This window comes from Cibotium barometz, chromosome 49 (assembly GCF_041138505.1).
Source record: "Cibotium barometz isolate CiBa-2024 chromosome 49, ASM4113850v1, whole genome shotgun sequence".
NCBI classification, from domain to species: domain Eukaryota; kingdom Viridiplantae; phylum Streptophyta; class Polypodiopsida; order Cyatheales; family Cibotiaceae; genus Cibotium; species Cibotium barometz.
Genome location: NC_141094.1, coordinates 8,647,841 through 8,708,788, shown reverse-complemented (window position 1 = coordinate 8,708,788; position 60,948 = coordinate 8,647,841). Strand labels below are relative to the sequence as shown.

General features: G+C 40.5%; 1 protein-coding gene across 1 annotated transcript; it reads left to right on the top strand.

Annotated features, from left to right (window-relative positions):
• The first annotated feature begins 11,143 nt into the window (after nt 1-11,143).
• On the top strand, nt 11,144-14,693 carry LOC147610264 (phototropic-responsive NPH3 family protein NPY4-like). The gene is made up of 2 exons (XM_086786275.1): nt 11,144-12,201; nt 12,409-14,693. Exon 2 carries the CDS (start codon nt 12,421-12,423, stop codon nt 14,098-14,100), a length of 1,680 nt encoding a protein of 559 aa, XP_086642401.1. The 5' UTR covers nt 11,144-12,201; nt 12,409-12,420; the 3' UTR covers nt 14,101-14,693.
• The last annotated feature ends 46,255 nt before the right edge of the window (nt 14,694-60,948 follow it).

Below are 60,948 nucleotides of genomic sequence, written 5' to 3'. Positions count from 1 at the left end.
GGCCCAAATAGTCCGTGTGCTAATAACCAATTTGCCAAGGAGTGTGATGTTGCCCTTGCCACCCATAACACATGAGGCCACACTAAGGCTCTCATAGACTTAGTAGAAAATCTAATGAGCAAAGAAACTACTAGGGAAGCAACCTACTAATATCACCTTCAACACAAAGAAAACCTCCCAAGTACACATATGAGTGTGTGCAGGCAGTAGAGGCACTAATCCACGTTGCCAGAGCAAAGGAAGAAGAAACTTTGCAAGTCTCCACTGGGCTACCCAAGTAGGTGAAACTTAGTCGAGATGTGAAAAGAGGAGATGTTAGTTCCTTGGTTTTCCTTTAAGTCAATGAGTAGAGGGGAGTGATATTGTGGAGCCACCTTTGTGGATGAGTTCTACCTATAGTTTCATCTGCTTGCACCATGTCTTAGCTATGAGTGTCGCATGTTATCCATAGTGTCCTACTTGTGCTAGCACTGTAGAACTTATTTTAGGTGCTATGGGATAGGACTCTTGTCAGTAGCATCAGCATCGGCTTAATCATCATCATCAACATGAGCATCAGCCCACATGAGCACCATCATCTTCATTGGGGGCATGGGACCTCTATTGGTTGATTGTAGATAACTTGTCTCGGCAGCCAACAAAAGGTCTAGTTGCTGGTGGGACAACACATAGAAGGAGGGCCAACAAGTGGGGCAGTAGAAGAACTAAAAGCACATCACTTTTGGCATAGCACAGTATTATCATCCAATGGACTAAGTCCGGAGTGCTACTATTGTTTCTCTAGGTTTTACAGGACTCCAATAATATACACTTGATCGATTTATCCATAGGCTTAAACATGAACGTATCCATAATGATTTGGTCATTAGAGGTATCACCACCTGGGAGGACGTCATGGTTAATGCCATCCAACTCGAGACCATAGCTAGGATTGCCGACGCCACAAAAAATGCTAGCCCTCGGTCCTACAGCAAATCAAGCAATGGTTGAACATCCCACACAACAACTCCTATCAAAGGGCATGAACCATGCACCCAGAACCATGCACCCAATGTGCCATTACCTCCACCAGTCTTAGGACCACAAACACCTCCACCACGGGTGACACCTCTTAATCAAGTAAGCTTCGAGTAGCCTATTGATTACAAGAATATGAGGTAGATGTTGAACGGACCCCCCACATCTTTGAGTATCCCATAGAGCTTCATCCTCTATTATGTAGTGGATGGAAGAGGGGGAGTCAAGCCAGTTTACCAACTTGCTGCAGTGGGAAGGGGCTGGGACATTAACGCCACAGTTAGAAGAATGCCTCTTCAAATTCTAGCACTGTGAAGGTCCCTATCAAGTTTCAGAATGCCCTCTAAAGTTTTCTCAACTCAACCAAGCGGTACCCTCAAACATGCCACCGACTACATGTAACCATTGTGGCATATAGATAATTGGATTAAGGATTTCCCCAACAAGATTGTGGCGACAAGTCCACAAACGGGACCCATCATCACACCCCTAAACATGATTGGGGTAAGTAATCAAACTCAAAGGCATATCCTTAAAAATCTAGATTACACACTGTTGCATGCCGAATGAAGATCAATGCAAGGATGCAACAAAAAAGACACTTAGGGCTCTTGTAAAGAATTCCAAGTTGTAGATGAATGTGGGAGAGGGCTTGACAATAATCCCACATGGGAACTTTTGGGAGTTCTAGAGTTTTTGTATAAAAAGTGGCCCATTTGAGAGCTAAAGCACTCTTTGGTCATTTGGTTGAGAGGCTCATAGAGAGAGCTTGCTCCATAGCTCCATCTCATGTGCTCTCCCAAGGCTCTCCATCTCCATTCATGCTTCAATCTTGTACTCTCTATTCTCTACATTTTCAATGATATGAGGTTATGGTCTACACACTTGCTAATCTAGATTTCTTAATGATGTTTTGATGCTAAAATTTGATTTGTGAATTTTAGAGTGCATGTGATGAAGCTTGTGCATGAAATGATGTGTAGTTGAGGCTTGTGTGATAGCTCTTTGCATGTTAGGTTCTTTGCATAATTTTTCATGTTTTTGTATTTTTTAAATAAAAAAATAATAATAAATAAATAAAAACAACAAAACAATAAAAAAATAGTATATATAAATTTTATTTTTAAGAAAAAAAAGAAAAAGAAAAAAGATATAGAAAAAAAGAAAGAAAAAAAAAGAAAGAAAACCATAAAACAATAAATTTATTTTAAAAAAAAGGAGAAAAAAAAAGAAAAAATTTTTTTATTTTTGTATTTTGAATCCATTGTTCATTTTTTAAATTTATTTAAAATTTTACATAATTAAAGTAGCTTGCATTTTTTATTTTTATTTTTTTAGAATTTTTGTAATTGCGTGCATAATTAGTAGATTCATATTTTGTGTAATTAGTATGAAATTTATTAGTATATAAAAAAAACAACCAAAGAAAGAAAAAGGAAGAAAACAAAAGAAAAGAAATAGAAATTTTTTAAAACAAAAAAATCTATAAATTATGTGTTTTTAGGAGTCCATATTCTTTGCATATTTTGCAATTTTTTATTTTTTTATTTTTTGCTTCATTAGGGTAACTTGCATTGTTTTAAAATTTTTGTGCATAATTAGTGTTTTGTTTAGCGTGATTCATATTTTTTTGTAATTAGGAAAAAAAAATAAAATAATAATAAAAGAAATAATATCAAAAAAATAAAAAAAAGGAGGATAGATAGTTACACACGTACTCATTTTAGTTGCATTTAGTGATTAGGTAGGGTAAAATATATATATATATATATATACATATATATATATATATTTCTTTAAAAAAAACAAACAAACAAAAAAAACAAAAACAAAGACAAAACAAAAAAAACACATAAAAAACCAAAAAAATTTGACCTTATGCACTTGCGGTCGGGACGTCTTATAGATTCTGCCATAGGGCCTAGGGCACCTTCTAGAGTACCTACGCAGGAAAGTGGGACCCAATCGATAGGAAATTTGGCAGATATTGCTGAAACCCTTTCTGAATCCCAATCCGATACCCTTTCCTCCAGAACAACTAGTTCATTGTCCATGGACAATCTTGGGCCGTCAAATAGTCAGTCCGTAGCCCCAAATAGGACACCCGCAAGATCTTTTAATCCATTTGAAGCCAACACCATGGGGTTAACACTTAATGTGAGACTCCAATATGTCTACACAAATGCTCAAGGAGCTGAGATCTTTAGGGATCCACAACAACGGTATCTTGTTAAGATCGTAGACATTTTCTCAGAACTTGATAGAGCACCTCTAGTCAATGACCAGGGTAACATGTACATGGGTGGAGATGGTGTTCGCTACGAAGTCACCTACCATCCAGAAAATGTAGACAAATTAGGGGAGCTCTCTAAAACCGAGTTCTTAGACTTATCAAAACTTTCCAGAGCAAGGGAGTCTAGAGATGATTGGCTCATTGAGCCGGACATACCTGGACCCTCCACCAATGCCCAGTCCTCAAAACCACCCATAGATGATTTACTTCTTGTAGATCTAAATTTGGAAAGGGATAAGAAAGGCAAGAGTAAAATGGATCAGGGGGCTGAGAACCAATGGGAGTTTGTACGACAAATTCCAGTGACAAAGGTCTTACAGGATGACCCACTTCAAGAGGTCTATAAGGACTCGTTAGAGGGATATTATGCCACAACTAGATTGCCACAGCTAGATCTTCCTCTAGCTCTTGTGGTGGTAGTTGAGAAGCTTGCAGGACACATGAACATAATAATTGATAAATGGGACAATGAATACCGAGCCTTAGATTGGAAAGAGATTCGGGAACTCACGTGGAAAGGACAACCATTATTCATGGAAGTGTTCTCAACAAATACAACCAAACCAGGAGAGACAGCCTTTCTTGGAGAAACTGTTGCTCCTCCCCTACGAGAGTTCACTAGAGAGGGACCTTCAACATCCAAGTGGACCACTGCTAGTAGCCCAACTCTAGCACCAAGATATTGTCCTACACCAAATGTGCGACCACCGGTCACACCACAACAACATCTTTCTCACTATGACAATCGGAGGAGAGGGGAGCCAACTCGGCCTCCCATAAATGCACCTCTTGAAATGCGGGTGACAAGATCTTTGGAGGGGTTTGCTGAGGCTGGTAATAGGGAACCCACACCAAGTTTGGATGCATGTGGACCATCTTACCAAAGAGAGGAATAATTCCCACTGAGAGTGAGAGGCCGTAGGCCCTATGATGAGTATTCAAGACAAGTAAGGCCATCGACTCTTCAGAAATTGGTAAAGAAGTATGAAGGGTTGGGAGATCCATACGACCATGTAGCAGCATTTAGGCAAGCAGTTCGAGCTGAGCAAGTGGCTGACAAGCATACTCAAATTGAAGGATTTGGACTCACTCTTGAGGGAAAAGCCCTGGCTTGGTTTCAGGCACTAGAGGCTTCAGACAAATCTTCTTTACGAGTTTTGGAAGAGAGATTCATTGCTGCTTTTTCCTTGATGGGAATTCAACATGACACGGTAGCACACATCTACTCTTTCAAGCAAGGCGAGAATGAGAGTGTTAGAGACTGTGTAAATAGAATGAAGCAGTACATTAATCGTTGCCCAGAAGATGAGAAGCCCGCTCAAAGTCGATTAATTTCTCTCTTCTTAAAAGGACTAAAAAATTCAACACTGCATACACATCTCTATGCGAAGAAACATACAAATTTCAATGAGTGTTGCCATGATGCTATGGATTTCACCGATAACTTCAAATTCCAAGATGGTTCTGGCCCAGAGATGAAACCTAGAGATCAGTGGGGTGATGACCAAAGTTCAGGGTCTAGCGCGCTAGTAAATCCAAACCAAATAGCTAACCTAGTACTAAGGAGATTGGGACAGACCTATCGTCCACCCATGCAGCCACAACAACAGCAGAGAATGAGGAGTGTACTTCCTACAGGTCCTCATCTTTGTGGAGCATGTGGCGGTAACCATAAAACAGAGGAATGTAATACCTTTTCTCCTCTAGTCACAAACCAACCCACAAAGAAGTGGTGCCAAGCCTGTGCTTGGAACTTTACCCATACCACACAGGAATGTACTCGCATTGCAAGAATGAGACAGGAGCGTGAGCAGCCAAGGGGTGGAGTGGCTCCACAAATGTATCAACAGTATACTAATTTTGAACGTAAGCCACCGATGGCACAAGAGCAAGCACGACCTGTTCTTGGTGCCCAACCTCCTGCTCCTGGGACTGCTCCTGTGAGGGTTGTCGACTACGACAATTCAAATATGTGTAGAGACTTGGTAAACCCAGGCTATGTGGAGGAGGAATATGCATCATATTCATCCAAAGAAAATCTCTTTGAAAGTCCCACATACCCAAGCCAAGCACTGGCAACCAGGGGAACAAAACTCTTTGATGTTGCTAGGCGGCTACCAACCTAGGACTCCAGGCCCCTCAGGTCAATGGCAGCCAAGGAAAGTAGAGGCCAAACCAATGGGCCCCTGTTATGAGTGCGGAGAACCCCATTGGGCTCGTGATTGTCCACATCGCTCAAGGCAAGCATCTCGATCCAATACAACAGTACAACAGTTTCCACCAATTGAAAGATATTGTCTAGGGTGTTGTGTAGAACACTTCCCAAAGGATTGTCTGCTGAAACCACATGAGGAAGGCACCTCTCAACCAAAGGTCTCACTCAACCTTGTAGGGGCAGTTCCATCACCACCTTCATCTGAGAATGAGGATGTCGTGCCACTTAGAGTCATGATTAGATCACAGACACGAAATGCCGAAATACAGACTGATGAGACACCTCGAACTAGGGATGCAAAGACAAATCTAGTGGACAAGACCCTACAGTCCAATAGAAAAAAGATCACTAGGAGGAAAAAGAACCGAAACAAGCAAACTAAAAGTGCGTCCACTAGTTCTCAAGATGCCTCTAAACAAAACATGAGGGATAAAACTTTTACATCCCAAGAAGTGCATGAGGAACATCAACCTCAACCTGGGCCTAGTGCTAAACAAGATGAGACTAGTAGAGTATATACAAGTGGTCCATAATGTGAACACGCTGAGTGGACTAGGTAGGTGTGGATTGGGTAGGTGTGGACTAGTCGGTGTAGTCCAGTTGTAGAATCTATGTGGCGAAGGTATGTTGGTGCCAGCTACCAAACCCACCAGTGATGTAAATGTCGAATGATCATGCAAGCGCCTCAGCTCATGTTGAGCTTGACATCTTAACAGGTTACCTTTCCCACTCAAGGCCATGTGGAATTGGAATGTAAAGAAGTTTTGAATGTCAAAGAAAATCTCCTCATAAATCGAATATTAAAGGAGTATTAATTAAATAAAAGTTTTTCCCAATTAAAGATGCGACTTGGGAAAAGAAAGAAGATCTAGTAAGAGAATATCCCCAGTTCACGAGAGATGAGGACATCTCAGATTTTCAACAAGTAGGGGAGAATGTAAAATGTCTCTTTTACTAATAAGCAGTGAATTTTAATTGATTATAAAAAGAATATATATTTATATAAATAACTATATTAAATATTTTTTTTAAAAATTAAGGTCTATGTGTTAAAAAAATTAAGGTCTATGTGTAAAAATAAAAGGGAAGACCCTTGGGTGCACATGTGTACCCCCAGGGATCTATGTGCAAAAATAAAAGGGAAGACTCCTGGGTACATATATGCACACCTTATATGTAAATCTAGATCAAGAAGAAAAAATAATAAATTTTAATTTAAGAAATAAAATAAATAATTAAATCAAGTTTTAGGGATTAATTAAAAATATGAAAGTATTTATTTACAAGATCAACCCTTGAAATATTAAATTAATATACACCACTATGTGTGTGTGTGTGTGCACGCACGCGCGCGCGCGCGCACACACACACACACACACACAATTTAAATTAGTTAGACTAAGGGTAATTCTTCTAAGGTTTGGAAAACCATGGTTTAGGTAAAAATAAGGTGGATTGGGTTGGTAGGTGGTGGTTTATCCATCCATGATATTTTGTTGATGGTTTATGGTAAGTGATTTTATGCTAAATAAGATTCGTGCACGTTCTATTAGTTCACTTTAGAAAAAGTACATGCATGTTAGTATAAGGTTTAGTTTCTCTATGGTATGCATGGTAGGTACTCAAGAGGACTAGTAGCATGTGGAGGCTCCCAAACCCACCATATTCAAATATAAATAGGCCCTCCCCTTCAATCCACGAGTTTTTTCTTGAGGCTTGTGAAGTCCATTTCATTGCTTTCTCTTTCTACACTAGTATAGTCCCTTTTCTAGTACTTTAATTTACATCAACATCAAACCCAAAGCAAGCCCCGAAAGGCATAGTTCATATTTATAATTTAAATTTGACCTTTTCTAGCATTTATCTTGCCTTTGATTTGTCTAAATTGAATTAACGTAAATGAAATAGTTTTTACATAAATAAATATGTAAGAACCTTAGAATTTTACAAAGGCTATAGGTTCTTATATGACTATGTGCATAGATTTAATTAATTGAATTAAATGGGCACCATATTAATTCTAAGGCTTGGAATTGACCTAGCATGAAGGATTCATTTAATCTTTTGAGAAAGGAATATTCTTTGCTTATACTCTTATGTGAAGGCTCCCAACCCCACCACATTCAAATATAGATAGGCCCTCCCCTTCAATCCAAGAGTTTTTTCTTGAGGCTTGTGAAGTCCATTTCAGTGTTTTCCCATTCTACACTAGTATAGTCCCTTTTCTAGTACTTCAATTTGCATCAACATCAAGCCCAAAGCAAGCCTCGAAAGGCATAGTTCATATTTATAATAATTTGACCTTTTCTAGAATTTATCTTGCCTTTACTTTGTCTAAATTGAATTAATGTAAATGAAATATTTTTTACATAAATAAATATGTAAGAACCTTACAATTTTTCCAAGGCTATAGGTTCTTATATAACTATATGCATATATTTAATTAATTAAATTAAATGGGCACTAAATTAATTCTAAGGCTTGGAATTGACCGAGTATGAAGGGTTAATTTAATCTTTTGAGAAAGGAATATTCTCTGCTTATACTCCTAGAAACATAATATTAGACCATAGAAGCTAGCTATCTTAGGTTTAGTTTATTAATCTGACCTTAGGTTAAAAATATAGTCTAAGGATAAAGCTCTAAATTTAGAAAAAATAAGTACTCTAGAATTATGAGGTTGAGCCTTAGGTAGAAAAAGATAAACGGCTTGATCTTTAGAAATTAATTTGAGTTGAAGTAATAAAGTGCATTAAAAATATGTACATAAGTGTGTACCTTGTGGATATGCACAAATGTGCGTATGGTGAACATAGATGTGTAATATGCATGGTGCCCATTACACACAATGTGTATATGGTGAACATAGATGTGTACATGGTGCACATTACACACAAATGTGTATATGGTGAACATAGATGTGTACATAAATGTGTCCATGGTGCACAAATATGCACATAAGTGTGTACCTTGTGGATGCACATAGATGTGTACAATTGATCCCCTTCAAAGGAAATTTTGTTAGAAGGATATTAATCAAGTGAAAATCAAGATCTTTGAATAAGGTTCATTTTTTGGAAAAACCCCTAAGACTAGAGAGAGAAATAGGATTAGGATTTTGCGATAAAAAATAGCTTTAGGTGAATAAATAAGGCCTTAGATATAGATTGCCCAATGGAATGCTTATAATTTGTTTTGAATATTAATGCAAAGAATTATAAGAGAGAGAATAATTCTACAAGAAAAATTCTAGAGAGAGAAGAAGATAATTTTGAGAGAGAAAGATAAAAGACCTTTAAGCTAGTAAGATTAAGCATAAGATTAAAATCTTAAGATTACATTTTATTGGTTGTGAACAAATATTATATGCTTACATGCATTGAGAGAGAGAGAGAGAGAGAGAGAGAGAGAGAGAGAGAGGGGAAGAAAGTAATATTAGCATTTACAAAGGGCCAAAATGACCCATGAGACCCAATAAATAATTTAAAGTCCATGTCTCTCTTGAGCTAAATCTATGGTCCAGAGTAGAAGGCCAAAATGACCCATGAGACCCAATACATAATTCAAAGACCATGTTGCTCTTGAGCTAAATCTATGGTCCATAGTAGAAAACATACACGAAAGCATCCCACTAACAAACTTTGGTCTGGAGTGTGCGAACTCATAATGTGTCGCGTCATCCTCATGAAGCATGTACATGGCCTCAATATCCACCACTTATGTCCTAACTCATAATGCGTCGTCATCCTCATGAACCATGTACATGGCCTCAATATCCACCACTTATGTCCTGACTGATAATGGGTCATCATCCGCACGAATCATGTACCTTGCATGTCTACGTTGCTCAAGCAAGTCCTGGTCTGGAGTTGGAGAGAGAGAGAGAGAGAGAGAGAGAGAGAGAGAGAGAGAGAGAGAGAGAGAGAGAGAGAGAGAGAGAGAGAGAGAGAGAGAGAGAGATGGCCATCTTGGCCAGGCTTGTTTGTTGTGCGTACGAGTGCCAAAGATGATTTTTGGGGCAAGGTGAGAGAGAGAGAGAGAGAGAGAGAGAGAGAGAGAGAGAGATGGCCATCTTGGCCAGGCTTGTTTGTTGTGCGTACGAGTGCCAAAGATGATTTTTGGGGCAAGGTCACTCTTCAAAATGACTGATTTCGCAGCAATAATGCATGTTTTTCCACATTTTACCCTTTTTATTAAATAGGACAACTCAAACTGAGCTGGTTGTATGTTACGACCAAAATGCTCGTAAACGGGCAATTGGTGCTGTGCTCGTAAACGGGCATGACGACCCCCTCAGAAAGCAGCCTTGAGTGCCAGTTTGGGGCAAGGCTCGAAAATAACGACATTCTAGAGTATTTGTATGGGCTAGAATTAAGGAAAACAGGCTGAGATTTTTAAGTAACCGTTATTTTGAGGAATGATTTTTCGTATATAGTTATAAGACGGGCATTTATAGAGATTTTGAAACATTGTCCTTATTTTGATTGGTTGAAAAATATGTTTTTTTTTTTAAGCACTTGTTTTGGGGAGAGAGAGAGAGCGGGCCGTTTGGTGGGATCATGGATGGCGTTGGAACTTGGAACCCTTAAATTGAAGTGGCGAGGGGCGTTGGAGGCCCACTGATGCAAGCAATGGACACGGACGGGTGTGCAGACATATAATATTATATTGTTTGTTTATGCATGCTACACGAGCGATCGTGCGATTGGATGGCGAAGGTCCACCACATCAGAGGGAAGGGATGACGTCACACACGCGCGCGCGGCGCCGATGCAGTGGGGGCAATTTTAATAATTTTAATGTTTGAAGCCTATCGGCGGAGGCAATTTTAATGTTTGGATATATATTATTATTACGTCGCTTAAATTGCTTCCGTGGACCCATCATCTCTTGACATTTGGCGCTTTTTAGTAGAACGTACGATGAAAATTTCCTGGGAAAAAATAAATTTTTGGTCATGTATTTATTATATGTAAAGTCCCGAGCAGAGGTTTTTTTTTTATAATAATTTTTGTGCCGCGAAAAGAAAAACAGAGCTGAGCGATCACGGGAGTTGACAGAAAAAGCACATGCAAATCTACCAACACTTGTAAAAACGTGCAGGCCTGCCGGCACGGGCAAGGCCATATTTCTCTTTCGCAAAAGTAAAAAAACGGGCAAAATAAAAATAAAAAAATCAAGTCGCGTCATCAGCGCCCCCACGTGCATAAATTACAAAAAAGCCCGAATTTTCTTTTTCTCCCCCGATATATATATATCCGTCACCAGGGAAATAAAATAAATTAATAAATTAATAATATAATATAATATAATATAATATAATATATATATAGATATAAAACTTGAGAAGACATTTCGTTTTCGGACAACACGTTCGCCAGCGTTTGCGCGTGGCTGGCTGGCTGTGGGGAAAAAAAGAGGATGGAAATTGGAATTCAAAAATAAAATAAAATTAAAAAAAAATTAATGATGAGACAAAGCCTGTCCACAGTCCCACTCCCACTCCCACAATGCAATGCTCACAGCACAGAACGATGTGTACTGAAAGGGAAAGCTTTGGATCGACCCGATTTCGGCCTATAACTCATGCCCTGATTATCCATGTGTTGGTTGCCCCTTCCAATCATCCCTCTAACCTCTTGCTTCTCTCTAATCTCTTTCCTTCACCACTTAATTGCCCTTGATTAGTGTTAATCACCACCCTATTCAAAACCCGTAGTACCTCCTCCTCTCTCTCCAATTTTTTATCCTTGGGAGCTCCCACACTTTGCTAAACCAGATCTCCATCTTTGCTCAATCCCTAATCTCCATCAAATCAACCCATCCTTGTCTTAACCTTGCCACCCAATTGTCTTAAACCGGATTTTCCTGTATATATACGCTCCTAATCTCCATTAGTTTGTCCTAATCCCAATCAACTCCTTGTCTTTCCTTTTCGAATAATCTCTACCTACATCAATGTTCCCGGAATCACAATCAATTGCATGCCAACCTCTATCATCCTACTCACCACAGATTGCTTGCTTTACTTGCTTAATCTTCTTTAATCTCCATTGTAATCACTATCAACTGTTGAACCAGCTTCATCTATGAATCATGATGGCCAGCATGTGAGGGGGATTGGAATTTTCTAAGATTTACACTCTACCTAACAAACTCCCTCTTTTTCCCAACAAGGGTGCTTTTCTGTTTTTTTTGCTTTCTTTTCTTTTTCTGGCTATTCCATGCTCTCATCCAGGTCACAATTTTTGCTTTACAAGGCTTGCAGCTTGGATAAGATTCGTGTGTTGTGCTTGTGTGCAAGGTGATGGGGCCTTTGCCTTTGCGCTCCAAGGGGCTTGATGGGCTATGAGTCTCTTTTCTCCCACTTGGGGAACAAACAGGGAAAAGCAAGTGCCCATGTGGGTTACATCCCCCATGTTACCCCTCACTGTTGCAGATCTGTGTTCTCCATTGGTCCTCATCAAGCTACAGGCAAGGTTTCTTTTTGTCCAAGCTAGGCCCTAGAACTCATACTAGACACAGATCTTCAGTGCAACTGAGATGCTTTTCTTGTCAATGAGTGCAATTCTGGCCATAATCTGATTTGGGCACCAGCACAAAAAGCATAATTTGGAACACCCCCGGCCCCTTGATGGTGTTGTAGCATTGACAAGGTCTTCAGTTCAAAGTCAAGGTACTCTCTCTCTCTCTCTCTCTCTCTCTCTCGCTCTCTCTTTTTCTCTTGTTCACACACACACACACACACATAATTAATCGTACTGTTCAGACGGCTGAGCTTCCTTAATCACATCACTGTTCTGCTGCATTTGTCTCTTCCTCTTGCATTTTATCTCACTGTTGGGCCGGCTGCTGAGCACAATCCTGCCCATTTTGTGCTCAGATATACCTTGCTATGGCAAAGAAGGAAAACAGCTTCAGTGGGTGGCTCCAGAGGGTGAGGAAAACAGGAGAGTTTAGTGATGTTACTGTGCTTGTAGATGGCCATGAGTTCCATCTCCACATGCTTCCCTTGCTCAATGCAAGCCTCTACTTTAGAAACCTGCCCAGCTCAAGCGGTGGCTACAAAGCAGATAATGCCAGTATAGTAGAGATAAGAGACATGCCTGGGGGTGCAGATGGCTTTTCTGTAGCAGCAGATTTCTCCTACCTCATCAAACCCACCTACACTCTCGAGAACGTCGCCAAAATCCGGGCCGTGGCCGAGCATTTGGGCATGGCAGAGCTGCAGGACAGCACCAAGAAATTTCTCTACTTGAACATCTTCAGCCATTGGAGGTCCTCCATGGCTTTCCTCCAACAGTACAAGAGGTTGCAGTCACCGGTGGATGACTACATCGAGTCGAGGTGCCTGAAGGTCATCTCGGCAGCTTGCATCAAGGCTTTCTTTGACACAAAGTACTTGTCAGCACCCATCTCTCTTAGCAGCAGTGGATCTTCCAATGCTTGGCAAAGCTCACCATGCCAGATCTTAACTGATACTCTAGTTAGAGTGGCTTCTTTACCTGACCACTATGTGCAAGAGGTAGTTGAAGAGCTTGTTAATGGAGAGGTAAACCTTAACTTAAAGTGTAGGCAAGGAAGGAATGTGAAGGGATGGCTGGACAGCACAATCGTTACTGAATGCAGAACAGATAGAGCAAGGTGTTGGGTGGTCATCTGCTTGATAAGAATGCTCGAGAAGAGTGTTACGTTGGACAGGCCATGGCTGGAGCTTTCTTCACAGTACTGGTGCAGCCTACTCGGGCATGCAGGTTTGCTGATGAAGAGAGCAGATGCTGTCATGGTCAAGAGGCTCGAACCCGTGATTGCCTTCTTAGAGGAGAGGATTGGAGGCAGTCTTCATGAGCTAGATGATTACTTGCTCACATACAGCTTTGAACCACGGACATTGTTGGCTCTGGTGAAGCATTTCAAGCAGACAAAGGAGGTGGGGGAGAAGGAGACAGAGGAGGTGGCAACTGAGGTCGACGCCTGCCTGTGGAGCTTCGTAGACACGGCATCAGTCTCTGCTGAAGAGTTCATCTCTTTCATCGAAGCTTTTCCAGCAACCTCTAGAACATCGCATGATATGCTGTACACAGCAGTTGAAAAACTGGTTGCAAAGGCTGAGTTCTCATCCGACGAGAAGCAGAGGCTATGGGGGCTCGTGGACATTACCAAGCTGAGCTCCCCATACGATGAGAAAGCCCTCAACAATGCCACTTTTCTATGCCAGCCCCATGTGTTGGAATATGTGTTGCAGCAACACAGTGAGGAGTTGTCTGTAATTGGGGACGAGGACAGGCAAAAACTCAGCCAAATCATGCAGAAAGTCATCCAGGCCAGCCTCAAGCTCTTGGAGGAGAACTCACGGCGCTCCAAGGAGATCATCGAGCTTCAGAAACAGTATGCTGCTCTTATGGGAGGGAGCAAGGTCTGCTTTCTCCAAGATAGTTGTGAGAGTAGCCCTGACATTATATTCAGCAAGCCCCGGATGGATGGATGTGTCCATGCTATCATCCCAGATGAGGTGGAGGAGGTGCCTTCGGATACGCCCGCCCACCGTTCAACTTGCAGCAGTGTTGAGTATTGAGCATCTACAAAGGCTCGTTTTGGAAACACTACACTTGACGTAGAGCACTGTGTGTCACAACTGTTTCCATAGCTCAATCTGTATAGAGCAATAGAGTAGTAGCTTCTACCACAGCTCAATTTGCATTACTTAGTTCTACACGCATCAAATAGTCAAGGGATGGTGCAGCAAAGAAGTTCACACTAGGGCATTGGTGCAGCAAGTAACCATTGAAGTTCTACTAGTATATCCAGTATGAAGGCAACCATAGGGCTACCCACACTGTTTTTAGACCAATTCAAGAGAGTACTCTGCATGTTTCTGGATGTCTTGATTGTGGTGGAGATCAAAGCTTCAATGTAGTAAGGAGGCAGAGTATACACTTGACAGAGAATGCAGGGGAAATTGATACAAACAAGCTTCCATTGTAGTACCAAAGAGTCACTATTGAAGAAGGGAGATCTGGTCATGTGATGTAGAGAGAGTAGTCTCAAGGCCCTTGGTTCTCTTACTCAAGCTGTGAAGCCCTCCCCAAAGTGGGTGGTTGTATTATCTATAAACTATCAACATGAATATATATAATCATAATAAATATGAAACCTTGTTAACAAGAAGCTCATAGATGCAATTTGCCATTTTACAAAAGCCATGGTCTTCTTTACATCTGGTTTTGCAGCAGTGTTTATAGACCTCTTGCCTATGCATATGTTTATGGTCAATAATACTAATAGAATAAATTATCAACCAATCTATTTAAGCAAGAGTTTCTCCGAGGTTTTGAGTTCAAATAGTTATTGTGATGGACCTTTTTCCTATGCGCATGTCTATGGTCAATGATTACTAATGCTACAAATTATTGACAATTCTTTCAAGCAAGAGTTTTTCCCAAGGTGAGCTCAGGCTTGTGACTTGTGAAGAGGAGAGGTTCTGAGTTCAAATCTCATCGTCAACAATACAAGAATCACAACACTTCCTAGCACTAGAACCAAAGAAACCCTCAAGGGTGGAATCAGAGCCAACACCCTATGCCCTTCATCAGGATCTATAAACATTATGCCTGACACTCAAACATGTGTCCTTGCCACCTCAGCCTATCCCACCACGATGGTGCTTTGAGATGCTACCAGCAACAAGAGAGCTATGAGTCTTTTGAGCAACAAGACTAGTTAGTTTGGGTATCCCGAATAGGGAGAGCTCATACACTTTGTTCAAAAGCAAGTGATGGAAGGGTATCAATCATTTGGGTGTTAAGGGGGAGCATGTAACCTCAGGAATTTATGTGAAGGGTGTCAAATCAAATGTCACATGAGTAGATTGGCTAAATGAGTTATAAGCCATGATGTATGTGGGTAAGAATCCTCCGGAGATAGCATCAAAAGAACGAGCCTAGAATAAGGGGGCTAGTTGGTGCATAAAATTGAGCCTTGAGTCAAGGTGGAATCTAGAATTGTGGGAGCCATATTAGGACTAGGTAATGGATTAAGCAAAGCAAGGTGTTAATGATGATATACTCCAACCTATTTAAAGGCACCCAATCTAATACAAATGAGTGTGTGTTGAATCTAACCTCTTATCATCATCTTTTCATTAGCTTAATCACTATCTCTACTTTCATTATGCAAGCATGATTAGCTTAAAATCCACCTTAGTGTGCTCCCAACTTATTTTTTTAGTTTTATCAGAGCCTACCATCACTCCCTAGCAATATATGGCTCTAGGCATCTCAAACCTCATCATTAGAGTTCTACTATAATTTGGAGCTACATCCAAGGCACCAAGCTATTGAAAATCACTCACAACACCACAAGCATCAAGATTATCAATCTGGAAGCTCTCGAGAAGCCAGAATTTTGTGCCATTTTTCAACTTGCCTTGGAGAGCTTGTTTTCATCAAATCTAAAGAATTGGGTGCAAATTGAAGGTATACATGGTATCTACTTGCTAAGAGTGAAGTATTTATCACTTCAATTTCTTCAAATATCCTCTGTAAGGGTGAATATTTATTACTTCAGTTGCTTCAAATATCTTATGTAATGGTGATTTCTAGCAGCTTACTCAATTCTAGATTTTTACTAATAATCACAGTCATTAGTGTTAATAATATTGAAATTTTTGAGCAATTAGGGAGTTTCTCTCACTCTTCCCATCATCATTTCTCACTTTCCCCTTGATTCACACTCCATATTCTAGGGTACAAATTTTGTAGTTAACAATTTTTGGGGTTGTTGAGTTTTAGTGATTTGGGCTTAATTGCATTGGTCATTGCATCAAATCTTGTTGTATAAGGGTAAACATTGGTCTTCAAAGTAATCAAGTTCTAAGACCCCCTTTCATTGCATTATCATGGCTACTTCATTCCTCTCGTTGAAGAGTTTAATGGAGAATTTTTTAACATATGGCAAGTGAAAATCAAATATGTTTTCATAAAGGATAGTTTTGGTGGATTGTAAGTGGAAGAGAGAATTGCCTAAAGAACACAAAAATGGGAAGAATTTGTGGCTTCATAAAGATATAAATGCATTAGTTATAATTGCATTATGTTTGGGAGACGCTTTCATTCATCACATTGTTAACAAAGGTACATCAAAAGGGACTTGATAGATGAGCTAGAAAAGCTTTTTCTAGCCAAGGGAAAGAACTTAAAATTTAGCCTTAAAATCAAATTATTTGGTCTTAAAATGAAACGTAATGAGTCATTCCCACACATGGGATTAGCTAGAAAAGATTTTTGGGGCAAAGGAAAAGAATTCAAAAATTAGTCTTAAAATCCAATTCTTTGGTCTTGAAATGAAAACTAATGAGTCATTCCCCGCACATGTGAAATAAAAAGCATAATGTAACAATTGAGTAGAAGAGGAGAATTCCATATCCACCCTAAAATAAAGAGCCTAAGATTTGTTAATTTGAAAGTGTGAGTCTCATTTTAATTGTAGAAGATTTACTTCAAATGCAACAATTGGCATATATTGGAGCACCAGTAGAAGAGAAAAATGCCATAGCCATCCTACTAAAGAGCACGAAAGAGTTTGGGCCACAAGTCCCCACACTCAAGAACCTCCCATAACCAACATTTGAAGGTATAGAAGCGGCACTCATGGAAGAGAATGAACAGATCAAAAGCAAGGCTACCGTACGGCTACATCGAGTGAGGAGAAAGCCTTCTTTTACAAAGGACCAAAGACAAAGTTCAATTTGCCACTACTATGGGAAATGTTAAAATATCAATGTGTGAGGGTACGACGTGTGTAGGGAAAGGGGGAGAGCATGCACATTAGAAAGGGAGAAGAAAGACTAAGGGTTCTAACTCAAAGGTTGATTTGTATGGTTATAGGTAAAAGGTGAAGTCAATGGTCAAAAAGATAGCACATGGAAAGCACAAGGTGGCATATGGAGTGTGAGAATTTATGGGCACATGGATGGCACAAGGGTGCACATATCTTGTAGGATGGGAGCTCCATGAGAACTATAAAAAGATGTACTTGGAGAAATCTCCAATACAACGTGATTAGCGCTTTGTTTTTGCTTATTACTTGTGCTTGATTTAATTCTAAGCCATGGATTTGATAATGTTCTATGAGCCTCCTTAGATCTTAGAGATTTAACTTAGTATTAGAGCCTTGTTAGAAAGTAATTAGGAGACACTCAACATGTGATTAGTGTTTATTAAGGAGCTTGATTAAGAATAATCTTGTGAGGTTTAGCTTGATTACAAGTTAGGTTTAAGAATTATGTGTTTGCTGCATTCATTGCAATTAATAAAGATGGGCATCCTCTCAAGAGTCTATTAGGGCAGCTCTTTTTATCAACATGAAGGTCCATTCTCTCATTCAGGCAGATTTTGCATGTATTAAGTTTAAATTTGTATAGTAATTCTTACTCTCATCTACTTACTGGCAAGTCCCCAATTTCAAGTTAAAAGATTTCTCAGAGACATGTTTCAAAAGAGTCGGGGCTACCTCTACCCAACATCTTTGTAACCCTACACAGTCTCTACCAAGAATCTGGTAAAAGAGATCGAATGGTTCAGGGAACAATATAAAGATATAAATAGAAAAGAGTGCCATAGTGTCACATCATGGTAGGAACCTCCTCTCAATCCTAATCTCATTCTCCATAGCTACTAAGAAGAGAGGGGGAGATAAGGATCTATATATAGGGTATTAGAGAGAGTAGAAGAAACACTTAGAACAAGAAGCTCAGAGATAAATAGTGACAGGGTCTCACCATCCCCACAGTTGTGAAACACGGCCCATCTTCTTTGAGGACTGCTTCTCTAGCTTCACAGTGTAATCCTACAACACAATAGAGAGGAAGAGAGAGATCTAAGAGAGCTCTCAGTAGTGCATAGCTAGATGACTCATAGGTAGCGTTCATCTCTAAGCTCTCACCTACTTATTAGGAGGAACCTCCTCTCATTCCCATAGCTACTAACAAGGGAGGAGGAGATAAGGATCTATAAACAAGGTATTAGAGAGAGTAGAAGAAACAGTCAATGGCAAGCTCAGAGCTTACCAGTGACATCATCTCACCATCCCTACAGTCGTGAAACAAGGTGTAGCTTCTTCGAGCAGTACTCCTCTAACTTCACAATATAATCCTACAACATAGTAGAGAGAGAGAGAGAGAGAGAGTGGCAGCATCCCTCTAGTACTATAACCAATGCTTGAATTCAGAGTAAAGAAAGATAGTTTCTCTCAAAGTAGCTACTGAAAGAGGATAGAATAGATACTCCACTCGAGTTGGAAAACTCGGGTTGGAATCCTATATGTGATTTGCAATGGCTGGGTATTTCCTTGGGTCAACAAAATGCCAACCTCCTCTTGTGTACTACGGGTGATTGATCTTCCATTCGGCAAATAAGGAATCCATATGTTGGTTCACCATGCGGATTTCGGCCATGTATCTAGTTGACTATGGTTGTTGCCTTGAGATCCCACACAATTGGCAGATATATGAGTTGTTGTTCATGGGCAGGCAAGGACACCCCTGCGTCCTTCCTTTCGTCTTTCACTAGCTTCTTTTTCAAAGTAGTCTGCAGGCGGGCGGTGGTTCCTCATTGAGATCTAGCCCCTCGTGGAATGATTTATGGATGAAGAGCTCATTGATGCAGTTAATGAAGGGGTTGAGTTGGTTGAGAAGGTCAAGGAGTTGAGTGGTGTGGAAGAGGAGGATATGTATGGTGGATTGCTTGACGAGAGGGTTATGGGTGGAAGCTAAAGTTGGTTCCATTGGAGAGGTGGTTGGAGTTAGCTTTGGGGAGTTTTTTGTGCCACCCGATCTGTTTGTCAAGACAAGGGGCTTGATTGGCTAGGTGGGCTTTTACGCCAGAAGACTCGTGCCTGGCTTGGGTTCCTTGTGAGGTTAACTCATCAAGGTTGCCCTCGTCTTTAGGCATATGGTTTCAAAAAAAGGCAAAGTCCTCATGTGCCTTGTCTCCACAGAGATGTCCTCCTATGTGTAATCCACATGGATGGTCTGAATGGTGGATTTGCCAATGGCGAGGTAAGATAGATTATTATATGATATAGTCGAAGGATGCCCAACAAGTTATACTGAGATGATTGGGCATGCCATAGAGATGGCAAAAGATAGACTTCATTGTTCATCGACCAACAAGGATTTTCATGGTTATTATGGTCGAGTGAAGTGAGTCTACATAAATGGGGTAGTTGAGGCCACTTGGACCTCTTTGGTTTTGCTTTCTTGAGCTCTTCTAGGAGTTGGTCTCTTACAACTTCATGTGCCCAGGCTATGCTGCAACCTTGGTGGTATTTGGACTTGGTATTGAAGGCTGATAACATCCATGTCCTACTCATGAGTGTTGGCTAGCTCCTCCTCGGTGGCTTTGGTTACCACAAGCCCATGCCAAAGCCAATGGATTACTTGTGTGGCTTTCTTGAGTTTAGCTAATGACACTCTTCTCATGGGCAACTTGAAAGACATTGTTAAGCATGGGTAGGTTTTTCCCAAATGTAGGCAACCCGTCTCTTAAGCACTTGTTATTAATCAGAGAATATGGCTCTAGGAGGTTTTGGCACGATAGGGCCGATAAGTTGGACCCACCGGTGAGTGTCAACATCAGAAGTACTAGGAGGAGGTAAGAAATCTTGGGCTAATTCTAAATATATGGCCCAATCAATCGCATCCTTGAGAATGGCACAAAGGTGGGTCCACAAGGGGAAGGTTGACCAAAGCAGATGTGGAAATTGTGATGGAACGGGAATGGGTGATGGATTTGGAGAAGGTAGTGGAAGTCGTTTCATGGGTCACTAGGTGACTCTTGAGGGGTGTTGACAGTCTAGGTTTCACACGCCGCCTCCACCTCCCCTGGAGGTGGGTGAAGAAGTCCCGAGGCTCAAACATATCGCTAGCAAAGCCAAGCAGAGCTTCTTCTTCATGGGGTTAGGAAAATGGAAGGTGGCATGGCAAAAGATTAAAGTTGCAATTAGGCTAGAGCCAACGGCAAGTGGCCAGTTGAAGGTTCCTCCCAGGGAAGAAACAAAATAATTACAAGATGGTTTCCATAATCCTTATGTCCGCTCTGCGATCCAAAGGAAGCTCAACCCTCCTCTCACTGAATCTCTCTCTCACACACTACAAGGTAACATGTTACAACGAGTAACATGCTCTTATAGAGAATAATTAAATTTAAGCATAATACAAAAATCAATCAAGCAATTTAGGAAAGATTTTAGTGGCTGGTCAAATTTCTTTAGTTAAGACAAGGGTAATATTTAAGGCTAAGTGATTATTACATGCGTTCAGTTTGATCCTTTATATATATATATATATATATATATATATATATATATATATATATATATAAGAAAAATAGAAAAGAAGGGTGCCACCCTGCAAAGATCAAGCAATGGCCGAGAGACCTCATACAAGAGTATCTAAGAACCGCTAAGTACCTCCACAACGATGGTTTTTTTTAGCCTTTTATTGATAGGTTTTTAGCCCACAAGGTCCCATCCCATGGAGCTCAAGGCTACAGTCCCAAGGCTCCATCACTCAGAACCAAAAGTCCTACCTAAATCGCACATGTCGATGGTTATCTTCTTGTGGGTTTTTTTTTGTTTTATATTTTTGTATTATTTTTTATTTTTTTTGTTTAAACTAGTTTTACTTTCTCAATTCACTTAGAAGGCTCTATTCTAACTAAAGAGGGCACACTAAGGAAGGTGGAGTGCTTGGTATACTACTTTAAGGTCAATCTCAAGAAGGATTGATGAACTAGGGCCAAATCCTAAATGGTTATCCAAGTAATAACTAGAAAAGTGATAGATCATTCACATAAAGATGCAAGCAGGCACTCAAACAAACACTAAATGGAGAATCATAAAAAAGATTGAAATTGAAAATAATAGCAATAGGTGAGGTTGGGTTTAGAATACACTTGGGAAAGTGTGGAAATCTAGTCTATAATCGAGGTTGCATGTCCATTGAAGTTATAAATCTAGATTGGTCTACAAGATTGCACCTCAATAATCTGTAATTCAAACTTATCTAGCAAGTTCATCATCAAATAACCATAGCTCGTAAGCATGCTCCAATTCGACATCACTAGGTTGATTTTCCCCCACTTGGGTTTGCTTCTAATATATATGTCTCCTCTAGTGTACTAGGCAACGGTCTAAGTGCATCCTCACTGTGATATGGCATGGGTACTCTAGGTAAGTGAGCTAAGTAGCTACCGCAAGCTAAGTTGCCTATACGAAATCACCCACCATGCTCCAGAAGGGACAAGGAGTCGGTAACATTACTTTATAGGATGACAGTGTAAGTCCATAAGTTCTTGCCCTCCTCCCCTGCTCTACAAGTTGTTCATGTGCAATTCTTACTTGATAGGGTCCTCCCACTGGGTAATGTACACTCACGTCATCATGTTGTTGTGGTGTTTCTCCTACCACAGACTACAATAGTCCTGTCATCCCATATTGCATAAAATAAGTTCTACAATGCCACCATAAGTAGGACGTTGTGTACAACTTGCGACACTTACAGGTAAATCATGGGGCAAGGGGATGGAATTGTAGGTAGAACAGGTCCACAAAGGTGGCTCCACAACATTGTTCCCCTAGTGATGCATAAAAATATTGTGAGTAGGTTTGGAAATGAGTAATACTTAGCTTCCCTTGATACTACCGTTCCTGGCAATCCAGGTTCAGGATAGGGTCACTCATATCAATCCACAAAAAGTCCATTCTCACGGCCTGTAGTCACAGCAAAGTCATACTTCATTCTTTTATTTGACATGTTCTCTTTTTCATCATTTTTTTAAAATTTATTGGTTAGTTGGATTTTTAGTATGTGTATAGTTTTTGTATTGTTGCAAGCTATATTGTCATGGGTCATGTTTTTCCAACAGGATCCCTCTTGATATGGACATGAACTTTATAGAGAAGAAAATTGGGAGGGTAAAAGTACTGATATTAGCATAAGTTCCCCCTTCCTACTTTCTATCATATCTTGACCTCGCGGAAGGTATTGTAGGTTTTTTGTAACCATCCCTTCCAAATCTTCTCCATCAGTGTTTGTTGGCTAGGAGCGCCCTTTGTTACTTGTCATGGAATGTCAATTTCCAACTTTAATGTCGGTAAAGGGCTCTCATAAGACCGGATGGAGCTTATGGGTTCTCCCTTATAGATGAGCAATGGAGTTCACACTTGATGCAAGGTAATTTGTACTTACGTGGTGGGTCGCTCTAGGGAAATCAATGGGTTGGGGCTTGGATAGCCAACAATGGTTTTGTAACATTTTGTGATGTAGAAGCTTCACCAATCAATCACTATATCTTGTGTGATAGGGTTTCTCTTTGGGATCCACACTTTTTTGGGAATTGGTGGTAAATGTTCTTTTATAATAGTTTTCCCTTTGTTTGCATTTGAGCTATTGAAGCCTTTATGTATCATTGATGAGGAGATTTGGAAATTTGTAAGTGGCGGTAGTGAAACTAGAGGTATACTTTTATGTTTTGGTATCCAAATAATACAATGGTTACCCTCATAGTGCCTTGAGCTTTCAATAAGCATTTGGGGATCCATTTTGGGGTAACTTGAGAAATCTTAGGAACCCATTACAACGTAGATTTGGATTTCCACTTTATAGCTCGTCGTATCTGCTCTTTCTTTTGATATGCAAGTGTTTGCTGTGTGGAGGTAAAAGAATCAAGAGTTTTTTGAATAGTGGACACTAAAATAGAGGGTTTTCCATAGATTTTGTGGATGTTAAAGGTTCCTCATCGTTGTTTGCAACCCTCGATAATAGTGAGAGGTGGCAAGGGTTTATAAGTAGACTATTTAGCTGTGGTTTCACCCACAGAGACACACCATGTCAACCAGTCAATCATATATCTTGTAGCCTTCATCCATGTACGACTAAGTATTATCAATTCAGGTAATGTTCTGGCAGGCATAACCAGGAAGTCTCCCACCAAGTGCTTACTGCCATCATAGCATGTCTCTATTTGTAATAGACTAGGAAACTGCTATTTAGACTATGGATACCTTTCGCCTTTAAGGAGGTATCTACGAGTTAGGGTTTTCCCAACTTGTTTTATGCATTAAAGGAAATTAGATTGTGACTAGCCCCCATATCAAGTAATGCATTATAAAGCACTTTACCATAAGAGCTAGGCAATTGAATGGATGTTCATAGGTTCTATGTGCTCCTCTGTGTGTCTCCTTCAACCTCTCCCACAAAGGCTTATGTGGATCCCAGAATAGCTTCTCGTCTCGTTGGCTGTTGTCGGATTTTCCTTTCTTGAACCTCTTGTAGGGTTTTTTTAGTTCCGCTTTCTCCTTGGCTGTCTTCTTATCATGTACGACATGTAAGTCTTCCTCAATAAGAGGACCATAATACTTTTTGAGTTAGGGTTTTCCCAACTTGTTTTATGCATTAAAGGAAATTAGATTGTGACTAGCCCCCATATCAAGTAATGCATTATAAAGCACTTTACCATAAGAGCTAGGCAATTGAATGGATGTTCATAGGTTCTATGTGCTCCTCTGTGTGTCTCCTTCAACCTCTCCCACAAAGGCTTATGTGGATCCCAGAATAGCTTCTCGTCTCGTTGGCTGTTGTCGGATTTTCCTTTCTTTAACCTCTTGTAGGGTTTTTTTAGTTCCGCTTTCTCCTTGGATGTCTTCTTATCATGTACGACATGTAAGTCTTCCTCAGTAAGAGGACCATAATACTTTTTGAATTTACTACCATTAAGGAAGCCAGCAATTTCAACTCCATCAAGAGTCTCAACATGCATAGTACCTTGAGGTGTTATTTTGCAAACTCGAAATGGTCCTTTATTGGTATAATTTAGTTTCTTCTTTTCATTGCAGACTTCGTACATAAGCACTAGGTCTTCCTTCTTGCTAGTCAAGTCCTCGGCCGACCTTGCTACGGGAGACGTCCTCCATTGACTCTCCGTCAGCTGTTGCAACTTTATCACTTAGGTCTCTACGACCTCATTCACAAAATGGTCTCTATACGACCTCATTCACAAGATGGTCAAAATGCTTCCTCAGGATTCTTGACATAAAACAATCATTTAAAAATAGGTCATAAATATAGTTTCTATAACGAACTCTCGTCTTTCCACATTGTTTCACATCATTCTACATTTCTTAATCCACGTACAATCATATGTATTCCCATCGTCCATCCATTCTCATCTAATCACATCATATTCCAATCACATCATCCAATCACATCATATTCCCATCGTCCTTCATCCATTCTCATCCAATCACATCATATTCCATGTCATCACATCTATCCACATTTATCCTTCATCCATTCTCATCCAATCACATCATATTCCATCTCATCACATCTATCCACATTTATCCTTATCACATCTCATCCATTCACATCTACCCAAGTCCACATCTCATCACATTACATTCATTCACATCTCATCCATTCATATCTATCCTAATCCACATCACATCACATCACATCACATCCATTTCACATCACATCTCATCCATTCATATCTATCTCGATTCACATCACATCTCATTCATTCACATCTATCCCGATTCACATCACATCACATTACATCCATTTCACATCACGTCGTCTCATCTATTCACATCTATCCCGATTCACATCACATCACATCATATCACATCCATTCACATCCATCATATCACATCCATTCACATTCATTTATATCACATCCATCACATTGCATCCATTCATATCCATCATATTCATTCTCATCACCATCCCATCACATACATTCTATCCACATTACATCACATCCACATCTATCCACATCATATCTCATTCATACACATCCCATATCATTCATCCCACATCCATCCAGTCATTCACATGCATGACTATTCACATCCATCCATTCATTCACATTCACACCTATATCACTTCACATCTCATCACATTCACATCCACATCCCTTTACATCACATCACACCCACATCCCTTTACATCACATCACATCCACATCACATCCATTCACATCCATTCATATCCACATCCCCTGTACATCATGTCACATCTCATTCCACATCCGCATTCACATCCATTTACATTACATCACATCTTATCGCATCCGCATCCATTTACATCACATCACATCCTATCACATCCACATCCACATCCACATCCATTTACATCATATCACATCCACATCCACATCCACATCCACATCCATTTACATCATATCACATCCACATCCACGTCCATCTACATCACATCCACATCCACGTCCATTTACATCACATCACATCCTATCACATCCACATCTACATCCATTTACATCACATCACATCCTATCACATCCACATCCACATCCATTCACATCACATCACATCCTATCACATCCACATCCACATCCACTTACATCACATCACATCCTTTCACATAACCTCACATCTCATTCTCATCTCATCATTCACATCCGCATTCATTTACATCACATTCTTTCACATACACATCCATATCCATTTACTTTACATCTCATCCTTTCACATAACCTCACATCTCATTCTCATCTCATCATTCACATCCACATCCACATCCATTTACTTCACATCTCATCCACATTCATTTACATCACACCACATCTTATCACATCCCATTCACATCCTATCACATCCATTCACATTCTATCACATCTCATTCCCATTTAGTAGCTTTTTCTACTTCGATACCGACGATGGGACTTTTTCTAAATTTCTGCCAATTGCTTGGCTGCTAGGTAAAGGTTCTTTTTCTCGAGACGGCTATTTTCATATTCTTTCTCAAATTCCTCAACTGAAATATGTTCAATATTCTTCTTTTGAATAAAAGAATTCATGGGATTTACAAAAATCAATTCTACCCATATTTCCTAATAATGCTCAAAATTCCACTTTTGATAAATATTCATAAATTGAATTATACTAAAAATTCTTCCTTTTCCCATTTAATTTCTTGGATCTCGGATATAATGGGAATTCCTCTTTTTAAATTTAATTGATTGAATTCTAAATGTCAGGGGAATTCCTCTTTTATCATCAAATAAATTTATCTAAAATTCCTCTTTTCTTTAATAAAAATATCCATTAATTGAATATGCTAAGAATTTCACTTTTTCCATTTGAATGATTGAATTCCAAATGTCATGGGAATTCCTCTTTTATCATTTAAATAAAATTATCATAATTTTCTCTTTTCTTAATTATTTAATTATGCATAAACCTTAAAAATTAGTTTTCCATTGAATGTGATGAAAATCATTCTTTTAGCATAGGATGACCAATCCTAGAATATGGTAGGAAGTCCTCTTTTCACATTATACATAAGAATGAATTATGTATCAATTTCTTAAAAAATTTGCTATAGCTCCGCTGCTATTACTGATAATTTTTAATATTCTTGAAAAGAATAAACTTAGTAATACAATTATGATAGTATAACTATCTTCTAAACTTAAATCCAATTTATGGATTTAAATCATAAGATTATCAAAATTTTAGAAGCATAAAAGTATGAAAAGGCACTTTCTTAACCTCTAGCTTCACAAGCCTAGAGTTTGATTTGTGAGTTGAGAATTTATCAATGAGAAGCATCATTTGAATAGAGAATTGGTCATAGGAATAACCATTCTTTTGGGGAGAGAGAGAGAGATAAACATAAAAAGCATCCTAATTAAAAATAAATGTAAACTTTTCTTAATTATTCATTACAACTCTTAAGAAAAGCTTGATTTGCATTATAAACACTTAATTTAGAAACTTCTCAAGCTTGAGAGGGGTTGAGAAGTGAAAACATTGAGAATAGTAGAGAAAAACCATAAAATTACACTTTACCTCTTGTTTTTGCTTGCTTCCCTATCTTAGAAGAAGCCCCTAACCAATCAATTGGTTAGTGTGTTGAGAGGAAAGATCCAAGGAAGATTGAAGAGAGAGAGAGAGAGAAGCTCCAATCTCTCCAAAATGTAGAGGATTTTTAAAGGATAATAGAAAATATCATTATTTTAATGTAATACTGGCATGGTATAGTTCACAGATGAGAATACAAAAGAATGAGGGTCTATTTATAGGTGAGGGAGGCCACTAACTGAGTCTAACTTAGTTTTAGAATTTTCCAGGTTCAATTTGGTTGAATTTGGACAAGATTTGGATCGGTTTGGCTCCCTTTTTATTTGGTTTGATCCAGGAGAGAGGAGAGATAAAAATATCACAATTTTTATGAATTTAAAACTCATCCACATGTGTGAAATAGGCGCCTACTTAAAGTCTCCCCCCTCCTTACCAAGGTGTCAAAAATGTATCATTATACCAAAATATCTCATTTTTTTAGTAATATCTCATAGTTTTTAACTAATAAACCTTGTACTTAGTCAACTCTTCATCTTATGTGATCATTTACTCATTTTTGGGTTTTTTTAATCCTTTGGATTTATCTCATCCCCACACTTGGATTAATCTAATTTGTCCATAGGAACCTTAATTGGACCATAATCCAAAAATTTCTAAAAATCTTGACCCTTAGACTAAGGTCCTTTATACACATTTTCAATTAATTCCAAATGCACATTGGAAAGTTCATTTTAAAATTTTGTTTCAGGGGAAACCATTTTAGACACTAGGAGGATTTTTATATCCAAAAATATCTCAATTTTGGATTATCTCTCTCTAGATATTTTCTCTCTCTAGACATTTTCTCTCTCCAGGTCAAAACAGGGTAAAACAAGATCTTTCTTTTATTCTAGAGAGGGGAATAATTACAAAAACACAAGGGGAGGTTCTTATGTCTCTGGTGGTGGTGGTGGGATCTCCCCTTCTTCGAGTGGTGGATTGGTGGGTGGAGGGGGTGTCGATGATGAAGGTTGGGTGGTGAGGCTCGCGTCAAGGAAAGGTGGGGGTCTAGCGGAGCTAGAGGGGATATCCCTGAATGCTGTGTGCATTCCTAAGTTAAGGGATAGTGAAGGTGGCGAGCGGGGTGGAGTGGGAAAGTGAAGGGGGAGAGAAGAAGTTGGGGCACCAAAAAGTGGAAGTGTGGAGGTGCTTGAGGGGGGTGGTGGGGGTGGGGGTTGTGTGTGAGAGATGCAGATGAGGGCCCTGACGGTGGAGAATGGGGTGGTGGTGAAGACGCTTGTGGGTTTGGAGGTGGCAAGCTACCCTGCCCATCTGTGCCATCATCGTTGTCATCGGGGGCAGGGCTAGCTACAACAGTCAATGCCAACCTGAGGACCATGGGCATAGAAGAAATTAACTGCAATTGCAGCCTTGGCTTTGCTGAACTCCCATGGAAAAGCAATGTGTGAGTCATTAAACTGGCATATGCCAGTGGCCTCCATGACCTTGATTTGGGTGAAGCAATGGTGGTAGAGAATGAGGCCAGGTTTTGAGTAGGGTGGTAGAGGATCTATAAGGAGGGAGATGTAGGAGTCATGGACGACATGCCAGCCAGCGGCGGTGAAGGTACTGCAACGCCTGGCTCGAGAGGAGGGGGAGATAAGGGTAGGGGCAGACACCATCTGGTAAGGATAGTTCAATGAGGTTAGATGGGGATGAGGCACGGAAACCATATCTAAGCAATAGCCTCCAGGCTATTAGGGTGGCTTGAAGGGGGTGGAAGGGGAGTTCAAAGAAGTCATGAGGGTGTTGAAAGGTGATCAAGCCCCGGAAGAAAAAATGGGGGATGAGGCTTAGTCTATCGAGGGGGATCTTGGAGAGAGCATAAGTAAAGTGTTGGCAGGAGAGGGACTCCTCTATATAAATATCGCGTTGGAGGAGGTTGAGGCAGATGGCTTGGAACTATAGGTCGAGGAGCTGATAAGGGGTTTGAGGGGGGAATGCCAAAATGGGGAGGTCTATTGCGGCCTCCATAAGTGCATCCACCTTATGATCGACCAAGCTAGATGAAGGGACTAATGGAGTGGTTGGCAACTGGGCAGCCCGGGCCTCTGCCTCTCCGAGCTACTCATGTAAGTGATGGAGGGTGGCCTCTGTTAAGTTTCAGTGCCTTACAAAATCTGCGGTGGTGTGGGCTAGAGCTTCCTCTGCTGTTTGGGGCCCGGCTCATGGCCTCTTGATGCAATCCTTCTATGTGGGCTATCGCGGCCGCTGCATGGGCTTGGTTAACGTGTTGCTGGAGCTCAGTAATTCTAAAAATGGTTGTGCCTAGCTGCTCTGTTTGTTGATCGAATTTTTTCTACAGCTCCATGAATTAGACATTTGTCTGTATAACTCCTCAGACACTGCTCTCTCTCCTGGGCTTTGGCTAATAACATTTCCCTTTGTGAAATTTGTGCCACTTCTTGCTGTCGGGAGATGCAGTTTGTCATCTGTTGGATGAGCTTTCGGGCCATATTAGCAAAACCTTGGGCAAAATTGGGCATGTCTCCTTGGGCCGCATGGATGCTTTCTGCATAATTTTGGAAAGATCTGAAATTGCCAGCGCGGGCCCAATGGAGAGTGTTAACGGTATTTTGGGTGTCACTGGGGGGATGAGGGCCCGGCTTGATCATGAGGTTGCATTTATGTGAACCTATCAGGGGGTGGGGTCTCATATAGACTTCTGTGAAGGAATTCTTGCCTCTGGAAATCCTCTCCCTCTTTTGCGACCTGCTTGGCGGCTTCTGCATAGCTACTGTAAGATTCCTCCCCAGTCCCTCCAGATGTCCAGTATCTTCCCTATAAATCAATCCCCTTTTCAGAATAATAAAAGATCTTGTTTTTACCTGTTTTGTCTAGAGAGAGAAAATATTCTAGAGAGAGATAATTTAGTTTTTAGATACCTTTGGATGGAAAAATATCCTTTCTTATTAAAATAAATTTCCCCAAAACAGAAGTTTAAAAAGAATTTCCCAAGGTGCATTAGAAATAAATTATAATCTGCTCAAAAGACCTTAGCCTAAGGGTCCAGATTTTCTAAAAATTTTGGATTAAGGTTCTGAGGGACCAATAAGATTAATCCAAATGTAGGGAGGAGATAAATTGAAGAAATAAAGAAAAACCCCCCAAAAATGAGTAAATGATCATATAAGATGAAGAGTGGACTAAGGACCAAAGGAAACATTAAAAAATTGAATTTTTGACACCTCAGAGTGGGGATTCCCCCTCATGAAGGAGGCAACTTTTTTCTCATCATTACTCCCCATTTTAAATCAATAAAATGAGATATTTCATCTCTCCTCTCTCCTATTTCAAGTCTAGTTCTAAAAAGTAAGCTGAACTGACCCAAAAATGGTCAAAAATTGACCAAACTGATTTGGAAAATTCTAGAATCAGTTTGCTTGGTTTGAGGCTCACTTTCTCCTATAAATAGAAGCCTCTCCCTTTGTAAAAGCTTAATAGCGTTTATGCACTGTTACTATACTCCTACTACCCAGAGCCAATTACATTGAATTTTCTTGATAATTCAATTGTTTTTGACTTAATCCTCTCCAAAGAAATTGGTGGCCCCTCTTGATCCAAAGAAGAGTAAAACCCTCAATCCCTCAAGCCAAAGGAAAGATTACAAACTCCATGTAAGCTAAAATTTCTACTTTTTAAATTTTAAATCTATGGTTTTTTGATTTCCTTGTTTTTTATAGTTGATTAAAAGTGAATTCTGATGCTATGCCTTGATGAAAAGGCTACCCCCTTCTCTTCTTTATAATTCAGCCTTTCTTTATCCTAGAATGATTAATAAATAAATTAATTAAACTTTTCTTATTGTTTACTCTCTTCAAACTTAAAATTGTGTAGATTAGAGTCCTTTATATCTTATTGGGGTTAATTTAAATAGAAAATAGAATGTTAAAATTTGAGAAATGGTCAGCCATACAAAGGAGGTTATGGCAAAATTTTCTTGAATTTTGTGGAAAAGAAAGTTTATTTTTATGTTATTGTAAAAGAGTAATTCCCACCATTTGTGCATTCTAAAAGAAATAATCTTATTTACTCCATGTACATATTCGCCTATGAATATGCCTATGAATATGCATGGATATCACTAATATTAATTATTAAAATCAATTTCTATGCATAGAAAGATGCATAGTAGAAATTTTTATTATAAAAGTGTTGTTTTCATTGAATTTAATTTCTATGCATAGAAAGATGCATATTGGAAATATTTTTATTATAAAAGTGTTATTTTCATTGAATTTAATTTCTATGCATAGAAGGATGCATATTGGAAATATTTTTAGTATAAAAGTGTTGTTTTCATTGAATTTCATTTCTATGCATAGAAAGATGCATATTGGAAATATTTTTATTATAAAAGTGTTGTTTTCATTGAATTTAATTTCTATGCATAGAAAGATGCATATTGAAAATATTTTTATTATAAGTGTTATTTTCATTGAATTTAATTTCTATGCATAGAAAGATGCATAATTAGATTTTTTTTATAAAAGTGTTATTTTCATTGAATTTAATTTCTATGCATAGAAAGATGCATGATGGAATTTTTTTTATTATAAAAGTGTTGTTTTCATTGAATTTAAATTTTATGCATAGAAAGATGCATAAAGGAAATTTTGTTTAAAAAAAGCATTATTCTTATAAAAATTAATTTTTATGCATAAATAGATGCATAAAGAAATTCTTTTTTATTTTAAAAGTGTTATTCCTATTAAATTTGATTTTATGCATAAATAGATGCATAAAAGAATTTTCTTTTATATAAAAGTGTTATTCCCATTGACGTTGATTTTTATGCATAAATAGATGCATAAAGAATTTTTATATCAAAATTAGTATGTTTAATTTCTATGATTAATTGATAAATGAATAAGTAAATACTCTGAGAGAGAAATTTTTATGATTTTATATTCACTCGGATTGTAAAGAGAAAATTCAAAAAATCTATCGAAGTCGAAATATTCAGATAAATGATTAATTTATTCTTCATCAAAATTCGTAATTAATTTAGAAATCAGTTAAGTGAATATTCAATGAATGAAATTCAGTAAAATAGTAATTGAAATATCACCCCCTTTTTGAGAAAGATAGTTCAGGAAAAATCTTATCAGATTCGAACCCCTGAATCAGACTATGACCAAGACCAAACTCTTCGTCAGTTTCGAGGAAAGAAGATGTGACCAGTTCAGGAAAATACACTCAAATCTCCCGCCAAACCTAAAACTAAGTTTGAGACCCTTTGAATTGATCTGTGGATCAAGTTACAGAATTCAAGGAATTCTGTTATGGAATTCAGAATTACGATCAAGAAGTTTTGGGATACTGATTTAAGATATACTCATTGTATTCAAAAGAAAATCAAACTGGAAACTTGCATAGAAACCCTGTTTTCTTAAAGGACTTCTTACGCCAGAATGTTGGAGGGAGCATTTGGTATATGTGTTTTTCTAAGGGAAATTCGGTTGCAACAGCTGGTGGCGGGGAGTGTTCAAAGGACAGCTCATGCAGTAAAGCCTACCCAGGTCTTGACTAGCCTCGGTACAGTTAAAATGGTGCGCTTCTGGTATGATGGATGAGGGCCGACAAAGCGGTCCCTGAGTGAAGTGCCAAGACACCTAAGGAGGATCCTAGAGGGTTTTGACCAGGCGATGCACGGGCTCGCGGTGCCTAGGACACCCATGCGTATGTCGTGGGTGGAAGATGTGTATGATGGACAAATGATTATTGTATTCTGTTATACTAGATCTCGTTTTGCTGACTAGCTGGTCTCAACAACGGAGAGTCCAAAGTGATTCTGTTTTTTGAGAAACAAAGGACTGGATGGAAATTTTGAGTTATGACATCTATAACCAATAACTGTTTGTCAATGGATTGTTTTATAAGTTAAAGTTTTAAAGAGGAGTGTGTGCGTATCTGTATTCAAAAGCAAAAGTTAAGAAAGGCATTTAATTATGGGTGGGTGAGTAATTGTCTCGTTCTACCAATTCCAGTGGTTGGGTGGTGGGTAACCCATGGGCCGGATGGGGTTAGGCTGGAATCAGTGGAGTTTCAATAATGAAATTGAATAATAGGAATACGCTTAGAACTCGAGTACTTAAATAATAACCTGAAGACTTCTCAAATGATTAGATCAACGGCTGTGCCTGATTGTGGTTAGAAAAAAGCGTTGATTTCTTCAAGTTAAGTCTGTAATAGTTTTCCTTCTATCTGGTTTAATCAGGTGAAGGATAGTTTAGTTCTTTTGACCCTGTTAGAAAATTCGTTAAGAAATTCAAAAAGGTGGAATCGTCCCCGTTCTTCGGGCAAGGAAAATTTTTTCAGTTTCGCTTTCGGAATGACCACCAGATTAGTCTCATGTTCGAACATTCGAGGACAAGGCCCCGAGTGGGAAACCCTGCCCTGCGTAAGAGGAAGCTACATCCGCTGCTAGCAATCGGGAATCCGGTGCACGGAGGGGGCAGTGGGATCTCACAGTTGCAGAGCAGCAGCAATCTCTTCCTATGTGGGCCTAGGGCTTGGGGGTGGTTGTGCATGTTCTGTAGGTGCGAGCTCATGGTGGGGCCTTTTGGCTGGTGGGGAAATGGGAGAGGTGGATGGAGGGTATAAAGAAGCAACTGTGGCATTGGGTTTGCTCAACTCGATGGCTGGGGGCAGCTCATCCCATCCCACCACATAATAAAGAACCCCAATAAGTAATGTTGCAACTGCCAACTTGCCATGGGGGTTGGAGCAGACTGCATGGAGCTCTCGAAAGAGGGAGTCGGCCCAATTGACCTGATGGCGCTGGTGCACACGAGCCAAGGTTATCACACTGCACTTGCTAAACCTGTCCATCCACCTTGTCATGAAGAAACTGCAAAGTGTGTGCTGGCATTACAAGGTCATCTGGGAAATGTTGCCTCACTCAACTCCATCCTTGTTGGCATTCCCTCTGTACATACCACGGGTGAGCTTAAGGGCATTGTGTTGAAAATACAAGTGAATAGGGTGTGTGTGGGAACAAGCTCTTGGTTAGAGTCTGTAAAAAAAAGGAGATGTAATTGTGAAAGAATCTGTGAAAAGGTGAGAAGAATCTACTGGGAGAGAATAAAGGGTAGCATGAGAGAATTTAGGAGTGTGGAGATATTCTGGGAGATATTCAGGGAAAAGAGAAGAGGTGGAGAGAATCAGGCAAAAGGTGGAGATATTCTGGGAGTGAATCATGGAGAAATCAATGGGATTTGATGCTTGATGTAAACTCTATAAATTGAGGCATAGCCCTAATGAGAATTTGCTGGTTTTTGAGTATCCATGCCTACATTAATCTATGTGCTAATTATTCACTAATTACATCTTAATCATTTCTTAATCACTTTGTTAATCATGTTGATTCTAGTGTATGATCCACCCTAGCTCATCATTATGCTCAAATTTCAACATGGTATCAGAGCCATGCCTAGAATCAACCAGATTTATGAGCCCATTAGTTAATTAATGAGGATTAGTAAAATAATTAGCAAAAAATCAAATTTTTAGTAAGCTTTCACTTCTCCCCTTCACCCCCAGCCAGTGGAGGACTCCATTCTCCTTGCACACATAACATTAGGCTAAGCCCTCTTAGGTACTCATAGTAGACTCATAGGGCTACACACATCTCAAATCTTGTGGACTAATTCAATGCAGAACGCCGGCGGGAGCTCGATTTGTAGGCTACGTTTTTCTGAGATGTTTTGGCGATTTCTACTTCCACAGATCAAAGGTCTCTAATTCCTCTTATCCCAAGGGGTAATCAAGCATGCTCTGCAAGCTGGTGAAGACAGAAATCAATTTCATCAAGTCTACAGAGAGATCCAAGCTCTTCATCAAATCTGCAGGTGACTTTGGTAAAACAGAGATTAAGCTTTCATTATTTGGTCAAATCTTGTGTTTCTTGGCTTAATCCTCTACTAGACTCATTGCTATTGATGCCTTTGAAAGCATTTGAGCTCATTTGAAGTGGAAGGCACCAGATCTGAGCTCCCCGTATACTCTGTTTTTTGCACACAAACCAGAGCATTAATTTGCTAATCAGTGATTAATCAGTGCTAATCACTGTACTTTGGTACAATTGAGGGTTCAAATTAACCATTAGGTATCTGATACAGATTCCTATAACTTCAGATTTCAAATCGGAGTTGGTTTGATACTCCAACCATCCCGTACAAATTGGTTACCCTTAATTTAGTGTAATTTCTAGAAAATTGTGCTGATAAAATTTGTGAAAATCAACATTTTGCATTTAACCCTTGGTTAATGCCTATACATCTCATTCAAATACAAGATTATTCACAGCCAGAGTTGCATTTGGAATGTGCATGAGAATGAATGCTATACGCATTATGTATTGGGCACATTTTATCAGTGTAAAAATGGGAACAGACACTGCCCTTGTCCAGATTAAGGCAAGAGGTAAGACCTCCCGCATAAATTTGGGTTTGCATTGCATAATGATACAAAATAAACATAAAAAGCCCAAAGGAACTGTCAGCAAAACATTGAAACATGTTGCTCACATGGAGCAAAATGACCTGACGGACGAGCTCATGGCCCCAGCTGTGAAAGAAGAAGAATATCTCTTCCCAAGAAGAGGATCCACACCGAGAAGAAGATCTGAAGGAAGACATGGACACGAGAAGAGAAGCTGCCACAAGAAGAGAAGCTGCCCCGAGAAGACTGAAAGAAGAGACGGACGCGTGGAGAGATGCTGCCGAGAGAAGAAGACTGAAGAAAAGAGAAGATGTGAGGCTCCAAAGAGTGAGGAGCCATGTGAAATTCTCTGAGAGAGAGAGAGAGAGAGAGAGAGAGAGAGAGCCCACAACCCAATGTAACCTGCCCCAATAAAGTAAAACCACCTCTGAGCCACCGATGATGTAGGCCAAGTGGTAGATGTATGTGTGAGCACTTTAGTCAAGGTCGCGGGCACTTATAGTAGCCTTGGACACATTAAGAGAGAGAGTGTCAAGGACTATGGAGTTTAGGGACTTGAGGCACTGGTCGCGGACTGTCAAGTAAGAAAGAAACTTGATACAGGGTCCAGGTGTGCTGAGAGAACTTGAGGGGAGGAGTAGACATTGGTCGCGGACTACCAAGTAAAGGGAGGCAAGCTTGGTATAGGGTCTAGGTGTGCTAGGATTATTCACTTAAGGGGAGGTGTTGAAAATACAAGTGAATAGGGTGTGTGTGGGAACAAGCTCTTGGTTAGTCTGTAAAAAAAAGGAGATGTAATTGTGAAAGAATCTGTGAAAAGGTGAGAAGAATCTACTGGGAGAGAATAAAGGGTAGCATGAGAGAATTTAGGAGTGTGGAGATATTCTGGGAGATATTCAGGGAAAAGAGAAGAGGTGGAGAGAATCAGGCAAAAGGTGGAGATATTCTGGGAGTGAATCATGGAGAAATCAATGGGATTTGATGCTTGATGTAAACTCTATAAATTGAGGCATAGCCCTAATGAGAATTTGCTGGTTTTTGAGTATCCATGCCTACATTAATCTATGTGCTAATTATTCACTAATTACATCTTAATCATTTCTTAATCACTTTGTTAATCATGTTGATTCTAGTGTATGATCCACCCTAGCTCATCATTATGCTCAAATTTCAACACATTGATGAGGCAGACATATGGTTGTTCCACTTGTGGTAGTGCTAGTGCCTCTCACACGTCCTATGTTGAGATGGACTGGATGCCCTCGATATCCAAAATGATACTTGTGTGCTGATTTGCATCATAGGTATTTGTGAAATGTAATGTGTTGTACAAGTCTGGCCCCCAAGGCTCCAGTGTGGGTAGTTGTCCTAATCCAAGTCAGCTGCAATAGCTCTATAGCACGGCCCTGTGTAGTAAAAGAGCTTGTGGTCAACTTTACGATGGTTCATCTAGGGAATGGACAGTGTGTCCATTTACATGCTTCATCAGTGCTTCACCTAGATGGGAGAGTTGGGTGGGTTGCTTCATGTACTCCTCGAAGCGTCTACTGGTAGGTCTCTTTCGCCTAGGAAGTATGGTGGAGCACCTCTAGAGAGGAGTTTGAAGCTTCGAACATCTTGAAGGCTGATTGTGAGGGTAAGGGTTTGTGGAAAAATTTGGCAAGAGTTTGGCTAGGTTAGAGTGAAAAGTGAGAAAATGGGAGCAGGGGGCCCATATATATAGGTCTGTAAAGAAGACACGACCGTGGGAAAGTTTTGGGAATGGGCATGCAACTATAAGTGTACGGGCCTGGCATGGCAGGATGATCAAACGACCACAACAAGATGATTGAACGGCCGCGGGCTTGTGGGACTAGTTTGAACGGTCGAGGGCTTTTTAATAGAGAGTTGGCATGGCCATGGCAATGTGTGGGAGAGGGAACGGCCATTCCAAACTAGAAACATCCGTGGGCAAGTCAGACTTTGAGAAGGGAACGGCCACAAAACTTGGAATGGCCGCGGGCTTTGTGTTTGAGGAAGGAACAGCTGTGACACTTAAAATTATGAGAAAGGAATGGCCGTGGCACTTTGATTCTGAGAAAGGAATGGCCATGGCACTTTGATTATTATTATTTTGGGTGTATACCCTATCACAGGTTTTGTACACAGAGGCTATGCTGCCAGCACCCCATTACAGGTTTTGTACTAACTGCATGCCCAGTTTGCCAAAGAAAGGAGTTTATGCGAACTAGGTAATGCCGAAGTAGGGGGTAGCACTTCTTGAAGAGATTCCGATATGCGAGTGGCAAGGAAGTAGTTGGGGCTGAGGGAGTTGAAGGGAGTTTTGCGATCCTGTAGAGCCTCCTAGGCGGAGGAATTGCTGACGTTGAAGGTATATATATGATGAAGTTTGTCATTGGTGGCTTGGGGGTGATTGTGTCACATCGGACATTTTGCTTCCCTTTGTCTTGAGTAATCTTAACTGCAGATGTTGCCTTGGGTTCCCATTGAAGGGTAGGTGACTGAGGTGTGGCATGAGGTAGAAGCTTAGGTTGGAGAGGTTTGGGGATCCATAGGGTATGATTGCCTTCATAGTAATGTTGAGCGAGGAGAAGAGATTTTGGGATCCACTGAAGGGTTGAGTTTAGGGTTCGGTCAAGGGTCCGAGCACCTAGGAGGGCATGTAGATTTGTGTCGATTCTGTAACTTGTAGGCTTGAGGTTGGCAAATGGGGGGCCTACTCTGGGGACGAGAAACTCTGGATGCCCGTTTTGGTGGGGGATGGTGGGACCTTTTTGGGGATCCACAATGGAGTTGTTCCCTCATAGTAGCCTTGTCCCGCAAGAAGTTGCTTGGGCACCCAGTGGTGAGATATCAAACCCTGTGAAGATTTGTTAGTATGGTTAGCAGTGTTAGTTTGGTTAGTATGATGTGGTGTGGTAGCTTCTTGTGATTTGGCCACGTGAGAGCGCACTGCCACTATGTGTGGGTGCGAGAGGCATTGGTGTGGATGGCATGTTGAGAGGCCTCTTTTTTGGGGGAACGGAGTGATAAGGGTGAGGTGTTGGGGTATTTGTGGTGGGTGGTGGGAATGGGAGTTCGTGGCATGGGGGAGTAACGGGAACTGGTTCTTCATATGTCATTAGAACGGTAACGTGGCCAGAAGCCGTGGCCACCAGAAGCCAATCGTAGGGTGGCCGTCTGTGCATCCCAATTGATGTTGCGTCTATTATGCCCTATCCATCCCCTGCGGAGGATGATCTCTTCACTCATAGTTCCTATAGGCATCACATAAAACTTCCATTCTAGGGGATTATTTCCAATTTGGAACAAAAGTATGATTTTGCCAATGCAATGAATATGTTGTGAGGCAACCGTGGTGACAACAGGTGTTTCTTTCAATGTGGGTCCCCCAAGGGAGCACCATGTTTCATAGGATAGTAAATTGTAACTAGCCCCCCCTGTATCAACAAGAGCTAATGTTTGGGCAAAGCTGGTTGATGTGTTCATTCCTAACCATAACCGAGCTAGCTTCACCTCCCAATCTTCTTCTTCTAAGTCGATTACTTGGGCCATGTTAACCATTTTTCTTAGCTTGGCTTGCCTCGCCTTGTCCTCTTCTTGCGTAGTTTTTTTCATATCCTCATGGTCTTGTTTTTGTTGTTTTTTTATCATGGAGGATGGCCTTCAAAGTGGCCTCAGTTGGGCCATAGTAGCGTTTATCCTGCCATCTCGACACCATCTAGGGTTTCAATGTGCACAACACCTTGTGGTGTGATTTTAGAGACCAGAAAAGGTCCTAACCCACGGAGTTTAAGCTTTTTCTTATGTATTTTTGTGTTGAATAAGAGGACCATGTCACCCTCATTCATCTGTTTGTCCTTGAGCTGATCGTCAAACCACTTTTTACGCCTTAGCTTTTCGCGATCATGCTGTAGACTGCAAGGAGGTGGGTTTCATCGAGCTTTTCAAGTTTGAATAGGCGACAGCTTAAGCATTTTTGGTGAGTTTTTCGTGCACTACGACATGTATGTTTAGGACTAAGAACTCCATGAGCATGACTGCTTCAGTGCCATTGGGGTTAAACTGAAGGGGGCAGCACTACGACATGTATGTTTAGGACTAAGAACTCCATGAGCATGACTGCTTCAGTGCCATTGGTTAAACTGAAGGGGGAAGCATTAGTTGCTGCCTTATATGAAGTTCTATAAGCCCAAAGTGCAGCCATCAATTTTTGTTCCCAGTCATTGAGACTGGCCTCCACTGTTCAGTGGTCAGAATGGCACACAAGATTTTGTTTGTACTTTCAGCCTGGCCATTCGCTTGAGAATAGTAAGGGGAGGACTTCCAATGGATGACAAGGAACTCTTGTAAAAGGAATTTGATTACTTCATTGATGAAATGCGTTTCATTGTCGCTGACAAGCTCGAGAAGACACCCAAAGCATGTGATTACAGACTCATAGAGAAATTTGGCCATTCATTGAGCATCAGCTTTGCGGGTTGCGCGAGCTTCTACCAACTTGGCGCAGTAGTCCGTGGCAGCAATTATATATCTAGCTTGAGTGTATTTGGCTGCCGGACTAATGGATCCTACGAAGTCTATGCCCCATTTTTCAAATGGTTGTAAGGACACAATGGGGTTCAGGGGCATGTGATCCTTGAAACGAGGGATTGCTTTGCATTGGCATTCATCACATCGTTTGACATACTCAACAGCGTCAGCCATTAAAGTGGGCCAGCATAACCTAGCTGTGAGAACCTTATATCACTAGCGGGTTTGGTAGCTGGCAAACGACATATCTTCGCCAGAGATTCTACAGCTGGACTACACCAACTAGTCCACACCTACCCACTCCTCTTAGCATGCTCACATTATGGACCGCTTGTATATACTCTATTATGTGTGTTAGTCACTTTATCTTCTTTGTAGATCTGTTTTGTTGTGTGAAGAAGAAGAAGAATTTTCAGCCTCTCACCTTGTGTGTTGTCTTCTAGGGTTTGTGTGAGTGTGTGTATGCTTGTAAGAGCTCAAACTCTCTCCTCCCCTTCATCTTTTCATGGTATCAGAGCCCAGTTCATGCTAAGAGCTAAGCGGCAACAAGAGAAGCACATGAAGCGGTACGAGGGTAAGAGCTTCATCTACTCTTCCCCCTTTGTGTTAGCTACCACACCCTTGTCGGGAGCTCTTCGTCGGGAGGCACCAACAAACAAACTCTGATTGAGAAGCTTTCTTTCACGAGAGCAGAGCTACAAGGCAATTATACCGTTCATTGGGAAAAAAATTTTGAGTCAAAAACGCGTTTCAGGCATGCCTGGACCTCCATTTTTTAGTTCACAGGCGTTCATGAGCACTGCGGGTAAGTTTCAATTCTTTGTAGAACTCTGTTTTTGGAACTGCAGGAAGGGCGATTGGTTGTGCAGACACTATGTGTGCTGCAAAGAGGTCTCAAAGTTGCCATTGTGTGTATGTATGCAAATTGAGGTCACTGGTTGTAACAGTTTGGGTGCAGTATAGTACCGCTCTGCAGGAATACAACAGTTTGTGCAGGTCAAACAAGAGTGTTGTTTTTGGTAAATTTGTGTTGCAGAAAAGATGTCTAATGATGGAATAAACCAGATTGTTCCAGAGAAGCTTGACAAGAACAACTACCATTCTTGGAGGTTTAGATTGACAAATTTCCTAATGGGAAAAGGTTAGTGTGACTAAATTGAAGGTGAACATGAGGAGGCACCAGAGATACCGGAGGTTAATCTAACTACTGCAGATGTAAAAGAGTTCAAGGATTGGAATCAAGGAGAAAGGAAAGTCATGTATTGGATTTCTATTAGTATACAGGACACCATGATTGAGCATATACAAGATGCCAAGTCACCTAAGGAGGCACGGGACACCTTGGTGAAGCTGTATGAAACTAATACTAAGGCACGAAAGATCCAGTTGAACAATGAGCTTCATACTGTGGAGAAGAAGAATATGTTTGTGAATGATTATGCCTTGAAGATCAAGGGTATTGTGGAATCCCTTGCATCAATTGGTGTTTCTGTTGGGCCACAATATAGGTGTTCAACATAGCAACAATAATCCCAGGATTCACAACAACAATACACAGGTGGAAGAGGCTAGTTTAGAGGAAAGGGGAGTCAAAGAAATCATGGTAATTAGAAAAGGCAACATAATGATACACGAGGGTGTTTTTATTGTGGTAAGCCTAGACATGTACAGAGGCAGATTGCTCTATAAGAAATAGAGTGACGTGCGAAATGGAAAAGTGCAGCAAAACAACTGTGCATTCTCTAGGAGAAATAATGAGGATAATGAGAGGTTGTTTATTATGCAACATGTAGTAAATGTTGTGTCTGGAAATGATGTAGCAGCATGTAAGGATGATGTATGGTATGCTAATTTAGGTGCTTTGAACCACATGACAAGTCATGGTGAGTGGTTCAAGGAAATGAAGAGTCTTGAAAGACCAGGTTTCGTTAAAACAAGGAATGACACTGCTCATCCAATTGTCCATGTTGGAGATGTGCCATTGTCTATGCAGGATGGTAAGGTGAAGTACCTTGCAAATGTACTTCATGTTCTGAACATTACAAAGAATTTGGTTTCTATTGGCCAGATGATTGAGCAGGGTTTGCAGGTCCGGTTTAACCCTGAAGAAGACTTTAAAGATAAGTGCAGGTTGGTTGCAAAGGCAACAGAGTGGGCAGAATGTTTACATTGAATGTAAATATGCCTAAAGTGAGTGCTGCAATGTTTGCAAATGGTTCAAGAGTTTTTACACATTTGGCATAAGAGAATTGGGCATGTAAATGTGCAAAGAATGAAGTCCATGTAGACTAAAGAAATTGTGACAAGGCTGCCTAAGTTTAAAGTTGAAGGTATGCAGAAAGTATGTGAAGCATGTCAATTTGGAAAGCAAACAAAACATGTATTTCCACATGACAAAAATGTGAGCAGGAATGTACTAGATGTTGTGCATTCAGATGTATGGGGTCTTGCAAAGACTATGTCTATGGGTGGCTGCAAGTACTATGTAACAGTCATTGATGACCACACGAGGAAAGTGTGGGTGTACTTCATGAAGAAGGAGAAGAGTGAAGTGTTCACTCATTCTCAGAATTTTAGAGTGATGGTGGCTGAAAAACAAACAGGAAAGCACGTGAAGTGCCTAAGGTCAGATGGAGGGGGAGAATACTTCTCCGATGAGTTCTCTAAATTCTTGCGAAAGAATGGCATTCAGAGACAATTTACATGTAGATACACTCTGAAGCAAAATGGAGTTGCGTAGCGAAAAAACAAGACCATTGCAGAGATAGCACCAGCAATGATGGCAGAGAAGAATATGCCGCATAGTTATTAGACTGAGGCTGTGTCTACTGCAGTTTATATCATGAACAGGAGGATGCCTTCTACAGCCATACATGATGTAACACCAGAGGAGAAGTTTACTGTGGCAAGAAACTTGATTTGTCTTACTTGAAAGTTTTTGGATATATTGCATATGTGCATGTGCCAGATGAGTTGCATACTAAGCTGGATCCAAAAGCAAAAAAATATGTATTTATTGGGTATTCCCTTGAGCAAAAGGGATATAGATGTAATAATCCTGCTACACGTGAATTGAGGGTAATCAGGGATGTTGTATTTGATGAGATGAGTAGCTGGTATGTTGCTTCTAAAAAAGATGTTGTTGGGGTTGATGTAAGTCGAAATGTGGTTGCACAGAATGCAAGTCAGCAATCACATTCATTAAATGGACCAAGAGAGTCCTCATCCAGTGATTCTATTGATAGACCATGGAGTGGCAGGCTGTGTCATAATACCAGTCTTGAAAATGTAGTTGGTATATCACATAAAGGCAAAGAGAAAGAGGTTGAGCCCCTTGGTATCCCTGATATTTCTGCAGGGCATTCTCTTGTTGATGGAGATTCTAGTGGCTCGGAGATGAGCCTCGATGAGGAGCTTTGGATTCCAGCAATGAAGACACCTGGTGTGAAGAAGGCTATGGAATCCATGAGTGCAAAGTTACGAAGATCTAGAAGAGTCAAAAACCGTGTGCAAAGGTTGACTTATGATGGTTATGTGGCACATCACTATGCTTATATGGCAAAAGTTGTGTAGGTTGTAGAACCCACATGTTTTGATGAGGCTATTGGAAATGTGTGTTGGGAGAAAGCTATGGATGAGGAGATGGATATATTGTATGGAAATGAGACTTGGGATTTGGTGCCATTGCCTGAAGGCAAGAAAGCTATTAGTTGTAAGTGGGTGTATAAGGTGAAACATAACACTGATGGTAGCATAAGTAGGTACAAGGTTAGATTGGTAGCCAAAGGATATGCATAGACACATGAGATTGATTATGAGGAGACATTTTCCCCAGTTGCAAAGATGGCAACTGTGAGAGTTGTGATTGTGGTGGTTGCATCTAAAGGCTGGTTTTTACATCAAATGGATGTAAAAAATGTGTTCTTGCATGGTGACTTGCAATAAGAGGTGTATATGGATCAGCCACCACCAAGTGTTTGAGGATATAGGTCACCCACAGAGTATGTATTTCTGTAAGCTTCATAAGGCTTTGTATGGGCTAAAGCAAGCTCCACGAGCATGGCATAACAAGATTGTTGAGTATCTTGTCACTATTGGTTTTCATATGGCAGATATAGATTACTCTTTATATGTGCACGAGAGCGATAAGGCTATTGTGATCATCACCATATATGTAGATGATCTTATTGTTGGGGGTGACAACTTGGATGAGATTGAGCATGTGAAAAGTCTTATCAAAAGGAAGTTTGAGATGAAGGATTTGGGAGATCTGTGCTACTTTTTGGGAATTGAGGTCATTCGCACACCTGAGGGTATTTGGCTATCATAGAGATAGTATGTATTGGACATGTTGTCCACGTATTGTAAGCCAATCTCGGTGCCATTAGATCAAAATGGCAAGCTTAGTGTGGATGTGTGTTATGTGTTGGAGGATCCCACTATGTACAGGAAGATTATGGGGAGTCTGATCTATGTCACGATCAACAGGCCAAATTTGAGTTACATTGTTGGCTTAGAGAGCCAGTTTATGAAAGTTCCGTGCAAATCGCATTTTAACAGTGTGCGACACACACTTCAGTATTTGAGGGCCACTATTGATTATGCACTGTTTTATGCAGCAGTCAGGTGTACCATTGGAGCTATATGGGTACACAGATGCAAATTGGGTAGGTAGCATCTCAGCAGGAGATCTACCAGTGGATTTGTGTTTTCATTGGGGAGTGTTATTGTGACATGGAGCAGAAGAAGCAGCCCATAGTTTCCTTGTCAAGTACAGAGGGAGGAGCTACGGTGGCAGCATGTGAGGTAGCTTGGTTATGCAAGCTACTTGCTGATTTGGGGTTGCATGTGGAGAGAAAGGTTGTCATATATTATGACAATCTTAGAAGTATACAGTTGGCCAGGAACCCAATTTTTTATGCGTAGATGAAACACATTGAGGTACATTACCACTTCATTAGGGAGAGAGTCTTGGTAGGTGACATGGACTTGGCCTATGTCAACACACAAGATCAGGTCGCTGACATCTAAAATGAAGCTTGGGAGCTGAGAAGCTTTGTAGATTTCAAGATAGCGGCTTGGAGTTCATGAGCTGAAGTTGAGCTTGAGTAATCTTTGGATGGGGGGCCATGGTGGGCGAAAGCCTAGTCAATGGTACAACCCATCGTCTAGAATTTTCCTTTAAATTACAAACCTCTCCAAACGACGCCACAATCTTCAAAACTCAATGATTTTCAATCCCTCTAGTGAAGATATTTATAAATCAATATAAATATCTTCGCAAGTCAACGTAATTCTTTCAATCCTCACCAACAACAGGTGGCTACTTCAACATAGAGTAGTCCATAAGAGTCTATATGACTCAATTCTTGTACTTCATGAAAATCTTCTTCTAAGAGCACTTAATTATGCATAAAACCAATTACTTCAAATGATGAATGTCGCTTCAATGAATCAAATGAGGAACTGAGAATCACCATCTCTTCTGATGATTAAGTCTACGTTCCTCCGGATCCTTCTCTCTCTTCTCTCCCATTATTAACATCTCTTAGTGTCCCCACTAACAAAAATCACATATAACCTTGCCGATAATTGCCAACAACAAAGTGGGCCAAAGAAAAAAGAAAAAAGAAAAAAGAAAAAAAAAAGGGACTCACATAAATATAAAAATACAATTATTCGCAAAAACCCCCCACCCCGTTAGGAATTTCCAATACACAACTAGCCTCTTCATACATTAACTAGCTTTTCTTATTTCCTCCAGAGGAGGAACAAAGACCATTGAACGTCATTTAACATCAAAGCCATCGACAAAGCTTGTTCATTCTTCCCACACAAAGGTCTTCAACGCGATCACGCAGATGCGATCGCCATCAGGAAGGGGGGAATGTTAATCCAATTCTAGGATTAACATAATCTTACATCAAGGAGTCATGGTAGATACACCAAAGGGTCATACATTCAAGATATAAAGCAATAGTGTCCAAAGCTACAACTTGGACGGGCACTCGTAATGGTGTGACGGAGTATTTATGGCAATTCTTGCTTCAAGAGCGTGTGGTAGCAAGTTAGGATGAAGTCCTAAGTGATGTACTTCATGGATATATTATGAGAGTAGTCATTGTAATAGCATTAGGCCTCTTATGAGCCTAAAGTGCCCAGTCGGCCATAGTTTAAGTGAGTGTGAACACTTATGGCCATGTATATAAGTGAATTTTTCTCATAATACAACAGACTCTCCCATTGTGCAATTGAGTCTTGCTCTTGCTAATACTCTTGCTAATCTCTCTCCCTAATGCATGCTAGTGAGTGTGCGTGAGTGAAGTGAGGTGAGAGAAGGGACGAGGACCCGTAGTGCAATAATGCGGCTATGTGACAACGCTCGCGGGGGGAGACGTGGTGGAATTTCTTCTCAAGGAGTTGTAGAGCTTGGAGACCTCAAGGGTTACGAGCTCAGCCATTGGAAAGATCCTCACGAACAGTTGCAGTTCACCAGGTAATCTCTTTTTAGATGTGTTTCAAGGAGGGTTAGGGTGAGCCATAACATTTTTGGTGCCGCTGCTTGTCGGGGAGCCATCCCTTGGCTTTTGCTATCGTTTTGTCTCTAATCTACGCATAACATCTTGATTAGTGGTTTCCCATGAAAAAGATGTGTATTTGATGGTGATTTGTGTGAGATTTAATGTATTAGCTCTCTTTTTTGTTTTTGAAAAGAATGCTTTTTGCTTAATTTTTAAATTAAATTGTTATTTTTGTTGTTGTTTTGGCGGTTTTTTAATGTTCTTAGGGCTTGCACATAGTTTATACTAATTAGGCTTAGTTTGCATCCACCATTGCATCAAACAATGCAATAGAATACAATTTTTAGTGAATGTTAGCTCTCTTTAGTTTAAACATAGATCTAATTGTGTGCTTTTTGTTGAAATTATTTGAATTAGAGTGTTAGCAAGCATTAGGAGTAGCTTAATATTCCAAAAAAGATCTTAAAACCATCAAAAAATCCTTGAATTTGATTAATTTCTCTTAATGGACTGGTTTTTATCATTAAGGGTGATTAATCTTGTTCAAAAGGCCAAAAATTTAGAAAATGTGTTAATTGGGGTCTAAATTGATCATATGAGTAGTCTCGAAATTAGGGTTTTTGAGTGTTTTGAGAGCATCTAGATGCATCAAAACACCTAATCACATCAATTTTTTGATCAATTGGAGAAATTTGACTCTCTTTGCTTAAATTTACCTTAAAAGAGGAGACTATAATTAATAGTCTAATTAATCTCCTAATTTAGATTAATTTACACAATTGTTGATGTACAAAGATTAGGTTCCCCTTACTCTATCCAATGATGTGCTCAATTGTGTGAATTAATTAGGAATTAGTGATTAATTAGAGTCCTTGATTAGTATAAAAGAGGTAAAGATTAGCGAAAGGATTAATCTTAGATTAATCCTTAATCATTTTTAATATAACTCATTAAGACTAATGAGCATTTAATGAGAAGATGCTCATGAGTTGTCAATTTGTCCATTTTGGGGGTCATTTATGAAGGGTGTGAGGGGTGTCATTAAAAGGTTGACTTTTTTTATTCCACTTACCTTTTTTGGAAAAATGCCCATATCCCTTTCATTTTAAATTCAAAAAATATTCCCCCCCAAAAGAGAAATTCGTATTTCCCACCACGACTAAAAAAAAATCAAAATTTAATTTCCACGTGAAGTCCGTCCCGGTTCACGCGTGTGAAAACTGTTTCACAGCGTGAAACACTAGTTCACACGGGCCAAAAAAATCAAAATTTAATTTCCATGTGAAGTCTGGTTCACACGTGAAAATTTGTTTCACAGCGTGAAACATGAGCTCATGTGGCCAAAAATAAATAAATTTGAAATTTAATTTCCACGTGAAGCATTCACGCTTTGATCGAAAGCTTGATGTAGTGTCTCCTTGATGATTTTCAAAATTCTGAGGCCACCAGCATGTTCAGAACACCTAAAAACCCCTTGGCTAGCTCCAATGCTTCCAATTCAAAGGTGTGATTTTGATTTTGTGATTTTTCTCAGGAAAAATGCATTAGGAACTCAATGGAGTCTTCTTGGGCCCTTTAATTTGCCATGAGGTTATGGAAACGTTTAACTTTTTGACAAATAGGAGCCCGCCATGTAAGCAAAAACCATTGGTTTGTAAGAGAGGTGTAAGAGTGGTCAAAGGGTGCACTTTTTCCCCCAAAAAGGGGAGGGGGCAATTTTACAATTTTCGGACCTCGATAACTTCTACATACAAGCTCCGATCTGAGTGAAGATTACAGATCCGTGATCTACGCATCAAGAGCTTTCCATAGATATGTTACATGATATGGTTTTATCCGCTAGATTTTAAATTCCATTTTTCCCCCCCAAATTCAAATTCGAATAAAGTAGCCGTTTTGAAGCTTCAAATTAGAAAACGTTTCTTCTTAAGAGAAAAGGTTTTTCCTTAAACTGCCAAATAAAAGGGCCCAAGAAGACTCCATTGAGTTCCTAATGGTGCCAGCAAATCGTTGCCTCTCCCGGCTATGTCCGTCTCAGTGGTTTGAGCTTTTGAGGTGCCACACCTAGGTGCCAAGGTGTTAGCAAGAGGGTGTGTGAATTTTGTAGGCAATGGAGCTGTATGGAGGGAGAGATCTAAGCTCCACCGAGTATGGGTACTGCAGAAAGTGAAAAAATGGCTTATAAGGCTATTAGTACCTAATTAGTAATTAAGAAGGTGATTAGGCTTAAAACAACAACTAAATGCTAAGCTAGGCTCTGATACCAAGTTGAATTTACAGCAATGTGATGGGCTATGGTGGATCAAATGCAAGAATCAACATGATTAGCAAGCAATTAGAAAGTGATTAAAGCAAGATTACTGCACAATTAATCTAATAGCATAATGTAGGTATGGATACTCAAAAACTAGCATCTTCTCATTAGGCCAATGCCTCAATTTATAGCTTTTACATCCAAAAGGTGCCAAGCACCCACTCCCCATTGATTTCTCCTTGATTTGTGCCACCTCCCCTACATCTCGGGGGCACCTTTTCCTAGAATCTTTCCACACCCCTATATTCACTCATGCTACCCTTGATTATCTCATCCAGTAGATTTTTCTCACCTTTTCACTGCCACCGACTCAATTATGGACTCCCTTTTACAATCTCTAGCTTTGAGCTAGTTCCTACACACACCCCATTCACTTGCATATTTCGACACCTCCCCCTGAAGTGAATACTTCTTAGCACACCTGGACCCTATACCAAGTTTCCCTCTTACTTGGTAGCCCGCGACCAGTGCCTCAAGTCCCTAACTCATATATCAGATACCTAATGGTAAGTTTGAACCATCAATTGCACCAAAATTTAGTGATTAGTGCTTATTAATCACTAATTAGTGAGGTTAATCTCCTATTGTGTACAAAAAATAGAGTGTACGAGGAGGCCAGATCTGGTGCCTTTGGGTCCATATGAGCTCAAATTCTTTTAAGGGCATCAATAGCAGTTAGTCTAGTAGAGGATCAAGCCCAAAACATAAGATTTGACCAAATAATGAATGCTTAATCTGTGTTTTACCAAAGGCTTGCAGATTTGATCCAAAGCTTGATGTAGCTTCTCCTTGATGAATTTCAAAATTCTGAGGCCACCAACGTGTTAAGCACACCCAAAAACCTCTTGGGCTAGCTCCAATGCTTCTAATTCAAAGGCATGATGACGATTTTGTGATTTTTCTCTTAGGAAAAATGGCGCCAGCAAATCGATGCCTCTCGGCTACGTGCATCAGTGGTTTGAGCTTCTGAGGTGCCACACCTAGGTGCCAAGGTGTTAGCAAGAGGGTGTGTGAATTTTGTAGGCAATAGAGCTGTATGGAGGGAGAGATCTAAGCTCCATCGAGTGTGGGTACTGCAAAAAGTAGAAAAATGTCTTCTAAGGCTATTAGCATCTAATTAGTAAGTAAGAAGGTGATTAGGCTTAAAACAATAGCTGAATGCTAAGCTAGGCTCTAATATCAAGTTTAATTTGCAACAATGTAATGGGATATGGTGGATCAAATGCAAGAATCAACATGATTAGCAAGCAATTAGAAAGTGATTGAAGCAAGGTTAGTGTGCACAATTAATCTAATAGCATAATGTAGGTATGGATACTCAAAAACTAGCATCTTCTCATTAGGCCAATGCCTCAATTTATAGCTTTTACATCCACAAGGTTGCAAGCACCCACTCCCCACTGATTTCCCCTTGATTTGTGCCACCTCCCCTACATCTACTGGGGGGCACCTTTTCCTAGAATCTTTCCACACCCCTATATTCACTCATGCTACCCTTGATTATCTCATCCAGTAGATTCTTCTCATCTTTTCACTGCTACCCACTCAATTACGGACTCCCTTTTACAATCTCTAGCTTAGAGCTAGTTCCTACACACACCCCATTCACTTGCATATTTCGACACCTCCCCTGAAGTGAATACTTCTTAGCACACCTGGACCCTATACCAAGTTTCCCTCTTACTTGGTAGCCCACGACCAGTGCCTCAGGTCCGTAACTCATAATCCTTGACACTCTCTCTCTCTATTTGTCCACAAGTCTACTACAAGTGCTCGTAACTTTGACTAAAGTGCTCACACATACATTTACCACATGGCCTACACCATCGGTGGCTTAGAGGTGGTTTTACTCTATTGGGGTAGGCTACATTGGGTCGTAGGGTTTCTCTCTCTTTCTCTCTTAGAAAAGATGTTCTGACTCCTCTACCTTAGGAGTCTCCACGAAGTTTGCCTATGCCAATCCTTCTTCATTTGGTTTTCTGAAGAAGCAGTCTCTAGCCATGAGTCCTGGCTTCCCATAGTTGTGGCAGTGAAGGTCCTTCTTCCTCCCTTGCCTCTTCCTCGTCCTCCTCCTCATGTGAGGCCTTCTCAGGTGTAGAATGCTTTCTCCTCTCCAGTTGTTGGGTCTAATCATTTCTTCTCTTTGACCTTGTACACTTGCTCTAGTAGAGCTCCTTCTAGTACATTCTTTAAGGTTGCCACAATGTTCTCATACTCTCCCTTGTCCACACTCTTTATAGAAGCAGTGCTAGTGCATCATCATCTTCTACTTTCTTCCCAATGGTTGCAAGTTGTTGTATTTGATGCTTTTGTATTCGTTCAAGTGTGTGGCTAGAGGTTCACTTTCCTTCATGTCAAGTTTGTAAAATTGCATTAGTAGATTTATCTTTGAATTCTTTGCTTGAGTGCCAAATAATTTGTTAAGTTCATCCCATGCATCTTTAGCTTGTTGTATCCCCGCAATGTAGTGAATGATTTCATCATTTAAGCTAAGTGCAATGAGTCCTAATGCTTTCTCATTTCTGCTCTTCCACTCATCCTTCCCATGCTCCTTTGGGCATTCATCTCTTCCCTCAACTTGCCCCCATAGATTCTTCCTCATGAGTAAATACATGGTTTTTATTTGCCATGTATGGAATTGCTCCCCGTTGAATTCAGCTACTTCTTATGCATTGCTCATGATGATGTGAAGGGGTTCTTACCTCTTGATCCAATTCAAGATTCAAGGGCAGTGTCTACCCTTTTACAACTCCAATTTGGTTTTTAATGATGATTACAACAAGTTTACAAGCATGAAGACACCAAAAGTTACATAATGCCAATGATAGTTGGTTTTGTACTGGATGGTTGGGACATCAAACTAACTTAAAATTGTAATTTGAAGTGATAAAGGACTATATCAGATACCTAATGGTAAGTTTGAACCATCAATTGCACCAAAATTTAGTGATTAGTACTTATTAATCACTAATTATTGAGGTTAATTCCCTATTTTGTGTGCAAAAAATAGAGTGTATGGGGAGGCCAGATCTGGTGCCTTAGGTTCATATGAGCTCAAATTCTTTTAAGGGAATCAATAGCAGTTAGTCTAGTAGAGGATCAAGCCCCAAAACATAAGATTTGACCAAAATAATGAATGCTTAATCTCTGTTTTACCAAAGTCGCTTGTTTTGCAGATTTGATCCAAAGCTTGATGTAGCTTTCCTTGACGAATTTCAAAATTTTGAGGCCACCAACATGTTCAGCACACCCAAAAACCCCTTGGGCTAGCTCCAATGCTTCCAATTCAAAGGCATGATGGCGATTATGTGATTTATCTCAAGAAAAATGGCGCCAGCAAATCGACGCCTCCCGGCTGCATCCGTCACAGTGGTTTGAGCTTCTGAGGTGCCACACCTAGGTGCCAAGGTGTTAGCAAGAGGGTGTGTGAATTTTGTAGGCAATGGAACTGTATGGAGGGAGAGATCTAAGTTCCACAAGTGTGGATACTGCAAAAAGTAGAAAAATGGCTTATAAGGCTATTAGCACCTAATTAGTAATTAAGAAGGTGATTAGGCTTAAAACAATAGTTGAATGCTAAGCTAGGCTCTGATACCAAGTTGAATTTGCAGTAATGTGATGGGCTAGTGGATCAAATGCAAGAATCAACATGATTAGCAAGCAATTAGAAATTGAACAATTAATCTAATAGCATAATGTAGGTATGGATACTCAAAAACTAGCATCTTCTCACTAGGCCAATGCCTCAATTTATAGATTTTACATCCAAAAGGTGCCAAGCACCCCACTCCCCCCTGATTTCTCCTTGATTTGTGCCACCTCCCCTACATCTATAGGGGGCACCTTTTCCTAGAATCTTTCCACACCCCTATTTTCACTCCTGCTACCCTTGATTATCTCATCCAGTAGATTCTTCTCACCTTTTCATTACTACCCACTCAATTACGGACTCCCTTTTACAATCTCTAGCTTAGAGCTAGTTCCTACACACACACCATTCACTTGCATATTTTGACACCTCCCCTCAAGTGAATACTTCTTAGCACACCTGGACCCTATACCAAGTTTCCCTCTTACTTGGTACCCATGACCAGTGCCTCAAGTCCCTAACTCATAATCCTTGACACTCTCTCTCTATTTATCCAAGGCTACTACAAGTGCCCGTAACTTTGACTAAAGTTCTCACACATACATCTACCACATGGCCTACACCATCGGCAGAGGTGGTTTTACTCTATTGGGGCAGGTTACATTGGGTCGTAGGGTTTCTCTCTCAGAAAAGATGTTCTGACTCCTCTACCTTAGGAGTCTCCATGAAGTTTTCCCATGCCAATCCTTCTTCATTTGGTTTTCTGTAAGCAGTCTCTAGCCATGAGTCCTGGCTTCCCATAGTTGTGGCGAGTGAAGGTCCTTCCTGCTCCCCTGCCTCTTCCTCGTCCTTGTCCTCATGTGAGGCCTTCTCGGGTGTAGAATGCTTTCTCCTCTGCAGTTGTTGGTTCTAATCATTTCTTCTCTCTTTGACCTTGTACACTTGCTCTAGTAGAGCTCCTTATATCTCATGCAACTTTAAATCTGGTACATTCTTTAAGGTTGCCACAATGTTCTCATACTCTTCCTTGTCCACACTCTTTAGAAGCAGTGCTAGTGCCTCATAATCTTCTACTTTCTTCCCAATGGCCGCAAGTTGTTGTGTTTGATGCTTTTGTATTTGTTTATGTGTGTGGCTAGAGGTTCACTTTCCTTCATGTCAAGTTTATAAAATTGCATTAGTAGATTTATCTTTGAATTCTTTGCTTGAGTGCCAAATAATTTGTTGACTTCATCCCATGCATCTTTAGCTTGTTGTATCCCCGCAATGTAGTGAATGATTTCATCATTTAAGCTAAGTGCAATGAGTCCTAATGCTTTCTCATTTCTGTTCTTCCACTCATCCTTCCCATGCTCCTTTTGACATTCATCTTTTCCCTCAACTAGCCCCCATAGATTCTTCCTCATGAGCAAATACATGGTTTTTATTTGCCATATATGGAGGAATTGCTCCCCGTTGAATTAAGCTACTTCTTATGCATTGCTCATGATGATGTGAAGGGGTCCTTATCTCTTGATCCAATTCAAGATTCAAGGGCAGTGTCTACCCTTTTTATAACTTTAATTTGGTTTTTAATGATGATTATAACAAGTTTACAAGCATGAATACACCAAAAGCTACATAATGCCAATGATAGTTGGTTTTGTACAAGACGGTTGGGACATCAAACCAACTTAAAATTGTAATTTGAAGTGATAAAGGACTATATCAGATACTTAATGGTAAGTTTGAACCATCAATTGCACCAAAATTTAGTGATTAGTGCTTATTAATGAGATTAATCCCCTATTTTGTGTGCAGAAAATAGAGTGTATGAGGAGGCCAGATCTGGTGCCTTAGAGTTCATATGATCTCAAATCCTTTTAAGGGCATCAATAACAGTTAGTCTAGTAGAGGATCAAGCCCCAAAACATAAGATTTGACCAAATAATGAATGCTTAATCTCTATTTTACCAAAGTCGCTTGTTGCAGATTTGATCCAAAGCTTGATGTAGCTTCTCCTTGATGAATTTCAAAATTCTAAGGCCACCAACGTATTAAGCACACCCAAAAACCTCTTAGGCTAGCTCCAATGCTTCCAATTCAAAGGCGTGATGGTGATTTTGTAATTTTTCTTAGGAAAAATGGTGCCAACAAATTGATGCCTCTCGGCTACGTCCATCAGTGGTTTGAGCAAGTGCCACACCTAGGTGCCAAGGTGTTAGCAAGAGGGTGTGTGAATTTTATAGGCAATGGAGCTATGTGGAGGGAGAGATCCAAGCTCCACCAATTGTGGGTACTGCAAAAAGTAGAAAAATGGCTTATAAGGCTATTAGCACCTAGTTAATAATTAACAAGGTGATTAGGCTTAAAACAATAGCTGAATGCTAAGCTAGGCTCTGATACCAAGTTGAATTTGAAGCAATGTGATGGACTATAGTGGATCAAATGCAAGAATTAACATGATTAGTAAGCAATTAGAAAGTGATTAAAGCAAGATTAGTGCACAATTAATCTAATAGCATAATGTAGGCATGGATACTCAAAAACCAACATCTTCTCATTAGGCCAATGCCTCAACTTATAGCTTTTACATCCACAAGGTGCCAAGCACCCACTCCCCCCACTGATTTCTCCTTGATTTGTGCCACCTCCCCTACATCTACTAGGGGGCACCTTTTCCTAGAATCTTTCCACACCCTTATATTCACTCATGCTACCCTTGATTATCTCATCGAGTAGATTCTTCTCACCTTTTCACTGCTACCCACTCAATTACGGACTCCCTTTTACAATCTCTAGCTTAGAGCTAGTTCCCACACACACCCCATTCACTTGCATATTTCAAGAGAGTTTTGTTAAGGTTATTTGACAAACTGGTGTTGACAAACTGGTGTGACTCTGGGTAAGGGGGGCTGTGGTGGGAGAACTGGGGGTGGTAGGGACCCTAAGGATTCCTCTTTGGGCCACTTCTTGGCCAGGTTAAGGAGCGCTGTCATGTGCAGGGGGCCGGTAAAGCTAGCGGTTACCTGGGGTTTGTAGGTAGTACCTGAGGCATAGCTCAAGCCAAGGCAACCTTGTGATGGTAGCAGTTAGAGATCTTGTGATTTCCCCATTTTACACAATAGGTACAATAGAGGCTTGGGCAGGGTCTCAAATGAGGACATTCGGTGCCAGTATGGTTTTCTCGATAGGTTGGGCACCATACAAGTTCCCTTAAAGGATAAAGATGTGGATGCCCCCCTCGATCCTAGCCTTGGTTGATTCTCCATTGTTGGGTCATCTGTTGCATTAGGGCGGCGGTTGCTCTACACTTTGTTCAGACGTGGACTCCTTACCCTTTTCATGAGGCTTTGTGTTGGTGGTCTTGAAGGAGGCTTCTAATGATGCACCTTCGTGGAGTTGTCGGGAATGTGATCCCTTGAAGTTATCCTCAAACTTCAGAGCACTCCTGTAGCATTGTTCAAAAGAGGTGTGACCCAAAGCAAATAAGGAGATACGCAAGGGAATATCTTTGAGTCCCTCTAGAAATCTCCTAATTAGTCTCTCATTAAAGAACTTGTTTACAGTATTACAGCGTGAGTGGAGATATCTGACTCTATTTATGTAATCTCTAATGGTTTTGCTCTCATTCTGTTTGACATTATTGAGCAACAGGGCTCCATCAGGTACCTTGATAAGAGTACCCTACCTTGAAAGCTTCTTTTAGAGACTCAAAGGAAGCTTTATCTTCCACTTTCAGAGATCTAAACCATTGGCCAGCTTAGCTATCCAAGGTGAGGCCAAAGGTGCTTATCTTGGTCTGATCATCTCTATATGGCCAAATGCTTCGCAAATCTGTTTAAACATCTCCAGGTGAGTAATGGGATCACCTTTCCTAGCCTACTGCAGGTCTGACAGACAACCTGACAGTACAAAATTCTCCTTATTTAAATGCACTTCAATGCACATGAGGCCTAATTTTCATGCAATTAAACTAATTTTCAATGCACATGAGGCTTAATTTTCATGCAATTAAACTAATTTTAATGCTCTTGCCAAATTTAGGCAGCAAATCTACTAGATTTGGGTTACAAGCAGAAGGAACGGGCGTGGCAGAGTTGGAACGGGCGTTCCCTAAACTTGCCACAAACGTTCGACTCTCAGAGATGCTTTTGGCAGGATGGAATTTCACATGGAAACCTCTCCAATCATCAGCACTGATTTAGGAACCTTCCCAAGGTCTTTTGATGTTTTTGTTTTTACAAAGAGCTAGAGCTAGAGCTACTTATACAATGCAAGGTTTAAGCTAATGGATTGAGATTAATAAAATGATTAAATAAAAATGCAAACATGATGAAAAACACATAAATTAAAAATTTCTTGAATATTGAGGGCAAATAGGGGCACGTACTTGCTTCTTCCCCGCTCTCGGTTAAGACTTGAATGCTCTGATGTTGAGATATCGAGCTCGTCTAGTGAGGAGGTGGACACTGATGACCCGCCTGGGGGGATAGGCCCCACACTTACACCACTGGCATGGTTGGTGAGATCATGGTGATATGCGGCCAGTGGGATGACAGGCTGTGTGACAGCCATTCTAGAGACTGGCATAGTTATAGTGCCAGCTCATTTAGTTGGGTTCACACTATAGAGAACCCTTGTATGTATTTGGTTGAGTACCTTTCATATTGTGTGTACTCTTATCTTGTATATGGTGTGTTGAGTGTTGAGTGAAGAAGAAGAAGATTTTCAGCCTCTCACCTTGTGTGTTCTCTATCAGGGTTTTGTGAGTGTGTGTGTGCTTGCAAGAGCTCAAGCTCTCTTCCCCCCTACATCTTTTCATGGTATCAGAGCCTGGTTCATGCTAAGGGCTGAGCTACAAGCAAGAGAACCACAGGAAGTGGTACGAGGGTAAGAGCTTCAACTACTCTTTCCTATTTGTGTTGGTGACTACACCCTTGTCGGGAGCTCTACGGGAGGCACCGGCAAACGATCTCTGATTGAGGAGCTTTCTTCGCGGGAGTAAAGCTATAGGGCAACTATGCTATCTTATCGGATGCAATTTTTTGGGCCGAAAACACGTTTTGGGCGCGTCTGGACCTCCTTTTTTCAAAAAGCAGGCGATTTCGAGCACTTTGGGTAAGTCATCGATTCTCTGCAGAACTCTGCTTTAAGAACTGCAGGAAGACAAATTGGCTGTGCAGACACTGTGTGTGCTGCAAAGAGGTCAACAGTTGCCATTGGGTGTATGTATGCATATTGAAGTCACTGGTTTGTGACATTTGAGAGTACTACAGTACCGCTACAGAAAATACAACAGTTTGTGCGCAGGACAAACAAGAGTGCTATTTTTGGTAAATTTGTGTGTCTAGTAAGATGTCAAATGATGGCATAACCCAGATTGTGGCTGAGAAGCTTGATAAGAACAACTTCCATGCTTGGAGGTTTTAGGTTGACGAATTTCCTGATGGAAAAGGGCTATTGGGACTACATAGAAGGTGAGCATGAAGAGGCACCGGAGATACCGGACATAAATTTGACTGCTGCAGATGTGAAAGAGTTTAAAGACTGGAACCAAGGAGCCAGGAAAGTTATGTATTGACTCTCTATTAGCATACAGGACACCATGATTGGGCACATTCAGGATGCCAAGTCTCCCAAGGAGGCATGGGACACCTTGGTAAAACTCTATGAAGCAAATACCAAGGCACGTAAGATGCAGTTGAAGAATGAACATACTGTGGAGAAAAATGTGGAGAAAAAGAGCATGTCTATGAATGACTATGCATTGAAGATAAAGGGTATTGTGGAATCCCTTGCATCTATTGGTGTGTCAGTGATAAGGTGGAAGTCTGTCTACATGGTCTCGGGTCACAATACAAGGCGTTCAAGACGTCTATTTAGACTCGGGAAAACATTCCCAACTTTACAGATTTGGTGTCTATGCTGATTATAGAAGAGAAGAGCTTGGGTGAAGACCAACAGTCTTCACAAAACAAAAACAGTTCAGAGCAACAGGCCTTCTACACAAGTTCAGGAAGAGGACGAGGTAGAGGAGGCCGTGGACGCAGTCAAGGAGGTGGCCGAACAGGTAATCAGAATTATGGCCAGCAGCAGCAATAACAACAGTCCCAGAATACACAACAACAACATCAACAACACACAAGTGGAAGAGGTAAATTTAGAGGCAGGGGGAGTCAAAGAGGACGTGGAAATTGGCAAAGGCAATATAATGATGCACGTGAATGCTTTTATTGTGGTAAGCCTGGACATGTGTAGGCAAAATGCTATAAGAAGCAGGCTGACATGCAAAATGGGAAAGTGCAACAGAACAACTATGCATCCTCAAGTAGAAACAATGAGGATAATGAAAGGTTGTTTGTTATGCAGCATGTCGTGAATGCCATGTCTGAAAATGTTGAAGCAGCACAAAAAGATGATGTATGGTATGTGGATTCAGGTGCTTCGAACCACATGACAAGTCATGGGGAGTGGTTCAAGGAGATGAAAAACCTTGAAAGACCAGGTTTTGTGGAAACAGGGGATGACACTGCTCATCCAATTGCCCATGTTGGAGATGTGCCATTGTCTATGCTGCAGGATGGCAAAGTGAAGTACCTTGCAGATGTACTTCATGTTCCAAACATAACAAAGAATCTGGTTTCAATTGGCCAGATGATTGAGTAGGGTTTGCAGGTTCGGTTTAACCCTGATGGTTGCATTGATGAGGCTGTTGGAAATGTGTGTTGGGAGAAAGCTATGGATGAGGAGATGGATGCACTATATGGAAATGAGACTTGGGATTTAGTGCAATTGCCTGAAGGCAAGAAAGCCATTGGATGCAAGTGGGTGTACAAAGTAAAACATAACAGTGATGGAAGCATAAACAGGTATAAGGCTAGGTTGGTAGCCAAAGGATATGCGCAGACATATGGCATTGATTATGAGGAAACTTTCAACCCAGTTGCCAAGATGGCAACAGTGAGAGTTTTGATAGCAGTGGCTGCAACGGTCTTTACATCAGCAGATGGATGTAAAGAATGCATTCTTGCATGGGGATTTGCAAGAAGAGGTGTATATGTTGCAGCCACCTGGTTATGAGGATGTGAGTCACCCCGAGCATGTTTGCAGGTTGAAGAAAGCCTTATATGGCTTAAAACAAGCACCAAGAGCATGGTCTGACAAGATTTCTGAATATCTTGTCACTATTGGCTTTCATGTAGCCAATGCAGATTTCTTGCTATATGTGAGACATGGTGATAGAGGGGTTGTGCTTGTTGTCATCTATGTAGATGACTTGATCATTACGGGGGACCATGATGCAGAGATCTTTGATGTAAAGATCTTGCTTAGACAGAAGTTTGAGCTGAAGGATCTGGGGGAGCTCAGATATTTCTTGGGCATTAAGGTGATTAGGTCACCACATGGTATTGGATTACTACAGAGACAGTATCTTGGACATATTGTCCAAGTATGGTATGACAGGCTCTAAGCCTATCTCAGTGCCATTGGATCATAATGGCAAGTTGAGTATAGATTCAAGAGAGATTTTGGAGGACCCTACTATGTATAGACGCATAGTAAGAAGCTTGATCTATATGACGATCACCAGACCAGATTTGAGCTATGCCGTTGGGTTGGTGAGTCAGTTTATGTAGGTTCCATGGAAACCGCATTTGGATGCATTGAGACGCATACTGAGGTATGCGAGGTCTACTTTGCATTGTGGACTATTCTATGAGACTGGGACAGAGATATGTGTACATGGGTACACAGATGCTGATTGGGCTGGGAGTATCTCAGATATATAAGAGATCTACTAGTGGATTCATGCTTTCTTTGGGGAGTGCTGCTATGACTTGGAGTAGAAAGAAGTAGCCTACGATTGCTCTATCTAGTACAGAGGCCGAGTACAGAGGAGCTGCTATGGCAGCATGTGAGGTAGCTTGGTTGAGAAAACTACTTGCAGATTTGGGTCTATCAGTGGGATAGACAGGTTGTCATTTTCTGTGACAACATTAGCAGTATACAGTTGGCCAGGAACCCAGTTTTTTCATGCTCGTATGAAGCATATAGAGGTCCACTACCATTTTGTCAGAGAGAAGGTCTTGGCAGGAGACCTTGACCTTGTCTTTG

Excerpts from the sequence above, each read along its gene's own strand:
- LOC147610264 (XM_086786275.1), top strand. The coding sequence starts at position 12,421 with ATGGCAAAGAAGGAAAACAGCTTCAGTGGGTGGCTCCAGAGGGTGAGG.